Raw genomic sequence first — 72089 nt, forward strand, 5'->3', positions numbered from 1 at the left:
CAGCCATGCTGTGAGGAAGCCCTTGTCAAATGGAGAGGTCATATGTGGATGCCCAGTCATAGTATCAGCCAGGCCTCGTCTTTAGCCATGCTGGACCAGGTGCTCAAAATCTAGTGGAAAGATGGATGTATAAGTAAACAATTACAATTCAAATGATAGATGCTACAATGAGATGTTTCCAGAAAGTTGTGGGAAATGATGGGAGAATGTAATTAATTTTCAAAGAGGACTGTGAGGTGTTAGAAGGTAAAAACACCTCCAAATAAGGAAGAGGAACAGGCTATGACCTAAGGCTTGCTTGGACCAGTATAAGCATGCCAGGGCAAATATTTAGGCTAAATTGTGCGAGCTAAGAACACAAAGTATATTGATTTCTTTATTACGGCTAGCAGATATTTAAGAATGTTAGCACAGGTCTTTGAATAAATTTTGCTTCTAAGAGAAGTTACATTTGTTCTTAATTAGATGGGGAGGAAAGTCTCTTTGAAGAGAAACCTCTACTTCATTTTTTACAGAGAGCTCAGGGATGAGGTGACATTTGAGCTGCCTTGAAGGATAAGCAGGGATTTTCCAGGCAATAGATAAAGGAAAAAGAACTAGACTCTTGGCCTGCTCTTCTTTCTAACACTCAGATCGTTTTGAGGGCAGAAAAGGTCCATCCTTCTGATAACTGGAATCAACAGCTGACCAGAGCATAAACTGAGCTGTGTAGTGAATACTGGTACTACAGGAATAAAACCACCAGGCTTAAGCAAGACTGTAGATGGAGACCAGCATGGCATTGCCCTTTTCTGGGCCTGTTTTCTCATCTGTAAAAGACAGAGGTTAAGTAAGAGATGTAGAGTAGGTTATTCTCACTCTTCAAATCTGTGATGCTGGGTCTTCCCTAAATGTGATCCTCTGAAGGTTAAATAGTCTCCACTCCACTATTCCTCATACGATGTTTTCCAAGATTATGTACCACCCATGTGCCTTCCGTTGTGTGGATTCTTTGTCAACGTCCACTTCAAAACATAGCATAGAGCACTGTGATATCCAGAATGAATGTAATACTCCAGACATGCTCCCACCAGAGGGGAGACTCTGAGGCAATATCCTTTACCTAAATATTGTACTTCAATTGGTGCAGCACAAGGCTTCATGAGTTGTTTTCCAGTCACACTATAGGTTCAAGGCCTTGTTTGCATGAACTCTTAATTAATCTATCCATGTATTGTTAATTAATCTATCCTATGTATTGTTTATACAGGAGCTAAGAAGGAATTACTTAGGCAGGTTGCAAGGGCATGTGAGTCCTCAGTAAGTCTTTTCTTTTTAATGAAATGCAGTCCCAAATCATTTTTACCAAAGAACAACCTGCAAGCTGGAGCTTGCATGGACGAATGCTGGCAGCAACTACGGTCTAGACATTTTCTTTCTTTTCTTTTTTTTTTTTTTTTGTGACGGAGTCTTGCTCTGTCACCCAGGCTGGAGTGCAGTGGCGCGATCTCAGCTCACTGCAAGCTCCCCCTCCCCGGTTCACGCCATTCTCCTGCCTCAGTCTCCCGAGTAGCTGGGACTACAGGTGCCCACCACCATGCCAGGCTAATTTTTTTTTTTTTTGTATTTTTATTTGAGACGGGGTTTCACCATGTTAGCCAGGACGGTCTCCATCTCCTGGCATCGTGATGCGCCTGCCTCGGCCTCCCAAAGTGCTGGGATTACAGGGGTGAGCCACCACGCTGGGCCAGGAGCAGACATTTTCAAGATGGCGGCTCTATCTTCCCTTCTCTGCCAGTCCAGTATGCTGTAAGGAGCAGACAAGATGGCACTGATCAACTTGCATGGGAAGATTAGGGTGGGGCAACCAGCCTTCCCCACGTGCTGTGTAAACGTCATACCTAATGAAACTAATCTACCAGCCCTATGAAAATCAGACACTGCCTGCTCAAACTGGACTATAAAACTCGGCACATTCGCCATCAGCAGGCCCTTTCCACTTGGAGACCTCTCTTGGGCAACCTGCTTTCTCAGCATGTGGAAGCTTTCTTTCTCTCTCTCTCTTCTTCTTTGTCTATTAAGCTTCCTGCTTCTAAACCCACTCCTTGTGTGTGTCCGTGTCCTAAATTTTCCTGGCAGGCAAAGACAAAGCCCAAGGTATATACCCCAGACAACATAGCTGCTTCATTGTAAGTTTATACAATTGATTGAACCTAAATGGAAGACCTGATACTTGTTCATGTAAAATTTATCTTAATATTCTCAGAAGTATCTAGCATAGTCAATAAATATTTGTTGAATTGAATAGATTTTCATTTTGCTTTGGGCTGTCAATACAACTTTAGAAAAGCTTTCTGAATTTGTATTAATTTAATATTTTATAATACTTAAATCTTTCTACTCTAAAAAGTGATTTGAGATAAGAACCTTGATTCAGCATTCCCTCTCAGCTGTGTGATTTCCACAAATCAAATATCCTATTTCTGTACCATAAGGAATGTGACCTAGAAAAGGCATTGACCTGAGGTTTGCCACCAGCTTTCTCCATTAATAAGTTATGTCCTGCTAATAACAGTGTTAAATATAAAGGTCACAAAGCACACTAAAAGCAAAAAACAGACTCTTCGATGTGCAGATTTTCAAACATTACAAATAATAACATGGTCATTTCATTGAAAGGTTCACCAGTGCAAATTCTACATGGAATAGGAGATGTAAAATTCCCTGAACCACTCGGAAAGTGTGACCACGCTGACAGGCTTGAATCTCAAATTTTAATTGAGGCCATCTTGGTTTTTGTGAAGAATTTTAAAAGCTGTTCTAAATTGGATTGTTCAGGGTGGTTTCTGTCAGGCCTCTGAGCCCAAGCTAAGCCATCATATCCCCAGTGACCTGCAGGTATACCTCCAGATGGCCTGAAGCAACTGAAGATCCACAAAAGTGAAAATAGCCTTAACTGATGACATTTGTTTCTTCCCCACCCTAACTGATCAATGTACTTTGTAATCTCCCCCACCCTTAAGAAGGTTCTTTATAATCTCCCCCGCCCTTGAGAATGTACTTTGTGAGATCCACCCCCTCCCTCCAAAACATTGCTCTTAACTCCACCACCTATCCCAAAACCTATAGGAACTAATGATAATCCCACCACCCTTTGCTGACTCTCTTTTCGGACTCAGCCTGCCTGCACCCAGGTGAAATAAACAGCCATGTTGCTCACACAAAGCCTGTTTGGGGGATCTCTTCACACGGACACGTGAAACAGTTTCCATGCACTCACAAGGATAACACCAGTAGCTGAACAGAAAACTCTAAGAACCAGGAGGCTCATACACTGCACCGATACTGATTCTCCTTTTTGCCCCAGAAGCCACGCCCAGCCTTCAAGCATCTGTCTGTACATCATTACACAGCGCCTTCCCTTCCCCCTTAGCAGATGGAAGGTTATAAACAGGTGGAGCCAAGAGGGACAAAAGATTCTAATAATTGTATTTTCCAGCAATTTTTTTCTTTTAATTCTGCGCTCTTCAAAACTACAGGAGTGACTGCATGTAAATAGACCTCTCTAATGGATGGCTGATTGCCATTGACTCTTTGCAAATTTAATCCATTAAGTGCCTCCTATAGAAAGAGAACACAATGCCCCACAATGCAGAGGGTCAACCTTAGAAAATAAAACACAACCTGAATGGGGCAGTGCAAGAAGAGAAATCCACACAGCCTCTGATGGTAAAAAGCTCTTTGTTGTTTACTTATTATTTCAGAAGGAAAGCTAAATCAGGACTCTGATGCTTGTGCTAATCTTTTTCTTTCCTTTTTTCCCCTCCCTCAGGAAGGAAGCCATTCAGGCGACAAGCAGGCTCTTATCTCGGGCTTCTTATCATTAACCAGAGGAGCCTGTGCTGGAAATGAAATTCAGAGGCACAGCCAGGAAAGGCTGTTTCCCTAATTGAGCGGCTGCCTTTTGAAGTCTTGTCTTCCCAGCGGAGCCTGGAGCTGGCTAGGTCTCCCTGGCCAAGATCACTCATTGTGTAATTTTTCACACACCAGGAGCAGATGCTCTTCAACTGGAGCCTTTTAGAAAGGCCTTTAATAAGGCTTCTCAACTCGCCACACGTTGGGCAGCCAGAGGGAGGGGCAGTTTTCAGAAACGCCTCTGATCAGGGGGTTCAAGACGCTAGACATGTTTGGGCTTTCCTGTCAGATGCACTTCAGTTAAGATTCTGCAGTTTGGGGAATTCTCAGCACCCTGAGGGGACTTCCCATTTCATCCCCTCCCTTGCTTTCCCCTGCCTTGCCTTCACAGGAACGTGGTCAAATTTAAATGGCATTGTGTATAGAAAGGACTTGACACAGATTAAGGGTGTAGTAAATAATATTACAATAAATGTATGCCGTTGTCTTACTGGGGTCCTGTCATTCTCCATCATCCATTGCTGGTCTCTATCCCGTAGCTAACATTCTCCCTGCTCCCCTGGTGAATCTGATACTCAATCTTGACTCTACGAGTGCTGAGTGTTAAGAACAAGGACTCTGAGCCCTGGGTATGGAAGTTGCCTTTCTTTCCCTGAGCAGATAGACCCTGGGTAGGGAAGAAGGTAGGATTTGGGTATTTCAGGAAATGACCAGTGCCTGGCTCTCCCAGACTGACATCTCAGGGAGAAACAAGGCACATCAATATGGCCTTACATGATAGAGGCCCCCACCACCTCTCAAACTCTCCCACCCTTTTCCTACTGGCTTACTACTCTGCAATCACATTGTCCTATTTGCTCTTCTCTAGACCCTCTGTGAATGTTCCTGCCTCAAGGCCTTCACCTGTGCTGTTTCCCCTGCCTGGAAAGTCCCTTCTCTGCCTGCGAAGTCCTTTCTCCATATTCTCACCTGGCTGGCTCCTTGTTCTCATACAGTCTCTGCTTTCATATCAGCACAGCCTGCCCTGGTCACTATCTAAAGTAGCCCTCTTCTTCCATGTATAATTTCGGTCACCCTGCTTTACATTCTACAGAGCACCCATCGCTATCTAAAATTATGCTACTTATTCATTTGCTTGTGTGTAGAATAATTAGGGCAGAGTCTGTCTTGTTCTGTGCTAATTCCCAGTACAATGCCTGAAATGTAATACACATTCAATAAGTATTGTTTAGATATTTAAAGAAAATGACAGAACAACCACCAAAAAACATATGAGCAATATGAGCAATTAGATAAAAATACAGGGACTAGGGAGGCTTGGGGAAAATGATGGATTTGTGCTGATAAAAAGAAACCAAAAGGGTAATCCAGAAGTAAAAGATGTCCAAGGAAAGACATGTAGACTAGAATGACTAAGGCAAGTTTAGGTGACAGTATGAAGACTGACCTGGCTAGAGCACAACTGCTCTTTTGAAAAAGAAAAAAGATTCATGGATGGTGATGGTGGTGGTGGTTGTGGTGAACTCAGGACTGCCATGTACAGCTGTATACGTTGTGTGTTGATGCTTCTTGCTACACAAAAAGCTTAACATAGAAAGTGGTGTCATTGACATTGGAAAGTCTTCAGCCATTGTTTCTTTTTCTTCCTTTTTAATGAGACAGGATCTCACTCTGTCACCCAGGCTGGAATGCAGTGGTAATCATAGCTCGCTGCAGCCTCTAACTCCTGGGATCACGCAATCCTCCTGTCTCGGCCTCCTGAGTAGCTGGGACTACAGTCATGTACCTCTATGCCTGGCTAATTTTGGTATGTTTTGAAGAGATGGGACCTTGCTATGTTGCCCAGGCTGATCTTGAACTCATTGCCTCAAGTGATTCTCCACCTCAACCTCCTAAAGTGTTGCGATTACAAGCATGAGCCACTGTGCCCAGCCTCATTATTTCTTAGAATATAATTTTCTGCTCTTTTCTTTCTCTTCTCTTTCTGGCACACCCATTATACATATGTCGGTGCTCTGTTCATTTCTCTTTATTCAATCTCTGTTCTTCATATTATACAGTTGCTATCCATCTAGTGTGATGATTATTTCTTCTACTAGCTCAAATCTACTGCTAACCGTCTCCCGTCAATGTTTTGTTTTACTTATTGTACTTTTCAACTCCAGAATTTTCGTTTAGTTCTTTTTAAATAATTTATATCTCTTATTGATAGTCTCGATTTGATGAGACATTGTCATCGTATCTTCCTTCACTTCTTTAAGCATAGCTTCCTTTAGTTCTTTGAATGTCTTTATAGTGGTTGCTTTGAAGTCTTCATCTGTTAAGTCCAACATCTGGGCCCTATCACAGGAAGTTCCTATTGCCTGCTTTTTTTTTTTCGTTTGTATGAGTCACTCTTTCCTCTTTCTTTGCCTATCTTGTAATTTTTTGTTGAAAATTATTTTAGGTAATAAACTGTAACAACTCTGGGTGTTGATTCCCCTCACTCATCTCTGGAGCTTGCTTTTGTTGTTTGCTTGTTTATTTGTTTAGTGACTTGGCTAGATTGTTTTAGGGTAGTCTATTTCCCCCAGAGTGTGAAGCCTTTGGTGATGTTCCTCAGATGGTGCAGGCTTGGATGTGTACACAATCACCTTGGGATGACAGTGGTTCTAGCAGGACCTTCTTTGTCTCTTTTCCTGATCTTTCTGTTAACCTGTCTGCCTTAATTGGTGTCACATTCAACTGTTAGGTTACATTAATTACTGGCTGATTGTGTTACTGTTTTATGACAGTCCTTTGGAGCATAAATTGCTCAGCAGTCTGATTCAATTAAATTCAGGCTCTTTGGCAGGAATAGTTTTAAGTTTTTTAAAATGATCCCAAGAAGGCTCTCCTTAGCTGTCTCTTTCCTTGGTGAGCTAGGTGGTCTATTGTTTAGCTTGTTGCTCTATATTGAAAAGAGCTATTGTTTTCAAGACACCCTTAGACTTAAACTTGCTACATTTTGTTTCATTTAAAGTCCAGTTCTTTGGGAAGGGTGATAGACCCCTTTTTTTTTTTTATGGACTTCCTCTTCCCCTGGTCAAAATCTCTAAGCAAATATTCTGGGTGCTGAGTGGGGCAACAGCCTCTGATCTTCCTGGCTTGCATGTTCCAGGATAGAACACCCATGTTCCCTATGAGTGAGCTGAATTGAGAGTAATCAGGTCTCAGTATTCCTGGCCTTCCATGCTTGAGATAGAGCCTCTGTCCTGTGACTGACAGAAAACAGTCCCCAGTGTCTCAGCTGCACTCATCAGGAATTTAGTTTCTTTAATCCAGGGTAAGAAGAGATAAGAAATGCAGGTGACCTTCCTCTTCTGGTGATATATGGCAGCTCTGATGGGGAACTAAGGGGAGAGGGAGCTCCATCTTCTTGGCCACACCTTCCAGAGGAAAGCTTTCATCAACTGAGCTACAAGGGGAAAGATGGGGAGAGGGAGTATAATGCTGGTTGTGAGAGGGAGTTAGCTATGCTTCAAATTGAGGGAAAAGAGAGAAAGGAACCAGTTAGGCAGATAGCTAGGACAAGTCCGTGGTAGAACTCATTTTTTTCTAAGATAGGAACAGCCTGAAAGATCAGGTTGCAAGCATAGATAAGGAGGCAAGGTCTACCATAAAGATACCTTATGTGTAACCAGCAAGGGTCACGTATATATGGTAGGCTTCAGTGAGCCCATTCCTTTCCTTTTTTGGATATACTTAGATAAGGGAGTTTGCACAGGCGTGCAGGGAGGTTTGCTTGAAACATGACTAAGAGGAGTAACACAGAACCAGGCATGTCTGCAATGGAGAATTCTACCCCCTTACACATGTGCAGTAATGGAGTAACCTAATAAGAGTCCACATGTGCACTAAAAGGACACGGAGGAGCTTTCAGGAATTTGTACCTGATGTAAATGAAACACTAGTCCTAACCAGTTTTTTGCACCTTATGTAAATGAAATATCTTGCCCTATAATCCTATTTATAAAAGCCCTTGTATTTGACTGTAGAACAGCAATCCTCGTTTTGGCCCCCTCTTCGCTGTGGAGAGTTTTCTCCTTTTGCTTTATTAAACTTTAGCTCCAGTCTCACCCTTGCGTCCTCACTCCTTAATTTTCTTGGTCATGAGACAAAGAACTCTGGTTCCTACTTCAAACAACAAAACTGAAACATTGTGGGGCATTAGCAAAGCTACTACAAAACGTCATAGCATCTCTATGTTCTTGAATTTAAATTGTAGTACGTTTTCCTAAATATTTCTTCATTTGCTATATGCTTATAGGACAACTTCCAGAGACTTTAAATGTTGTTGTTTTTAAGTAGGTCCTTCCAATTTTGCTTGTTTCTTTGGGGAGTGAGTCTATGGCACTCCTCATGCTGCCATACTGAAGTCATGGGCCACATTCACATTGTAGGCAAAGTAGATTTGTATGTTGATAATTATAAATGCTTTATGGTAGATGGCTGTAAGATGGCTTATTCTAACAAACAAAGTATGTTCCAATAATTTTCCATCAAATGAAAATCAGGTATCTTGAGGAAAGGCCTGTCTTTTTCTATTGCACAAAACCTCCCTTGGGTCAAGTCTTGGACCTTGTGGTGAAGGTTAGGGGGATAGGAATGTAACACTGGTTGGAGGTGGAGGTAGGCATGGCCGTAGGTCAGTGGTAGGGCTGCTATGTTTGGTTGTGCAGTTGTGAAACTATAGGGTCATCATAGATTTATATTTATTATTACAATTATGCTGAATGTCTCCTGTTTACTCCTCCTGATCCACTTCTACACTTTTCTACCCTTCTTTGTTTCTCAAGAAGTTGCCCTTGTATGAACTGTCTCCATGGGCTGTCTTGCTCTCTGACTTCTGGTTGGATTCAGAGAAGATCAGAGGGCAAAAGAAATTTGAGGTGGGAGTATTTCTCCCCCTAATTTTCTCCTTGCTGGGTCACCAGGGTTTGGCCACATCCCTCTACTTAACGTCATAGTTCTTGTCAAATAGCCCTTTTCTTAGAGTTACCTTTCTCTGGATTGTGGTGACTGTGCCCTGACCTTGAACCTTAATCCCTAGTGGGTGATAATGGTTTCCAACTGTTACAAGTCCTGAGGTACTATACTCCCCATTATTTCTTTCTCTAAATCCTGCCCATAGCTTTGTAAGTAGTTCTTTTATTAAACAGTCCTTAAATTACCCAATTTGAACACACCATCTGTTTCCTGATGAGACCCTGGCTGATAGCAACAATTCTGCTGCAGATGGCAGTCAAATATCTTGAGGACAAGGTGCCTTTTTCTGCTTCGCACTTGAACTAGCCATCCTGGGAGTGGTAGAGGGAGGTTGTAGAATAGTGGTGGTGATGGTTGGGGATGGTGGAGCTAATAAAATGATTTTGAATGCCAGAATAAGACTAAGATGTACAATAGGTAAGACAGATTGATGCACATGTGGACAATACTCTTTGAGAAAGATTATTCTGGCAGCTTTGTGAAAAACAGACTGGGTTAAGGATGGCTTATGAAATAAAGGCCAACTGGGAAACTGTTGCTGTATCCTTAGAACAAAGAGTAAGGGCCTAGATTAGCAAAGGAGCCCTAGGAGAGAAAGGAAGTATTGGAAAGACTCAGTGCAAGGAAGAAGCAGAACTTCCTGGCAACTTATTTTGGGAATAGCAGGAAAGGCAAAGAACAAGAATAACACATTATGATAGTACATGTTGCCAAACTAGAGAGTGGAGGAAGATGATAGAAATACTACTAATGAGGGTAATTAATTGCAGCTTAGATTTATCAAATGTTTCCTGAATTATGACATCAGGGTTCTAAGAGCTTCACAAATGTTAACTTATTTAATCTTCCCTTTGATTTTGTGAAGTAGATCTCAACATTTTACCAATAAGGAAACAGGCACAAAAAGCTCCAGTTACTTATCTAGAGTCACCTGTGATGTAAGTTAGTGAGTAATTGAGCTGAGATTCACTCCCCAGATCCTGAACCCTTCTGCCCTCAAGATATAAAAGAAATAGCTCAAGGGCCAGGGAACAGTTGCCCCCAAATCAACTGTCCAAATTTATCTTTACCTCAAGTGCCCACCACATGACCATAATTAACTTCCTGCTATTTCCACACTTACTACATCCTTTTCCATCTCTTGTTGAAATGACCTCAGCTTGCTTGCCCACCTCGTAGTGATAATAATAGCTAGCATTTATTGAGCATTAATTATGGGCTGTCACAGTTTTCTGTGCTTGATGTGTATGCACTGATTAATCTTCATGACAACATTATGAGATGGGTATTACTAGTAGTAATAGTAGTATTCTCATCCATTAGAAAGCAAGCTACAGGAAAAAGGAATTTTTATCTGTTTTATTCACCATAATGCTGTGTGGTATATTGTAATGGTCAGCAAAGATTTTTCAAATGAATGAACTTTACGGATAAAGAAACTGAGGCACAGTTGGCCTAAAATGATGCAACTAGTAAAGAGTAGGGCCCTGCTTGGTCCCAGACTCTGGCTTCATAGCCTGTGTAGTATCACTAACTCACACCAACTCAGTCCTTAACACCAGCACAAAGGTCACCTCTCCTGGGAAATTGGAAGGAAAATGGATACTCTGAGAAAACCTTCCCACTCCTCTCCATTTCCCTTGGGATGTCTTAGATGAAGACATCTTTAACATCTTGCTGTGTATTTAAATTCCATACAGCATCCCTGTGGTCCTCCTCACTTCTCTTTCGCCCTCACTCTCATTCTTTTTGGAGCTTCTATCCTCTCAGGCACTAATTTTGGATTCCCAGGATCATGCTCCCACCCTCAGCCTTGCCCTTTATCTCCCTTGGCCAAATTTTAGTAATAACACTGTCCATGCAGCCACTTCCCTCCATTCCCCGGGGCCCATTGTGCTTGCTCCGCAGAAGATACCACTTGGGTTTCCATTTCTATCCAATCCCCAAAGCTCTTTTTATAGTCAGCAAATTGTGTTGCTTCTTCTCAGGCTTTGAAATTAGGGAGTGTAGGCTGACCTGGTTGTAGTACTTTGAAACTAGGGCTGGCACCACCGCCTTCCTGATTTATCATGTGGTAGCAGCAGGGAGGGGACTATCAGTGAATATCTATTAGACATCTAGTAGTCCAGCAAGGAGCTAAGGTGAGCATACCTGTGGGGATGAAGGACTGCCCTTAGAGGTTTGCTGATATTGCAAAGCCTTGCTTTGAACCCATACCTTAACATTTAGCAAAGGGAAAATGCCAAAAGGACAAGTAGCTTCAGCAGACTTTCCAGATAAAAGCAGATTGTATCAATGACTGTATTCTGTTCGGCACTGCATTCACTAGACTTAACATGCCATGAGGAGCTGTGGATCCAACAACTGATAATAATAGCTAAAATCAAAAATCTAGGTGTTTCCAATTGGAGAATTAGGAATTCATTTCTAGAGCCATGAGCTTGTGTGGAAATACTATTTGATATTTCATAAACCACATATACTACTTTCTGTTTGGGAAGAAACCAGTTCCTAGGAAGCCAGGTATGGAAGGCAAATTGCCTTTCAAGGTCTCGTGTCAATTCCTGGCTTTAATGGGCTTGTGACTCATAACCACAGAGAATTCAGTCTAGGCCCAGGCAGCAGCTTGGAGCTGGGAATGGAGGTTATTACTGCAGATGACTGAACAGCATCCAGCTGAGGTAGCAGAATCTGGTGCTGCTAATGAGAAAAGATGACTATGCCTTTTCTTTTCCACATACCAGAGGTTTTCTTTGGTGGAGTTTCATTTTCTGCATGAAATGGCAGACTCGCCTCCCCAGACATAAAGTTGCCACAGATGTAGAATTATGTAATGTTCAAACTAGAAAGTTCCCTAGAAATCATCTCCTCCATCTTCTCAACTTGTACATAGGGAAACTGAGGCAGAGAGACCAGGTAACACCTGATTTTACATAATTTGCCAGTTAAGGCCTGGACTGTGTTTCTGAGTCCAGCGTTTTTGCCATAGAAGCCATAAGGGTGTCTCCATGGGCCTTCTGGTAGTCTGCAGTAGAGTCATTGGAGAGGACAGAATATTCTTTTGTGAATGACACTGTATTCACACTCCTTTTGAGGTTTGCCGCATTCTGATAACCATAGCTATTGGGAAAGACAATGTCTTCATGGCATTTTGGATAAAAACAGGAGATCAAAGACCAGTGAGCTGAGGAGCCTGTGGAGCTGTACAGAGCTTAGGCTTGACTGGTCATGCTGGCCAGAGGGGCTCCACGCATATTTCATGTTTTCAGTCTGCCAAGTACTCTGTGTGGAAGATTGTGCTGTCAAAGTATCTAAGCTGGGGACTGTTTTCCAAAGTCCTCTTCCTTGAGGGAGTCAGGTTAGAGATGGTCAGAATGGAATTTGCATGAGATTTGAAAGGCAAAAGAGAGCCAGTGGCTATTACTTTCTGAAAATCTTTTCAGGGTCCTATGTGGTGACAGACAAAACTTGTCCAAATTCCGCTCTGCGTCCAGTTCTTCCAGACTCCTGGCCCTGCTGAACAATAGCAGCTCCAAGCCTGCCACTAGATATTGGGCTGTACCACTAGATACTGTAAGCCAGCATCTAGTGGCAGACTGGGAGCTGCTGATACAGTGATTTCAGACCTCACCATGAATCCCCGCTTCACCGTCCTACTTTAGTCACTGGAATGTGACTAACTCCTCCTTGTGACTGGTTCGTGACTCCCTCATTCTCCAACTCGCCCTTACACACCGGTACTTGCTCAGTTCCTCTCACAGGTGTGAAAGGCCTAATTCCTTTAAGAAGTCCTTTATCCTACAGCGCTTTGGTGTAGTGACTCTGCTCCCCTAAGTGACCCCTGATGATTCATGCTGGATCTCCAGGAATAGCGAGCCCGGGGCAGCCCAATTCACTTGCCTCTCCCTGAATTTGGCAATTCATACGAAACCGATGTGTCAAAGGAGGAACGAGGAAGTGTTCTCTCTATGTGCAGGCAATATGTGTTGTCAGCACCTCCCTGCAAGATTCCTCAGGTGAACAAAGAATGTTTCCGACTCTGACAGCAAAAGGGCTGGGGAAAACCTGAGAGCGGTGTATTCTAGCGGGCCTGCCCACCAGGACAATGCTTCTGTCATCCCAAACCTTTCCTAAGCCTTTGCAATGGCCCTCCATCCGAAGTCCTCTCCCACTCCTCACCTCCCACAAAAGAACTGAACTGTAGCATAAGATTTTTGGCACCTTTTTGTCTAATTGATCTGCAGAGCTGAAGACTGGCTTCCTTAATCTATTTTGACGGTTCCTATTTCCAGTCCCTTCTGGGACCAGATCAGTTGTGAAAATCAATCTTGAAAGGATTATGATTAACTGAACTTTTTTAACCCCTATAAAATATATGATTTGTAGCTTCTCACATTATTTTCCACCCCACACCCCCACACACATCATTTAAAAACATGAACTGACAGTGGTAAAAAGTTAGAATATCATTTGAATGAACTTCCCAATGCCCAAGGGAAAAAAGCCCCCAGATTCGGCTGAACTCTAAATGGTTGAGGAAGGATACAACTACATCTGACGGTTGGAACATCACTTTTTGCTTTTTAAATAAAAATTTCCCTCTTTCCTTCTTTTTGGGCAATGCAAATTTTCCTTTTAAATTGTGCACTGATTTTTATGTTTTTGAATAGTGAAGTCAGCAATTCCCAAGAACCCTGATATGACATGCAGGCTGTTAAACAGATGTTACAGCAAGAAAAAATTCTCTGGTCAAATAAATTGTGGGAAGTACTGGCTTTGTTTGAAAAAGTGTTACAGAGTGCCCCCTTGTCTCAGGAGCTTTGCAGGGCACTGAACAAAATATAGCTAGTCCCAGTCCACATGAGGCTCACAGTCTACTAGAACACGGCTAAACAAGCTTCCTTACTGCAAGATTCCTGAGAGTATCTAATATACTGATGTGAATTGTAAATACCAAGGGGAAATGCTGTGCCACATTTTCCAAACTGATTTATTTGTCAAGCTGCTTCTCTCTTTTTTCAAGCTTACAAGTAGAACAAGTTATTCTTAGGGTATCTGTTTATGAAAAGTTGACCTAAATCAAATAAAATCCTGAACCTAACTAATTTATAAGAAAGCATTTCTAAAGAGCAGCGTTAGAACTCTTGTCTGAGTTGATTCTTACATCATTTAAAAAAATACAATCAAAGACGTCATTCATTTTACATAAAATGAGCTAAGAGCAGTGACGTATTTGTTAGCAATCTATGCAATTAGCAATCTATGCAAAGATGGATTTTTATATTCTTGTAACTAAGTAGGACAAATGCTTAATGTACCTGCTGTAGTGCTGATAATTCGCAAAGCTGTAAAACAATGAGATAATTCTTGAATTAGGGCTGTGTTTATGCTTCTATATTCTATCATGAAAGGTTGATTAATTACAACTTGATAGTATGCAGTAGAGGAACATCTGAGTTTCTGGATTGTTTTTTGGGAATGATAATCCAAGTGTTTGCCTATGTCTATTAAAGGATTATCATCTCTGGTAGCTTTGAAAAGAAGGGGAGCTTGTCCCATTTCTACCCCAGGGTCAGTCCAAACCTGCCCACTTCTCTGGTGTCGCCTGGGTTTGCCTCTTACTCATACCCCCACTCACCTGAGTCCTGGGACCCCCGTAGATTCCGGTATCCTTCCTGAATAGCATGCAGCTATTATTACCATCCTCAGCAGAGTGGCAATACAGGAAAGGCTGCCATGTTCAATTTCATTCAGATCCTTAGGCCAGGCGTGATGGCTCACGCCTGTAATCCCAGCACTTTGGGAGGCCGAGGCGGGCAGATCAACTGAGGTCAGGAGTTGAAGAGCAGCCTGACCAACATGGCAAAACCCCGTCTCTACTAAAAATACAAAAAAATTAGCCGGGCGAGGTGGTGGGCGCCTGTGGTCCCAGGTACTCAGGAGGCTGAGGCAGGAGAATTGCTTGAACCCAGGAGGTACAGGTTGCAGTGAGCTGAGATTGCACCATTGCACTCCAGCCTGGGCGACAGAGCAAGACTCTGTCTCAAAAAAAAAAAAAAAAAAAAAAAAGAAATTCATTCAGATCCTGGATTTTCCACTATGCTCTCTGGGGTAAAAGCCACTTTCTAATTTTTTTTTTTTTTTAAAGGATTAGGGTAACCAGGGATGGAAATGAAATTTAGTCATTATTCTCTTAAAATTTCTTAGTCATTTCTTTATGGAGAACATCAAATCTCCTCAAAGTCCCGGACTACCTGTGTCATCATTGTCCTCTTCATCCTCTTCTTTTTCTTCCTCTCTCTCTCTGTCTCTTCCTCTCTCTCTCTCTCTGTCCCTCTCCCACTCTTTCTTTTTAAAGTCAGGTATATTGAAGAGTAATTTATATATGGTTAAAATTCACTTTTTAGTGTACAGCAGCTTTATGAATTTTGACAAATGCTCCATTTGAATAACCATCACTGCAATCAAGACATAGAATATTTCTGTCACCGTTCCTGCCGCCCCCCTCAAATTCCCTTGTGCTCCTTTCTAGCAGCCCTTATCTTATCCTCAGCCCTTGGCCACCCCGATCTGTTTTCCATCCCTACTATTTGCCCTTTTGAGAATTTAATAAAAACATTATTTTTAACTCATAAAGAAGGAGTTAACAAGGAATCATATATTACATAGCTTTATTTCCTAAGCATAATGAATTTGAGACTCCTGTCGTGTTGCCCGCATTGGTGGTTTGTTCATTCTTTTTCTTTTTCTTTTTTCTTTGAGACAGAGTCTTGCTCTGTGGCCCAGGCTGGAGTGCAGTGGCTTGATCTCGGCTCACTGCAAGCTCTGCCTCCCGGGTTCACGCCATTCTCCTGCCTCAGCCTCCCCAGCAGCTGGGACTGTAGGCGCCCGCCACCACGCCCGGCTAATTTTTTGTATTTTTTTAGTAGAGATGGGGTTTCACCGTGTTAGCCAGGATGGTCTCAATCTCCTGACCTTGTGATCCACCTGCCTCAGCCTCCCAAAGTGCTGGGATTACAGGCATGAGCCACCGCGCCCAGCCGCTGGTTTGTTCATTCTTATTGCTGAATAGTATTTTATTGTAGGACTATACCACAGTGTTTTTAAAAAATCCATATGCTAGTTCAAAGACACTTGAGCTGTTTTTTATTTTTGGTATTTATGAGTACAACCAGTATAAACATATGCATACTAATTTTTGTGTGAACGTAAGTCTTCATTTCTCTTGGGTAAATAACTAGGAATGAAATTGCGGAAATATGAGGTAAGTGTATGTTTAACTTTATAAGAAACTGACAAATGATTTTTAAAGTGGCGATACCACATTGCATTCCCACCAATCATGTATGAAATTTTCAGTTGATCCACATCCTCATCAGTATTTGACGTTGTCGGGTTTTTAAAAAGCAATTCTAAAGACTGTGTAGTAGGGGCTGGCCATGGTGACTCACACCTATAATCCCAGCATTTTTAGGCTGAGGCAGGAGGATTGCTTGAGGCCAGGAGTTTGAGACCAGCCTGGGAAACAAACATAACAAGAACCTCTCTCTCTCTCTCTATATATATATATAAATCATACACACATATATATGTATATACACACATAGACACACACATATAAAACAAGAATACATAGTGATATCTCATTGAGGTTTTCATTTGCCTTTAAATTGCCTTACCCTACTGACTAATAGTGTTGCATATCTTTTCATGTGCTTATATGCCACCCATATATCTTTGGTGAAGTATTTAAAATAACTACTTAAGTATTAAAATAAATTGGATGCTTTGTTTTCTTATTATTGCAGTTTGAAGATTTTTTATAAATTCTAGGTATAAACATTTCATCAGACATGTATTTTATAGCTATTTTTCCCAGTCCATGCCTCATTCTTTCTTTATGAAATTACTATGGTCAATTACAATCAATTGACCATGTGTATGTGGCTCTATTTCTGGACTCTCTCTTCTGTTCCAATATTCTCTCCTTTTACTAATACAACATAGTTTAGATTAATGTTGTTTTATAGGAAGTCTTAAAAATCAAGTAATGTAAGACCTTACAACTTTGTCCTTTTTCAAAATTGTTTTGGCTATTCTACTTTCTTGGCTTTTCCATATACATTTTAGTATCAACTTGTCTGTTTCTGTAAAATATCCTGTTGTGATTTTGATTTAAGTTGAATCATTAGATTAATTTGTGGAGAATTAGTAGCAACATTGAGTCTTTGAATCTATGAGCACAGCAAATCTCTCCATTTGCTTAAGTCTTCTTTGGTTACTTTCACCAATGATTTTTAGTTTTCAGTATGCAAATATTCCATATATTTTATTAGATTTATGGCTAAGTATTTCATGTTTTTAATACTACTATGCATGGTACATTTAAAAAATTCTACTTCTAATTGTTTACTATTATTATATAGAAATAAATCTGATTTTTCTGTATTGACTTTGTGTCCTAAAACTTTGTTACACTAATTCATTATTTTTTTCCAACTTCCATCCATGCTTGAATCCCTGAATTAGCATTCTGTCAGAGCTATTCATTGATGGCCAGTTTTTTGTTTTGGTGACTGACAGTATCTGAATTTCTTTTCATAGTTATTTTAAATTTCCTGTCTGATATTGTGTGCCTGGTTTTGTTAATTATTTTATCCCATGGTTTGTTTTCTCTTGTAACTTTTTTTTTGAATTTTGGATATGACATATAGAATGGGAAAGGCTGAGTTAAATGGAATTTATGCCTAAAAATGAGCATGCCTCGTCAACTGGTAGGCCATTCACGTGGGGAGTTGAATCAATCTAAGAGTTTGAGCTGGGTTGGGTTTTATTGTTGCTGTGATTACCTTAGTGTACCACCAACTTTAAATTCCTTTAGTATTATCTTGTGTTTAGGGTAGAGACTGGGTGGCTGGAGATGAAATGGGAGAGTTCCCTGATCCCCTCGCAGGATGTGTGACAGGGATGTGGCTCGCTCATCTGTTTAGTCACCATGCACTCAAGCCCCTTATGGGATGGGGAGCATACAGACAGGCAGGTGCACAAGCTGGGGTGAGTGCTTTTGGAGCTCCGACCCCATGGTAGCATCTAGGGGTGGGTGCTTGTGGTTCCTAAAGCCCCACTGGGTGTGTTACAATGCTCTTTTAGCTCTACCATCTGCAGACAGCCTAAGTGTTAACCAGCTCAGTGCTCTCTTGGTACCCAGGTTCTTGTCCAGCATCCAGGAAGAATCAGGTCACACAGGCAAATTGAAGGATGGTAAATGTGAGGGATTTTATTGCTGGATGGGGGTGGCTCACTGCAGGATGGATGGGGAGTTGGAAAGGAGATAGAATGGGAAGATGATCTTCCCCTGGAGTTCAGTTGTCTTGCAGCTGATCTCCTCTCCAACAATCCCCATCTGAACTCCTCTCAACATTCAGGTGCTCCTTTTCTTCTCTTCTTCTCTGCTGTGCTGCCCTTTTGCTTGTCTGCTCATGGAATCTGGGGTTTGGGGTTTATATGGGTACAAGATAGGGGGACGTGGTGGGCCAAAAGGCACATTTGGGCATGAAAGCAGAAATGCCTATTCCCATTTAGGGCTGCAAGTTTCCAGGCTTGAGGGTGAGGCCTTTGCCAGGGAACCACCCTCTTCTACCCATTATTTCCCTGTCTCCTGTCTTTATTAGAGAGATTTTCTCAATGCTCTTTTTCTACCTTCAGCTTATATCTTCTTCATATATCTACACCTCAGCGTGGATCTCTCTTCATACCCTGTCTTTGCCACATCAGCAAATGGCTATGCTTACTACTCAGTGCTTGTTAGCCTGATGGTGGAGGGGAGCAGGGAGTGGTCCTATATTGCCTTCATCCAACCTCAGTCTTAGGTAAAACCTGTTTCACTGGATCTTGGGAGTCAAAAAGGTTTTTCGTGCTCCTGCCTCTTTACCACCAGCAGCCAAACTGCCTTGCATTTTTTAAGAGAATTATGAGGGGGGAAAATTTCCTGCCACTTCCCCAGTGATAGAAGTCCTCTGATGGCCTAGGATCCGAATGCTATATTGAGGGTGTCTCTTACCTTCTGCTACCCCAGTGGGTTTCATCTGCATCTTGGGATTGACTGGGCTACTCCCACTCACCTAGCAACTTAAGGCTTTCTTTCCATAGGGGCGATGGCTCCAGACAGGGTTTGTGGATTTTCCCACTGTGGCCACCACTCCTCTCCTCTAGACATCCACCACAAAATGAGATTTGCTAGGTCTCCCACCCTGCCCCCAACTTTTCTCTGAGTGCCTGGTGTGAGGTGGAGGTTTGTGGAGAGGAGCCTGTGTGGGGCTACAATCTTACCGTGAGTCAGTGGAATTCCTGGGAATTGTCAGAATTGGCATTTAGTAGGTTATTAAACACTTTAGCTTACCTGTGTGGATGGCAACCAGTTCCTTTTCCTTGCTGTGTCTTGAGCCAATGCTTGCATCCCATCTTCTTGAAGGGCCTGTTTTTCCTTACATTTTAGGTAAATTGGTTTCCCTATGCTCTCAACGAGATTCAAGAAAATTATTATTTTGTTGCTTTTGCACTTGTTTCTTGTTGATATGGAGTGATGCTCTTCCCAGCTTTCTATAAACTAGATAGAAGTGCCTTATTCTTTCTCTCTTTGTAACCTACACACATCTTTCACTTCTTACTTCAAGCTATTGACAGAAATGCAAGTCCTTCTGATTCCATTAGGCAGAAAATTTCAGCTCTCTTTCTGTTTCATTCTCACACATTCTAGGCCATCCATGGTTAGGTGTCCTCACTTTTCTTAACCAAAAAGCAAAACAGAATAAAACAAGAGAATAAACAAGAGCAAGACAGAATAAAACAAGAGCACATGAAGGAGTAAAGAACCACGTGCAACTTACAACAGTTTGTGTTCAACTGAAAGTGTAAGAAAATACACTAACTCTTTACTAAATCACTATGACACTGAGTATCTTGTTGTAAGAAATCTGGAGGAAATGAGTCCCAGGGTTAATTTGAAGACTTAATGAATGATGTCCTCAATGGCACTGTCTTGGAGTCACATTTCTTAGCTGCAGACATTCAAATCCACTCTAGTTAATTTAAGAAGGAAAGGACCTATTAAAGCATAGTAAATAGTTCATAGAGTTTCTTGGAAAGCCAGGAAACAGTCTTTTTAACCAGGAACAGTGCAATTAGGGCAACGGCCTCTAGAGGACAATGCGCAATGAAACCACAGGGCCATTATTGATGAAGTGCGCCTATGATTACCACCTACCTTGCAGCAGCTATAATTCCAGAGCCCCACCTGAGCTGATTCCTGAGAACCAGATTCTTTCATCCCCGTGGATGCCAGGATATCAGCCATAGTGATCACATACACAATCCAAGTCTAACACCATTAAATCTACCTGATAAAACCAAGGTCACATGCCTCTAGCCCGGCTGCAATAGAATTTCTGATATGTAACTTTTAGAGTTTTGAAAGTGGGGCCACATGCTTACCTCAGGACCAGTTACTGGCAAAGGTTGTGATTCGTTCTTAAGGGCTGATATTTTCTGTCCATCAAAACTGAAATTTCCTGTCTGGTTGCGGTGGATCATGCCTGTAATGCCAGCATTTTGGGATGCAGAGGAGAGCAGATCACTTGAGGCCAGGAGTTTGAGACCAGCTGGCCAACATGGCAAAATCCCATGTCTGCTAAAAATACAAATATGTTAGCTAGGTATAGTGGCACATACCTGTAGTCCCAGCTACTTGGGAGGCTGAGGCACGAGAATTGCTTGAACCCGGGAAGTGGATGTTGCAGTGAGCCGAGATCATGCCACTGTACTCCAGTCTGGGTGACAGAGTGAGACTTTAGAAAAAAAAAAAAAAAACCTGAAATTTTCTTAGTAAGAAAGGGATGAAGAGGAAGGTTATTGGATATGCAAACACTGTTTGTTAAATTCAAATAACTGGGTGCTAACAATGCCAGACACTGTTCTAGTTGTTTGGAATACATCAGTAAACAAAATGAAAATTATTCTTGCCCTGAAGGACCTTATATTCCAGTTGTGTGTGTGTCGGTGGGGGGGGGCGACAGATATTATTGATGAAGTATATGATATTGATAACATGTCATGCTAGAATGTGATAAATGATTTGGAAAAGAGAATATTAGAGCAGGGGACTGGAAGTATAGGGGTTGGAGATGGAGGAAGAATCAAGCTATTAAGCAGGTATTCAGGAAGGACTTCTTGAAACGTGAGATCTCAGCGAAGGCTTGAAGGAGGAAAGGAAGAGAGCCGCATGACTATGTGAGGAGCAGCAATCTGGGCTCTCTTGAAGGCCCTATGGGAGGAGTGCTGTGGCATATGAAAGGGACAAGAAGGAGGTCATTGTAGCTAGAGAGGAGCAAATGAGGGGAGAGTGATAGGAGATGAGCTCAGGGAAGGAGTGAGGAGCAGGATTAAGTGGGGCCTGAGGCTCTTTGAAGGACCCTAGTTTTTAAACTGAATGCAATGGAGAGTCACTGCAGGCTTTCGAGCAGAAGAGGAACATAATCTGAATGTTAAGAGGATCACTCTGACTGTTGTGTTGCCAATAGATGGTTGGAGGCAAGGGAAGAAACAGGGGCACCTATTAGGAAATGAACACAGAGACAAAGATGATAGGATCAGGGAGAGAAAGTGGAGGGTGGCGAGCTGTGGTTGAGTTTTGCATGTGTTGTTAAGGCAGAGCCAGCAGATCCGCTGAGGGGAGGGATGTGAGCTGGGAAGGAAAGAGCACAGGTTTCTGTTGTGAGCAACTGAAAGGGTGGGGCTGTCAACAACTGTCATTGGCTGGGATGGGAAAGCTGTGATTTGGGGGAGATGGTGACTGCGTTCAATTTTGGAGAGGCGAGCTAAGAGGTATCTTATAGGCTGTTGGGTATGCTTACTATTTGGGTGAAAAGTATGGGTTACAGATATAAATGATCTAGAAACAGTAGCAGTTGGTGCCAACTTTTCTTTTAAATGAGAGGAGCAGTTTTTGTTTTTGTTTTTTTTTCTGCCTGGTACAAGGCCTCCAAACTAAGAAAATCATTTGATACTTTCCAAAAGCAACTGTACTTTCAGACATTGAAATTGATTTGTATTTTGAGAGATCTAATCAAGATAAAGGAACTAAATTATAACAAAGAATTGTTAACAGCACTAAAGATCCTTCATATATTTGTTCTTTATTCTTTTGTCTTCCATCTGAGTTTCGAGGGGAGGCAGGATGTTGTAGTGTTAAGGGTGTGAGCTCTGGCATGAGACAGAGCAGGGTTAGAGTCCAGGTTCCACCGTGTAATAACTGTGTGGCCTGGGCAAATTATTTAACTTCTATGAACTTCAAGGTCGGGAGTATTTATAGCACCTACTGTCATTAATGCTTTTTAAATAATATTTTTACTTAGCACCTATCAGTATGCCTGGCAATTCATTCATTCAGTAGATAATGATGCCTACCTATCATGTGCCAGGCACTGTGCTAGGTAATGAACATACAACTATAAATAACACAGACTATCCTTGGCCTTCTGGACATTACTGTTCAGGAAGCAAGCAATTTTTCAAAGAAGAAACTGGAATGTCCAGTAAGCTTGTGAGAACCTGCTCACTCTCACTGATGTTTGTGGTAGGGTGGATGCAAATTAAACTCACAGTGAGATATCACTTCACATCCATTAGCATGGGAAAAAAAGTAATAATTCCAAAGTTTGTTGAGGGCAATGGTGGAAACAAGAGATCTTTTTCAGTGAAGGTAGGAATTCAAATAGTGCAACCACTTCAGAGATCAACTTGACAATATTAGTGAAGTGGAAAACACATGTCATCTACCACCCAAAATTTCCACTGCAGGACTGTGCACCAGAGAAACTCTTACACATGCACTCAGGGTGACATTCACAGGGTATTCACTGCAGCACTTGTAGTGCTAGCAAAAAAGTGGAAGCAACCTAAATGTCCATCAGTGGGGGATTCGAATAACAGAATAATATTCAGAGGTTAAAAATGAATGGACTACATAGGTCAATTTGGAATGATTTCCAAAAATACAACAAAAAGTAAGTGGAAGGTATATTATTATTTGTCTGATTAAAACATCCCACAAAATAGTGTATTATTATACAGTAAAACATAAAAATATACAAGGAAAGGAGGAAAAAGATGAATGCAACTGGAACGAGGAGGGAAGGTTTAGCTGCACCCGTGATGATTTATTTCTTAAAAGAAAGAAACAAACATGACAAAATGTGCCTATTAAATCCAAGGACTTACACAAGTAGCTGATATTTTATGTATTTTTCTGTATGATTAAAATATTTCATAATCAAACATTAAAAACTTCTTTTTTCTGTGGCAATATATACATAATATGAAAGTTACCATTTTAACCATTTTAAGTGTGCAGTTCGGTAGTATTAAAGCACATTCACATTGTTGTATGCTATCACTATAATCCATCTCCAGAACTTCTTTCATCTTCCTAAACTAAATCTCTGCATCCATTAAACACTATTTCCCTGATATGGTTTGGCTCTGTGTCCCCACCCAACTCTCATCTTGTAGCTCCCATAATTCTAAAGTGTTGTGGGAGGGACCCAGTGGGAGATAATTAAATCACAAGGGTGGCTCTTCCTTGTGCTATTCTCATGATAGTGAGTGAGTCTCACAAGATCTGATGGTTTTTAAAAGCAGAAGCTTCCCTGCACAAGCTCTCTTTGCCTGCTGCCTCCATGTAAGATGTGATGTTCTCCTCCTTGCCTTCCACCATGATTGTGAGGCCTCCTTAGCCACGTGGAACTGTAAGTCCAATAAACCTCTTTCTTTTGTAAATTGTGCACTCTCAGTTATGTCTTTATCAGCAGTGTGAAAACGGACTAATACGTTCCCCATTCCTCCCCCTTTCTAGACCCTGACAACAACCATTCTACTTTGTGTCTGTATGAATTCAACTACTCTGCATATCTCGAATAAGTGGAATCATACTATATTTGTCCTTTTGTGACCGTTTTATTCACTTAGCATAATATCCTCAAGGTTCATCCACGTTGTATCATGTGTTAGAATTTCTTTCCTTCTTAAGGATGAATAATGTAGCATTGAATGTATATGCATAAACAGATTTTGTTTATCCATTTATCTTTTGACAGACACTTGCACTGCTTCTTCCTTTTGGGTGACATAATTTCACATTTTGGGTGGCAAAATTAAACAATTCAAATAAAAATAAAGTAAAATGACAGGAAAGTTCTAGAGGCAAAAATAAAATGTGTGTCACATACGTGAGTGTGGTGTGTTGTGTGTTTTACAGTTGAGGAGGAGTCTCCTTGTCCCTCACATGGCACGGTGGCATGGACCATTCACGCCAGCTGGCTGTATCCCCTGTCAGAGGCAGGGCTGGCTGTGGGTGGCAGCTGCACTCTGCTACCTGGGCTTCTACATCCAGTCCTTGGGCCACTGCTCCCACAACATGTGATGTTCTGGCTTAAGCCAAACAGCTTCCTTCTTCCTTCTTGTTGAAACTGGCAGAAACCAAGAAAGAAAGCAGTCTCAGGCAGTTGGCAAGTAGTAAGTATTGGGACTGAGAAGTATTTGGAAGCTTTGTGCTGGCACGCCAATTGCATTGAGGCAGCCCCAGCCCCACCAATTCTTGCTCACAGTCCCCATGCTTTTTGGCATCATGCCTCATCACTACTGCTCCCCTGAGTGCTTCCAGATGCCCTCCACCAGGGGCTTCTCAGACTGAGAGCATCAGACTGCTGCCTCCCTACCAATGCTACTCAGAACCACAGTGCATTACATAAAACAGAAAAGCGGAGCTGCCCTGTGGGGTTAAGGGGCGGGAGCAGGGTAGATATGAGGCTGTGGATCCAAACCCCAGTGCAGCTCCAGGGAAGCCCCATTTGAAAATAGCCGCATAAGGCTAGTGATTAGAAACGCCAGCTCTAAAGCACAGGGAAGAAGAGGAGGATTGTAATCTGGAGAGGGTCAAGCTCTTCTAGGCAAGGCCAACCAGCTATTGTGATTAAAGTAAGTGTGTGTGTGTGTGTGTGTGTGTGTGTGTGTGTGAAGGGCGTGATATCAAACTGCTGGAGCTCCCCCTGCATTGCCAGAGCAGCTTTTTTTTTTTTTTAGATTTGTCCTCCAGAACCTTAGGGCTCCTCAGGGCACAATTTGAAAATCACAGAATTGTCTAGTCTCTTTTAATCCTGATACTCTGCAGACTGTTATCATCCCCCACACAACGAAAGGTGAATCTGAGGCCAAAGCCCCACAGGTAGGAAGTGGCTGAGTCAGGAATGCTCCTTCCAAAGACAACTTTATTATCCTTCAGTAGAGATGCATACGCTGCGGCAGCTTGAAGTAGGGAGGCTTCTGGAAACTGTGGGGATGAACCAAAAATGAATCCTTTCCCATGCTGGGGAAGCCCACTCTGGCACAGAAACAAAACAAATTATAGCTGTTGGGGAAACAGGCCAAACACGGCTGACTGAGCCAGAAGTGGGGTTATTGCTCATCTCCTGGGATCCCATTGTGTGTAGGTCTCTTGTTCTCCCCACACCGAGCTCTGGGTCTCCTCACTCGCGTGCCAGCTGGGAGGCCCACAGGCTACCAGGCATCTGGTAGAAACACACCAGAGCAGCCGCAGCTTCAGGTCTTCCCTCCCTGCCTTGCCGTCCAGCCCCCGGTGAAGGAGAGGGGGCTGGCCATGCGAGAGACCAGAAAACGAAGGGAAGAAACGGAAGCTGGTTGCCACAGAAAGCGATGGTTGGTGGGACTGGTGTCATATGTCAAGTTGGAGGAGCAAAGGCCAGTGGGGAGATGGCTGTGGCCTTTGTTGAAAGGTCTGCCTGGGAGCCAGGTTTCAATTTCTGGCTCTCTTTAGACAGGACCCGTTTCTCTAATAGCTCATTGAAAGGTGAGAGAAAAAGGAAAGAGCACACAAATGACCCCTTTAAAAATATGACAAAACCTAAAATGTCTTTGGAAATTTCAAGAAGTCCTTGAACAGAATCATAATTTCATTTTTATTTTTTCTTTCCCTGAGGAAATTCAGCATGGACCTGTCTCCCTCTTGTGGAATTAATTTTGCCACTTGGTTGTAGAGAGTTTACTAAAATAAAAGGAAAACTTATGGGGACTTCTTGTTACCTTATCTCTCCATTGTCTTTCTTTGTGCAAGAAAAGACAGCAGTATTGTAATTATCAAAGAAAAATCTTTACTTTTCTGAAATGAACAAGTATTTAGAAATAAACTTTTAATCTAACACTTTCGGCCGGGCGCGGTGGCTCACGCCTGTAATCCCAGCACTTTGGGAGGCCGAGGCGGGCGGATCACGAGGTCAGGAGATCGAGACCATCCTGGCTAACATGGTGAAACCCCGTCTCTACTAAAAATGCAAAAAATTAGCCGGGCGAGGCGGCCGGCGCCTGTAGTCCCAGCTACTCGGGAGGCTGAGGCAGGAGAATGGCGTGAACCCGGGAGGCGGAGCTTGCAGTGAGCCGAGATCGCGCCACTGCACTCCAGCCTGGGCGACTAAGCGAGACTCTGTCTCAAAAAAAAAAAAAAAAATCTAACACTTTATAGTACCAAAATTCTGCCTGTAAAACCTAGTGCTTAAAGATTTAGTTTTACTTAATTCTTCAACGTTAGACAGAATATCCTCGCCATTTTATGGTTTAGTGTCGACAAAAAGAGTCAAATTCTGTAAAATATTTGAAGACATTTATTCTGAGTCAAATATGAGTGACCATGGCCCATGACAGCCCTCAGGAGGTCCTGAGAACATGTGCCCAAGGTTGTCGGGGTGCAGCTTGGGTTTCATACATTTTCTGGGAGGCAAGAGACCAGTCAAACACATTTAAGAAATACATTGGTTTGGTCCAGAAAGGCGGAACAACTCAAAGGTGGTGGGGGTTGGCGGGGGGCGGGGGGGTCCAGTTAATAGGTAGATTCTAAAATTTTCTGGTTGACAATTGGTTGAGCTTATCTAGACCTGGGATCAATAGAAAGGAAAGTTTTATCATGCAGATGAAGCCTCCAGGCAGCCGGCTTCAGAGAGAATGAATTGTAAATGCTTTTAATTTTTTTGAGACCGAGTCTTACTCTGTCGCCCAGGCTGGAGTGCAGTGGCCCGATCTGGGCTCACCACAACCTCTGCCTCTCCGGTTCAAGTGATTCTCCTGCCTCAGCCTCCCGAGTAGCTGGGACTACGGGAGAAAGCCACCATGCCCAGCTAATTTTTTTTTTTTTTTTTTGTATTTTTAGTAGAGGCAGGGTTTCACTATGTTGGCCAGGCTGGTCTTGAGCGCCTGACGTTGTGCTCCGCCTACCTCAGCCTCCCAAAGTGCTGGGATGACAGGTGTGAGCCACCGTGCCTGGCCTGTAAATGCTTCTTACCAGACTTAAGGTCTGAGTTGATGTTGATGCCGGTGAGCTATAATGAATGCTGTCCAGCCCCCACTTCCTGTCCTGGCCTGAACCAGTCTCTCAGGTTAAATTTTAAGACCACCCTGGCCGAGAAGGAAGTCCATTCAGATGGTTGGGGGCTGGGGGGGGGCTTATAATTTTATTTTTGGTTTACATAAGGAAGGTAAAAGAAGGGCCATGACAAAACGAAATTTATTTTTCTTCAGCCAAACTCCAAAGTTCTTTGCAGAATTGTTAGCAACAATGATACAAGACCACAACAGCTTGTTACAGAAGGTAGCTAGTCGGGCATCAGCAGGGCAGGACGGGGCATCTCTACTCATCAGGAATGTCAGGTGATCATCGGATGATGTTCAGGCAATTGTAACACTACCTCTCTAATATAATAATTGGTTGCAGCCAGCGCTGCAGGGAGAGGCAGTTTCCCTGCACATAAAAACCCCTGAAACTGGTAATGGGCAGCTTTCGGCAATTGGGCACCGGTCTCGAGCATGCACGTTAAGAAGCAAAATGGTGGAGTACCACCTTCCCGGCTTTCCACTGGAAAAGGGAGGAAAGCCTCGGGTGAGCATGCATACAACTCCAGTAAACACGCCACGTGCTCACCTCCTAGGCGCCAGTAGGCTACCTCGCATGTGGGCAGCTCACCTTAAGGGAAGAATGAAGGGAAAAGGGGCTCACAACGCCAGAAGTGAAATGCGTATGAAATCCTAGGTTCAAGGTCAAATGGGTCAGTTGACCTCCAAGTTGCCGCTTTGGTCTCTTCCAAGTGTACTTTCCTTTCTTCTCTAAAGCTTTTTAGTAAACTTCCGCTCCTGCTCTGAAACTTGCTTCAGTCTCTTTTTCTGCCTTGTGCCCCTCAGTTGAATTCTTTGTTCTGAGGAGTCAAGAATTGAGGTTGCTACAGACCCATAGGGATTTGCCACCGGTAACGCGGATAACTTCCAGCAGTAACAAGCTGATATTTATTATCATTTGCTTTTCGCAAAGCATTAGGCCAAACACTACACCTAAATTATTGATAAGGCTCTGGTGAGTGGAGGAACACCAGGGCTCTTGTCTCAGATCGAATTAGATAAGACGATAGGGACACACGTGGAGCGGTTTTAAGGAGCGGAGAATTTAATAGGCAAGAAGGATTAAGAAGGAAGGGAGAAGGAAGAAGCGCCCCTGTACAGAGACAGAAGGAGGGGGACTCCAAAGCCAAGAGAGGGAACCGCACCTGCCACAGAAACCAGTCAGGTTTATGAAGAGGCTGGAGGAGGCGATGTTTGATTTGCGTAGGGCTCAGGGGTTTGGTTTGACAAGGCATGTCATTCACGTAGCCCGTGAAAAAAATGGCCCTTCTACCCTAGCCTTCTAATATGCAAATGCAGGGCACCACGATGTTCTACATACGTGGGGATATGTGGGGGCAGCCATGTTGGCAGGCACATGTGGGGCAAGGGCAAGAAGGCTACAGGAGTCACCATGTTGGGTGGACCCAATTTCTAACGGCTGGCATTTGCTTATGTCCAGCCTGGCCATGTTGGGTGGACCCTTTCTAATGGCCAGCATTTGTATATCAAAGGTTGCTGGCCTGGCTGTAAGAGCTGGGGCTTTACAAGAGAATTTTCCGAAGATGCTTTAAAAAATGAAAACTTTCCAAGGACCCCTTTTCCTCTCTATTTGCCTAAAATAATTTCTTAATAACTCCTACAACATTATCTTACTTTTTGCAATAAAATTACTAGTCTAATTTTACTAGGAAACTGAGGCTTAAAGAGGTTAAGCAACTTGCTTGAGGTCACATAAGCAATTGCTGAGGTTTAAGTTGGATTAATATCAATGATCCTAAATGGAGACTTAGGAACAAAGAATAACAGAAGCACATATTAAATTGCTCTCTCAAATTCTGGCCTTCAGGAGATGAGCTGAGAGAGATGTAAATAATCCATAGGGTTTTTTTTTTTTTCTTTTCCCCTTCTGTGATATTTTGAAAAATAATCAGCCTGTATGTGGCGTGGCTTGTATTTCATAATTATTTGCAAGGTTAAATTAAACATTTAAACAGAATACTTTGGATAACACAGAGAAATTACTCATGCTACAAGATGGGCGTTGGGATTCCCCTGTTAGGAGGTGTGGAAAATGCCTCTTGTCAGGATTGTTCCATTACTGCTTCTAGCCACACCCATTCCATTGGGTGCCGGTTGCTAGTAAGACAGATATTACAAACCAGCATGATCAGGACGTGACAAAGCCACATTGTTGATCCTAAAACCCCTGGGGCTAGACAACAAGAAAGGATAGGGTAACAGAGGCACATATGAAACAAGTCCGTCTTTTAAATACTTACTATGGTGTCTTTGTCAATTTCCTATAAAATGTCTTTCTGTTATCTTTGAACCAAATTTAGGTCTGCATACAAGACAGAATAAATAGATGCTGTTAGTGACCTCCATCGGACTGTGGAACCTTGACTGCTTTGGTGATTCTTTTTCCCATAAATTTGGCTGTGAGTCAAAGGGAGCCATTCCTGTGACATCACCAACTCGTCTTCTCTATAGCACTCTTCTTCTTCTGGGGACTGTTTGGTACAATGGAGAAGAAAACACAGGGTCCAGTTGTTGATTTTTCTGAGCCAAAATAGCTGTTATTAATTGCCAGGAAGGCAACATAAACAGAGCAATTCCAGAGGGGTTGGTGAAAGAGGCATCTTTAAGCATGTAGATGAAAATGACAGCCTGGGCCAGGCACGGTGGCTCGCACCTATAAGCCCAGCACTTTGGGAGGCTGAGGTGGGTGGATCACTTGAGGTCAGGAGTTTGAGACCAGTCTGGCCAACTTGATGAAATCTCATCTCTACTAAAAGTACAAAAAAATTAGCCGGGCGAGGTGGCGACATGTGCCTATAATCCCAGCTACTCGGGAGGCTGAGGCAGAAGAATTGCTTGAACCTGGGAGACGGAGGTTGCACTGAACTGAGATGGCACCACTGCACTCCAACCTGGGCAATAGAGTGAGACTCCATCTCAAAAAAGAAAAAAAATGAAATTAAAAAAAAAAAAGAAAATGGCATCTCTGAGATAGAAGTTCACATCAATTCAGTATAAATATTGTGTTAAAGGGGTTTAGTTTTAGTCAATAGGCTTGAACACAATATATCAGGAGGATGCTTTTGGCACAAGAAACAAAAAATCCAAACTCACCTGGTTTAATAAGAAGGGCAATTTATTTTTCCTAAGAAAAAATACGTGCTCAGGTAGCTCAGTTGTTTAATTCAGAGGTGAAAGGATGTCATGAAGGATTCCATTTTTTTTTTCTGTGTGTTCACTCTGCCATCTCATCTTGGCAGTGTCATCTCCTCGCTTCCCATACTCATAGACACAAGACAGCTGGCACAGCACCAGGTGTTGTGTGCAGACATGAAAACGTCTAGAAGAAGAAGGGAGTCTCTCTTCTTTGAGCTTTTTTTTTCCTTTCAAGAGTAAAGAAACCACTTTTTAACCCCCACCCCCAACCCCGAGCAAATATTTGCTCATAGCCTATTGGTCAGAACTGGATCACATGCACATGCTTAAAATGTGCCAGCAAGGAAAATTGCACCACCACAATTGGCTTAGACCAATCAAGATTGATCCCTGAATCACATGGGAGGAGAGTAGTCTCAGGAATAAAATAAGACCTCTGACATTATTTTTAAAAAGGAGCAGAGTAGGGGATGGCCATTGTGTTGGCAATCAAAAGTACCTGTTTTATGGTTTGGGATATGTGAGTACATGTACATATGTTTTCTTTTTTGAAAGGTCCTTTCTTTTGGGGATTCTATTTATAATCTAGACCCCTTCTCAACAATTTGGAATGTAACTTGGCAGAAATAACCACCTGCAACACCTATAGGAACTTTGAATGAAACACCTCTTAGTTAAAAAGAAAAGAAAAGAAAAGAAAAGAAACAAACCTCGTAAGAGTACAACTTTCTTGGCATTAGGAAATTATAAAGAATAAACAGTGTTTATTACTGACACTTTACATTCATTCTAACAATGGGCCTTCCCTAAGCAACTTTGCCAGCAGTCTCCAGACCAAAAAAGAGAAGAAAGCCCGTTACATCTTTATTCCAAAATACGTGTTTTAAATAATGTTCTCTAACTATAAAAGCAATTTCATGTAATCCAAAAAATGAATATTTATCACACTACGTATGTGTGCATGTATGCATGTGTGTGTGTGTGGAGAGAGAGAGGGAGGGAGAAGGGGGCAGAGGAAGTAGGGGAGAGGACAAAGTGGGGGAAGAAGATGGTATATTGTTTAGGAAAAGTGCTTAATAAGTCTCTAATATACAGACAATGAGGCTCCAGGGAACATTTAGAAGGAAACAGCAGAGACAGTGAAATTGCCTTCCACGTGAAATGAATAAGAGTGTAGCTTTGGGAAGAGAAGAGAAGGGCGGAAAGAGAGACAATGAGAGGAGAGGCGAGCAGAGCAGCCAGCCAGAAAGCTATTGCCTGAATTCAATACGAGAGATTCCTACAGTAGGGCAGGTAGAGAACTTTTACAAACAATTTCATTTGAACTTGTGTTCCTGATATGTGATCTTCTTGGATACCCCAACTCTGTGTTGTCTTGCCTCATGCCCTAAGGTTTCACGAGTTTTGGGAAAATAAAAATGGCTGAATTCCACGCCTGTGTCAAGGTGGAAGAAGGGGGTCGAGAAGTGCCATGGATGATGACGTTTTCATGAGGTCAAGTTTAATAGAAGAAACCTGGTACCACAAGTGACAGTGACAAAGTACATCCCAGGATGCACAGGAATTTTGGAGACGACCTCAAGCTCCCCATGAAATTTGGAAAGGTGTGAAAACAATTGTATTTAAATCTTAAAGGCAGGAGGCATCAGCTGACACCTGGGTTGCATTGATACAATTAAAAATAAATACCTTGTCACTGCGCAGCTTTATGTACTTCCCCCCACATATCATAAGCATTTTCATGTTTTTAAAAATATATTCTGTCTAAATCTGAATTCTTAAAAACTGTACTATGATTTATATCCTATTCCCATTCAAAGACATAAAATGAAATTTTATAGGCCTGCTACTTTGGATGATAATGGAAGATATTTGTGCAGTTGTTATAAATTCATTTGGGTAGGTTTGGACAAATATTTAATTTTTATTGTGTACCTATAAATAACTAAATGCTGAAATAGCCAATGAGTTGTCCTCTTAAATTTTAAGTAGTAAAATTGCATAAAATGTGCCAAAACCTCAAAATAAATGTAATGTGCTGAGTTTAAATGATGTAGACAATTAAAACAGATTCGTGTGGTTGTTTTCCTTCTTTAAAATTGATTTTCCTCTTACTCCTGCATTATTCTTCAACTCTTGGATGTAAGGGTGAAGACACAGACTGAGTCTTCCTTATGCCATGAGGCTAGTTTATTTCTTTGTTTATTTTAGTTTTTTATTTAAAACAGTTTTTATGGGTACACAGTAGGTGTATACATTTATGGATATGAGAGATTTTGATACAAGCATACAATGTGTAATAATCATATCAGGGTCAATGGGGTATCTAGCTTACTTCTTTGTTTTTTCAAAACTGAGTATGGATGGATTTTCCTGGCACATAAAAACTCTTCATTTGTTTTTAAGACAAAATACTGATCGTGAATATCAGCTGTTAATACAAGCAGATGCATGGACCTGTGATACCAGGTGTGAAAGCATCAAGCAGAGCACTTGGGTAGTGGAAGTAGAGATTTTTTCTTTTCATTTATTTTCATGTTCTAACTGTTCTATAATTTCAGTTATAAGACAAAATTTAAATTTTAAGGGCCCTCTTACGAAAGACTTTGCTATTATCCTATAAATACATCAGTGTTCCTAACCTTTGACCTTTTCAACCCACTAAAAAATGCTAAGGTTGTTTAATATTTTGGATGTGTGAGATGACACTGATGAGCTTTTGCTGGAAGCCCTCTCCCTCACCCCGTCTTCTGTGTCAGTCCTGTTAATGATGTGACTTGATGTGCTGTTATCGTAACCCTGGGGAGAAAGCACAGCTGGGCACTTCTTTCTCAGGAACAAGAGCGGCCTTCCCTAACGGCTGTAAGAAGATGTGGAGTCATCTAAGAGAAGTGCGGAGATAAAGAAACATCCTCCCTTACTCTAAACAACAATGGGTGCCTGTACGGGTGTGGGCAGCGTGTATGTGCAATGTCTTTCACTAGGGAAAATTGTAATTAGAGCCACTGTTGCTCTGGGCGATAGTGAGCCATTATTGCCCTTTTCCCAAGCTTGCAGGTGGACAGAATTACGTTGCCTTAATAATGAGCCTCTTAAGTGCCAGCTGTCATATAGCATAGCAGTCCTATATGCTAACAAAGCCTTCATTAAATGGTTTGCTCCCAATCATTTGCCTGCTCTTTTTGCCTTTCTAGACACTGACAACTTGGCCCCTCCACCCCTGCCTCCAGACCTTCCGTGGACACGCTTAATCACTGCAAGAGCAGCCTGTGCCGTGCTTGGTGAGATGGTAATTTTTTTAATCCTACGTGTCTTCATATTATTTTTATGCCTTATTTCAAAAGTTTTTAAACGAGGTTGGTAGCTTACATTCTGAGCTATCATTCATTCCATGGCAAAATAATAATTGCTAATTTTCTTCTTCAGAGAACCAGAGCTTTATCAGGAATAACATTATGCAAATGACTATGCAAATGCCAACCAGAAGAGTACAGTATCTGGAAAAAAAGTTCAGATAAAACCTTCAGAACACATCCAAAGTTGGCTGGAAAAAAGAACTGAACATTTTAAACTATAAGGTCACCATGGTAGCAAAGGGAATTTATTACTAATAAGAATTTTGCAAGAAAGCTCTGCACTTAAAATAAAAGAGGTAGGGCATGCATTCATATTTATTCTAGCTTAATTTATTTATGACATTATGGTTGTCTTTGCCAACTGTTAAGTCCCCTTGGGGTGGGACTCTTCATCCTTTGTGTGGTTCTAATGGTTCAAAACGCTTCGTGTTCAACCTTTTGAGGCTTAAAAAAATAATCCTCTATTTTTTCTACTTTCTATATATTTTCTTATCATTAGTATTTTTAACTTTCTCATGCTAAATCTTATTGGAAGAAAGTTCATGGAAATACTACAGAGAAAAACGCTCAATTTTTTCAAAACATAACTTTTAAGGTATTGGTAAAGAAATTGTGTCTTTTGGGGAGACTGAGGCGGGCAGATCACGAGGTCAGGAGTTCGAGACCAGCCTGACCAACATGGTGAAACCCTGTCTCTACTAAAAATACAAAAATTAGCTGGGCGTGGTGGCAGGTGCCTGTAATCCCAGCTACTTGGAAGGCTAAGGCAGGAAAATTGTTTGAACCCCGGAGGCGGAGGTTGCAATGAGCCGAGATCGCACCATTGCACCCCAGCCTGGGCGACAGGGCGAGACTCACACACACACACACACAAAAAAAAAAAAAAGAAAAAAGAAATTGTGTCTTTAAAAACTATACATTATTCCTCAGGACACACCCTTTGAAACACCTGGAAAGAAGCCTGGTTTCAGCATAAAAGGAATTCCAACACTGTTTATTTCACCTGTGTGATGTATGCATCTACTTAATGACCAAATAAAGGAAAAGTTATATTTAGTAAGCTTTGTGATAATAAACTGGAGGTTTTAATTTTATTCTACCTTTTTAAAAGACCAACTATTTAAATTTAAGAGAAGAGTGTTTGAAAGGCCTTCGATTTAAAATTTACATAAGTAAAATGTATACCCAAATTTGACCAATATGATAGCCAGAGGAAAACAAAACCCAAAGGCTGGCCAGGTGTGGTGGCTTATGCCTATCATTCCAGCACTTTGGGAGGCTGAGCTGGGCAGATCACCTGAGGTCAGGAGTTTGAGACCAGCCTGGCCAACATGGTGAAACCCCATCTTCACTAAAAATACAAAAATAGCCTGGCGTGGTAGCGCACGTCTGTAGTCCCAGCTACTCGGGAGGCTGAGGCAGGAGAATCGCTTTAACCCGGGAGGTGGAGGTTGCAGTGAGCCGAGACTGTGCCACTGCACTACAGCCTGGGTGAGCGAGACTTCATCTCAAAAAAAAAAAAAAAAAAGAAACAGAGAAAAAGAAAAAAATCCCAAAACAAACAAACAAACAAACAAACAAACAAACAAACAAACACAAAACCCAAAGGCCCCACTTGCCCTGGCCTGAAATTCCCAACATAAAGTCCCTTTCTCTGATGCAAATCTTCTGTCAGAAGGTGTGGACACACTGGACTAGAGTCAATCAAGCTGGGCTGCCCCCATCTGAATCATGGGGTGCTTACTGAAAAACACAGATGCTTGGGCCCACCCAGCTCTGCTGAGTCAGGACCACTACGTCTGTGTGGCCTGAGATTTGCATTTTCAGCAGAATCAGCACTCTAAAGTGCTATATTATACCGTGAAAAATTAGGAAGGGCTAATTTGTGAGTTCCCTTATAGAGACCCCTTCAGGAAGGAGACAAAGAAGAGTTTTATAATGGGAGGGTAGGGGTAGTGGCAGCGGGAGATGGGCCTCGGGGAGAGTTCAGAGATGGAAAGGGGATCAAACATGGGAAGGATAGAAGGTGGAAGCTCTTGAAGAAAACTTCAGTGACTTAACTCCTTTGTCCAAGGCTAGACAGCCACAGAAGCTTCCGGGGTGATAGAGCTCTGTACCTTGCATCCCCAGGCTTTGGTGTCTCATGACCCTGAACAGAACCCCAGCTGCTACCCACGTTAATTAACAACTCTGAACCTCAGCTTCCCATCTGAACTGGGTATAAAGTAGAGCTTTGATGAGGATTAAAAGTAACTGAACCAGGAAGATAATTTAACATGATGGTTAAGGGTGTGGTTTTGGAGTTGGGCTTCCAGGCTTCATGTCCCAGCTCCAACATTTACTACTTGCGTGACCTTGGCAGGTTATTTAAACTGTCTGCACCTCAGTTTCCTCATCTATTTACTGGTGCTAAAAAATTAATATATAGCCTTTAGGGTAGTTGGGGGGAGTAGGCATTAAATGAGAAAATACATGTTACAAATCTGTGACAGTACCTAGCATATAATGAGCAACTCAATAAATGTTACCACCTCTCATCATTATTTCATATATCAAGCAGCTGGCACCTGGTGGGAATTTAATAAATGATAGCTATTATTAGTAGAAATAATCACTCCTGGCTTCAAGACAGGCCAAAACCCTCTTTATTGCCAAAACCCTATGACACAATCCTGGTTGAGTCCCCATGCCTTGTTCGTAGTCTGTCATGGCAATGCCATTGAGGTTATTTGGGATAACATGTGGCCAGGAGAGTTATTGTGCAGTGGTATATGCACATATAATTGAGCAGAGAGGTTTCTGAATGTTTTATGAAGGTGTGTGGGTGGAGGGGTCAATTGCCCTGGGGAAGCTGCAGGAGCCTCTCTCCCTCCTTCTGCTTGGAGAACCTGGTAGCTGTGGCAACAGCAACAGCAGAGAGATGGATCTTTCGGAAAGTAATGGACACACTAGAAAAATATTTGGAAATCCATGACCTGTACTCATTTGATTCAAAGCCTATCACATTCCCTCAGGAATCTGTTGTTGTTATTTGCCTGTTCACCACAGCAAAGATTACTTCTTTTTCAAGACTTGAAACAATGATCATATATGTATATTTTTCCCGATGGGCACCGTGTTTTAATCCCTCTGTTCTTAAAATTTACCAATTTGTATTTGCTGCCCAGTTTTTTATCCTTTGTTGCCACATAAATCCTGCAATCTTGGTAGAAAAATAAAGAATGCAGGAGAGCTGTTTGACCTTTGCTCCTTGCTGGGCATTGGTGTCATTTATAGTTATTAGGGTGGGGACAGAACGGAACTCATTGATGGCTGAGCGGATGGGGAGAGAACGGGGAATGGGGAAGTGGGCAAAGGAAAGAGAGAGGGAGGAGAGCACAGATTACCACAAGAATCTCATGTTGTGCTTTCACTTTGGGCAAATATGACACTATTAGTCCTTTGTGGGAGCTTGAAAAGGCACATAGGGGAAAGAAGTCTCTGGAATAAACAGTATGACCTTGGCTGCCATGGCTCTACTAATTTGGTTTTGCAGAACTGAAATAAATGGATGCTAGTGAATTTGCATCAATTCCATTTAAGGCTTTAAAAAGACATATGGATAACATTATTGGCTAGAAACCCTTAAGAAAACTAAGGTAAATTCTTCTCATGGCTCAAGCTAAGTCTTATAGCGGTTAAAAATTGAAAGCCTTAGGCTGAAAAGCTGAAGGTCTCTATGTTACCATTGCTAAACCGTTGGTTTACTGGGTAGTAGGGCTGGGGATCAATCTAAAAACCTGTCAAGCATGGTTTTTTTAAAAAGTAAAACAGATAGGTCAGGTGCGGTGGCTCATGCCTACAATCCCAGCACTTTGGGAGGCTGAGGCAGTTGGATCAATCGAGGTTGGGAGTTCAAGACCAGCCTGGCCAACATGGTGAAACCCTGTCTCTCCTAAAAATACAAAAATTAACCAGGCATGGTGGTGTGCGCCTGTAATCCCAGCTACTAGGGAGGCTGAGCAGGAGAATTGCTTGAACCCAGGCAGTGGAGGTTGCAGTAGCCGAGATCACACCACTGCACACCAGCCTGGGTGACAGAGTGAGACTCCATCTAAAAATAAAATAAAAATAAATAAATAAGTAAAACAGACAACTTGCTTGTTCTCATGGAATACATGACAACCGTAAGCAAATGAAATTCACAGCATAAACCACAAAAATTTTAATTAACAAAAAATGTAGTAAGAGAGGAAATAAGATGATTTGTTGTCAATGTAAATATTTTAAAAACAGTGATTCTTCAGATCAGGCTAAAATTAATGTCACTATTAAAGTTTCAGACAACTTTGTAATTTGGGCTAAGAAACATTTATTGAGCACCTACTCTGTGCTGGATACTGTGCTATACCATGGGTATATAGTGATAAACAAGGAGACAGAGGCTGGCTTCAATGTAAGGACCTTACACTCTACTGGGAAAGATTAAAAAACCAACAAACAACAAAGATGCAAATACAGGACCCATAATGCAAGAGTATAGGCACTTAATAGGTGTCACTTTGGGGGCCCTCTACTGATAGCTACAGATAGTGTAAGCTATTTTTGAAGAATTAATGATCAGAGAGATCTCCTAACCACATGTTATCCCAGATAACCTCAATGGCACTTTTATGTCTTGAAGACAGCGTTTGAGTTGGACCTTAAAGGAAGCTTAAAACTTCAACAAAGATGTGGAGGGCAAGTTCTTCTCAAATGAGGCACAGCAGTGGTGGATACCTCCACTCAGCTGGGCAGCAGAGTGTGTGTATGAGAGAAGTGAGATGTCAGCTGGTGTTACATTGAGCGGTTTGGACTTCATGGAGAAATACTGAGCCATCAATATTTTTGAACAGGAAGGTGACATGATCAAAGAGATCATTTAGGAATCAATCTGGTGCAGTTGGGCAGAAGGATTGTCAGGAAGCGGGTATGGAGGCTGGAGATCAAACAAAAGGGTGAAGTCAGAGGCTCAGTGGGAATGATCCAGTCCAAATAGGATATAATCCATTGAAACAGAAATGAAAGAAACTGTCAGTAGTCAAGTTTTATGATTTAAAAACTAAGATGTTAATAAAAAAGTATTTGATTACCAGCTCGACAGTATCTAGGTAGCTTTGCTACATTCTGAGGCTACAAACTGCTTGCTCCAATCAACTCAGTAAAAATAACTGCATCTCTAATATTTTTATTGTTCAACTAGATCCTCTGTGACAGCATCTAAGGGCAGCATAAAGCAAAACCTAAAAATACATGCATACCATTTAGTCTGTCTTATGAACATTTTTGTATTTGTGTGTGTGTGTGTGTGTGTGTGTGTGTTCGGTAATTTCTGGGTGAGGAGCTTAGGTAGAATAAATCAGTTTGAAAATGTCAATGTTAGCCTCACCAAGGTTGGCTTTTTAAGAAGATTATGAACCATTATTTGGGAGGTTATTCTATTTTTTTTTCCTGAAGTACAACTTCTTATTCCCGAGGAAAAATATTAAACTTTCTGATAATGAACTATGTGACAGATGAGACTTACAGCAAGCTGTTCTGCAGTTCCTGCCACAGGAGAGCGCTGTTACCTGTGAACAGTCTGACAGGCTACAGGAAGAACTTGGCTTAAGTCTCCCAAAGAAAGAAAGAAAGAGAAATTGGAAAATGAAGTTTGAGATACTGGCTTTAACTTGTGATAATAATAGGTATTAATAGGTATTCCAAATAGAAAAGAAAACTTGGAATTTTGAGAGGTGTGGAACGGAGAGTTTAAGCATATGATACAGGCTACTTCAATATATATCATTCCTTATTCATTGATGCTGTTGTTCCCCTCTTTTCTCTACAAAGAGTTACAAACGAGAAAAATCAAAGAACTGACAACCAGGGCTGAGCCACTTGGTCATATTCCATTGTGCGAGCATATGCTCCATATAATATTTATGAAGGATATTTGTAATTGGTAGGAAAATGATCCAGGGTGCTGCTCTAAATTAGAAAGTGCATGTAATTAGGGATCTATTTCCCTGAGCAATTATCATTTTACAGGTAAAGGTCTGGTCTGTAATCTGAGGTCATTAACTCTTAAATACAATGCTGCTAAAGAAGTCTTCAGAGTTTTCTCTCTCAAAGAGACAGTCTTGAATCGTTCAATTTAAATATGGCTTTCCTCCCATTGTGCTCTTTTTTTTCTTTTTTGTGTGTCAGATGTACTCTCTTTTAGAAAAGAATTATCTATTATTCATACTATTTGCTTAACTCTCTTCTCCAGTTAGTCGATAAGTTTCATGAGGCTCTATATCTAGCCATATAGCTCTGACCTCCTCTCTGAGCTTCATTTTTCTTTTCTTTTCTTTTCTTTTTTTTTGAGACAGAATTTTGTTCTTGTTGCCCAGGCTGGAATGCAATGGCACAATCTTGGCTCACCGCAACCTCCCCCTCCTGGGTTCAATGATTCTCCTGCCTCAGCCTCCCAGTAGCTGGGATTACAGGGGCCTGCCACCACGCCTGGCTAATTTTGTATTTTTAGTAGAGACGGGGTTTCTCCATATTGGTCAGGCTGGTCTGGAACTCCCGACCTCAGGTGATCCACCCGCCTTGGCCTCCCAAAGTGCTGGAATTACAGACGTGAGCCACCATGTCCAGCCTGAGCTTCATATTTCTACATCCAGCTGCCAACTTAACTTTTCTACTTGGATATTTAATAATCACCTCAAATTTATCATGGCCCAAACAACTCCTCACCCCAAGCAAACGTGCCTCTCCCGCAGACTTCTCGGCTGAAAACCCAGGAGCCATCACTGACTCTGCTCTGTCCTTCACACACTATGGCCAGTCCATCAAGAAAGAAGTCCCTGTCATTCCAACCTTCAAATATGCGTGGAGTCTACCTGCTTCCCATCATTTCCACTGCTACAATCCTAGTCCAACCACCATGTTATCTCTGCCATTGCCTTTGCACCTGCCTCCTTGGCAGAGGTATACTTTGAAAGGGGAATCAGTTCAAACCATTTCCCTGCTTAAAAAACTCCAGTGGCTTCCTATCACAGTCAGAGTAAATTCTAAGCCCCTTACCCGGTCTGCCAAGACCCTGTGGTATCTGACAGCCATCTGTCACTTTCTCCTTTATTCACTTCAGTGGGTCAGTTGTAATAGCCTTCTTTTAGATTCTTAGAGAAGCACAGAGCCTTTGCAAGCCTCTTCGTAGAACTTTCTCCAGATCTAGTCTGTCTTATTTGCCATAGTATCTCGAGTACCAGAAAGAGCAGCTAGAATGTGGGGGACACCAGGCCAGGCACGGTGGCTCACCCTGTAATCCCAGCACTTTGGAAGGGTGAGATGGGCAGATCACCTGAGGTCAGGAGTTCAAGATCAGCCTGACCAATGTGGAGAAACCCTATCTCTACTAAAATTACAAAATTAGCCCCGCATGGTGGCTCATGCCTGTAATCCCAGCTACTTGGGAGGCTGAGGCAGGAAAATTGCTTGAACCCGGGAGGCAGAGGCTGTGGTGAGCCGAGATCATGCCATGCACTTCAGCCTGGGCAACAAGAACAAAACTCTGTCTCATAAAAAAAAAAAGTATGTGGGGGACATCAGTACTTGTTGGTTAGAGGAATGAATAAAGTTAGCATTGTGGAAGTCAAATATAGTCAAAGTATTATCAAGACCAGGGCAAATCCAGATCACCTAGAAAACTGAGAAAAATGGAAGGAGATGTAGAAAACAAGGTCAGATCTATATATATATGAGAAGGTTTATACAGAAGATATGTTTTAATATGATAGGAATCCATTGTATTCTAGAGATTATGTTATCATAAGAAACAATATGCTAACAATTTTCATAATTCTTTAATGATAATACTAAAACATTCCTTAAGATGAGAAGAGGTAATATTTAAAAGTACATTCTAAGTCCATTTGTACCTTGATTTTTGCATAGATGACTCATAATAACAAGTATTTTGCATACGAATTTGAATGTGGGAAAAGTACAGGGGCATTGCAAATAAGAAATGTAACTATTCAGCTAACATTTGAATGAGTGCTGCTATAAATGGTGACAGCATACGAGACCACTTTCCAAATCAAGCCCCAAGTCAAATGCCTTTTTAAATGAAATTGAACATATACAACATACTAGTTTCAATGTTGGACAACGAAATTATATAATTAGTCTTCCACCTTAGGCTATCTCTTTGTCAATAGCATAATTTTCTACTCTTTCATAAAGGGCTGACAATTGACTTATTCCATGGTTAAAGAAGGCCTGTTACCAAATGAGCAAGCCTATTTATTGTAGAATTTAATTCAGCTTTCTTGTTTGTCCATTAAAAAACACATACAGAAAACTTTTGTAAGGAAACCTTTTAGCTTTTCTTCCCTAAGGATTGCTATTAAAAAGCACACCAAAGCAAGGAAGATTTGAGCTATTTTAAAATATGTAACCCATAGTAATGAATTAATTACCATATAATACTTAAAGCTTTGATTATTCGTACATGAGAGCTTCCATTATTAATGATTGCTTATGAAATTAATCTTTCTAATTTCCATTATGATTCAAATTAACCTGATTAGTTGGTCTCATGATTCACATTTCTATCAACCTCTACTTTTAATTTCTGAAGCATGAAATGACACAAAATGTCTTTGGGGGGAAAAGCACTTAAAATTAAGATTTTACTTTGATGTAGTAAGTAAATGAATTGAATTAGATGAATAGCAGTTGAACTTTGCTTTCATTCACACACTGTCCTCTGGTGTTTAAATGTCTACATTGCATGTTAAAATGAAAACCCAAGATCAAATGCAAAAAGTGAATAGCTTCTTGCACTTGGGAAGGTCCGTTTAACTTTATGTTTGGTCTAATAATTATCCGCCCTATCAAGATTGTGAGTGGATAAAAAATTCAAATGACTTGATAAAACTCAGTGCTTTCTAATAACACAAACTGCAGGTTTATAGAACACATATTTATGCTGACAGGATAGAGACTACGTTTTTAAAAGTGCACTTGGAGATTTCTTTTAAAGTGAAATCATTCGGTACTGAAGAGTTCGCTTCATTTCCCCCCTACATGTTCTTACTGAAGACTCTTCACTAGAGGTTTTGATGAAGGAGAGTTTAGTGATGGTCCAGTGTAGCCATCAGGAGCAATTAGGCCCTGAATCAGGGCTTTGGCTCATTTTGGAATTCTGTAATCCTAGCAAACATTCCCCAATTGCTTCAACTTGATTGTTTCTTCCAACACCTTCTCTCTCTTGATTTAAACTGAAACCAGAGTTAAAATTTTCTTAATGTTTTTTGTTTCAATTTAGTTTACAATTTATATGTGTGTGTGTGTGTATATATATACACACACACATATATATACACATACATATACATATATACACACACATATACACATATACATATACACACACATACACATATACCTTACATGTCTCATTTTAAATCTTTTGGATTGGCTGGAGTCTAGACTTGTCGATTTCATTGTTTTTAAATTTTTTTAGCGGTTTTTTGCCCCATTGTCTTCTAAGTGATGACTGTAATCATGCTGCCTTTTCAAATGTCATGAATGTAATTTTATTTGTTTAGTACAGTTGACTGAGGAAGCCCGGTGAGGTCCATGACCAGGGTCTGGAAAATGATAAATGTTAGCCTCAGGGAATTTATCATTTTATGACAATATGTTCACTAAGGGAAAGTCATTCCAAGTAATTAGCATGATGCCATCAGGGAAAAGCTACTTTTTGAGAGCAATGATTTTTTTTTTGCAGGTAAATGTATTTATCTGAAGCTGGAAGAACACCTTCAGACATAATGGGAGCATTCCCTCATGGAGAGTGAGGGTGGCCTAAATGACCTTGTAAGTGATTTTTGACATGAGGAGTCTGTGACCCAGAATATGCTTTTATAAATTTCCCACCGCAGGGCACTGATGAATGACACCCAGCAAAACCTGAACACGTGATCTCCAAAACATGGGAAATTTACTCTTGGAGTGATTTATGCCCAGGAAAATTAGGACTAGCAATCATTTGATGCTGGTCCTTGGAGGATCTTAAAGGATTTAAACATTGAAAAAGGAATGCATCATACAGGTCACTGCCTTGATATATTACAGCCCTGCAAATTACATTGGGATGTTCTGTTTTTGAAGGCTCATGAGGGCAGAGGGCATCCCTGGCTTTGCCCACTATCGAATTCACTGCACCTAGCAAAATGTCTGGCATAAAATAAGCATTTAATAAATATTTGTTGGGGGACTGGATAGTGAAATTTGGCATGGTAAACCAAAACTATCCAAATTATAATATTTTACACTTTCCACTATTGATTATCTATCTTTTGTCTGTCTGTCCCTCCCTCCATCCATCCATTCATCCATCCATCCATCCCTCCTTATATCTAGAAAAAAGACTACTCTGAAATTTGTGAGAACTAATATGAATGGCTTCATTTTTTATAAAGAAAGAACTTACACTGGCCGGGAGCAGTGGCTCACGCCTGTAATTCCAGCACTTTGGGAGGCTGTGGCGGGCAGATAGCTTGAGCTCAGAAGTTTGAGACCAGCCTTGCCAACAGGGTGAAACCTTGACTCTACTAAAAATACAAAAATTAGCTGGGTGTAGTATCTTAAGCCTGTAATTTCAGCTACTTAGAAGGCTGAGGCAGGAGAATCGTTTGAACCCAGGAGGCAGCAGTTGCAGTGAGCTGAGATCGCTCCACTGCACTCCAGAGTGGGTGACAGAGCGAGACTCCGTCTCAAACAAACAAACAAACAAACAAACAACTTACTAAAGTCTTTAGCTGAAGACTCAACAAAGAAGTTTAAGAAGGATGCCTGCTGCCTGACTGGCATGGATGAAGTCACTGTGGTTTGAGGTCTGGCCCTCAGCTTGCAGGTTCAGATCCTGGATTTTGTGGCTCAACTGCTGATGTTACTACTACCTCAAAAGTTTGCTCTTTTGCTATTACTACCAATAATAGGTTTTTGCTTGGTTGTTTTTTGTTGTTTTTTTTTTTTTTTTTTTTTGAGACAGGGTCTCGCTCTGTCACCCAGACTAGAGGGCAGCGGTGTGATTGTAGCTCACTGTAACCTTGAATTCCTGGGCTCAAGTGATCCTCCTACCTCAGCCTCCTGAATAGCTAGGACTACAGGTGCATGCTACCATGCCTGACTAATTTGTAAAAAACTATTTGTAGAGATGGGGTCTCACTATGGTTACCCAGACTAGTCATGAACTCCTGGCCTCAAGTGATTCTCCTGCCTCGGCCTCCCAAAATGCTGGGACTACAGATGTGAGCCACAATGCCCACCTAATAGGTACCATTTATTAGCGGTTTAATAATCTGCTAGGCTCAGTGTCTTAAATCTATTACCTTATTTTATCCTCACAACAACTAACTTCCTGTGATCAATTTTATCATTGCTCTCTCTTTTTTTTTTTTTTTTTGAGATGGAGTTTCACTCTTGTTGCCCAGGCTGGAGTGCAATGGCGTGATCTTGGCTCACTGCAACCTCCGCCTCCCAGGTTCAAGCAATTCTCCCGCCTCAGCCTCCCAAGTAGCTGGGATTACAGGCGTGTTCTACCACACCTGACTAATTTTGTATTTTTAGTAGAGATGGGGTTTCACCATGTTGGTCAGGCTGGTCTCAAACTCCCGACCTCAAGTGATCCACCCACCTTGGCCTCCCAGAGTGCTGGGATTACAGGCGTGAGCCACCGCTCCCAACCATCATTGCTCTCATTTTTATAGAAGAAGAAACTGAAGTTCAGAATGGTTAAATAATTTGCTCTAAATTACACAGCTATACTGAAATAAAAACAAGAATGCCAATCTTATAATAAAAAGAATAGAATTTAGGTATTACAATAAAGACATTTTAAGAAATACTTTCAATAAAGTAAGAGAAAAAGAAATACCAATTCAAGGTTACAAAAATGAAGCTTAAATATCCAGTCTTCTCAGTGTGTCTCTATGACTACAAACCCAAAAATCTACTTCATGAATGTGAAGCCCCAGTTCAGCAACTCTCTCTGCCTCTCGATAAGTCGTGGGATATAACTGTTTGGGAAAAGGCAGCCCTGAGTCTTCCTTCACTACTGGAAGGCCAGTGACTGCTTCCCTGTCACTGTTGGAACTTCTCAGTCCTTTATTCTGGCCAGACTGGGTGTGGACCCCAATCTTTGATTAGCTTTAGCAACGCTGTGGAGAGTAACATGAGTTGCATAATGTGGCTTGCCAGATACTGTTTACATGCTTAAACTTGGAGCCATCAGCAGGAATGTGGTGCAGATTCAGTCTGGGCTTGTCTCTTTGTTCAACTTTCTTTAACCCTTACCACTCAGGAGTACGCTAAGCACTCTAACCCCAGGCTTATTGTATTAGGAACTCCCTGGGTTTGGGTTCAAGTATCTTTATTTAAAAGCTTCCCTAAGAGATTATTATTCTGGTTTTTTTTTTTTTGAGACAGAATCTCACTCTGTCACCCGGGTTGGAGTGCAGTGGCACAATCTCAGTTCACTGCAACCTCCACCTCCCAGGTTCAAGCTTCAGCCTCCCGAGTAGCTGGGATTGCAGGTGCGTGCCACCATGCCTGGCTAATTTTTATATTTTTTAGTAGAGATGGGGTTTTGCCATGTTGGCCAGGCTGGTCTCAAATTCCTGACCTCAGGTGATCTACCTGCCTCAGCCTCCCAAAGTGCTAGGATTACAGGCGTGAGCCTCCATGCCTGGCCAAGAGACTATTATTCTAAGTGAAGTAACTCAGGAATGGAAAACCAAACATCGTATCTTCTCGCTGATATGTGGGAGCAAAGCTATGAGGATGCAAAAGCATAAGAATGATACAATGGACTTTGGGGACTTGGGGGCAAAGGTGGAAGGGGGGCTATAAAAGACTACAAATAGGGTACAGTGTATACTGCCTGGATGATGGGTATACCAAAATCTCACAAATCACCACTAAAGAACTTACTTATGTCACCAAATACCATCTGTACCCCAATAACCTATGGAAAAAAAATTAAAGCTCCCCCAAGGATTCAGAGCAACTAGATTGTGGAAACACAAGTTAAAGACCTTGAAATCCAGGCCTGAAAGAGTGAGGTCAAGGGACAGAGCGGGGAGAGAGCAACGGTGTCCCCTGCAATACCACCACCCCTGCCTAAGACATACCCAGTCTCCTAACAGACACCTTCCTCTTTCTGTGATGACTGACACCAGAAGGCTCCCTCCCTCCAGGCAGACCAGCCTAACCAAGACCTAAAGTCATCTTTACGTACAACACCGTTCATACAAACACTTCTTCGGGAGAAAATCATGCAATGACCATCATCATAATAGTCACTGAACACTTGCTATGTGCCTGGCATAGTCTAAGTGCTTACAGATATTATCTCAATTAATAGACTATATATGTATCTATATTGATATATATGACTGTATATAAGATTATTACACAGAGATACAAGGATTATGTAGATATAATAACTTGTGTGAGGTCAGGGTAGGGTTTTGGGTAAGGAGAGATGTTGTTTTGAGACAATAAATAATGAAAAATAATACTATTTCCTTGTTTGTTTCCTTTTTATGTGCTTCCCACTACACTTTGAGAATAGTGAGCTCAGGGACCATGTCTGTCTTACTCACTGCTCTATCCCATGTGCATATTGCAGTGCACAGCACACTGGAGGCCCAAAGATATGTATCAAATGCATGAATAAAAGGGAACTAAAATGCTGAAAAAAGTGTACTTTTACACTGATAAAAAGTGTATTTTCTGTGGGAAGACCTATGTGGGAAACCAGATTACATTCAGATTCAGAGCAAAGAAGGTTATTTGGAAGATACTGTTGGCTGGTAGCACCACACAATGATGCCATCTGTCTCCTTGACCATTTCTGCTAAGAGGGATTGTGATCAGCACACCCTCTTTCCTGAACATAAATGTGTTTGTGTTTTGTTTTTAAATAACAGCTTTATTTACATACTACACAATCTACCCCTTTAAATTGTACAATTCAGTGGTTTTTGTATATTCACAAAGTAACACACCCATCACCACTCTCTCATTCCAGAACGTTTTCATCACCCCAAAAAGTACCCCTTAGCAGTTGCTTCTTATTTGCCCTTCCCCTCAGTCCTTGGCAACTACTAATCTACTTGTTGTCTCTATGGATTTGCCTATTTTGAACATTCCATATAAACAAAATTATATAAGTATATGTTCTTTTTTGTCTGGCTTCTTTTTGAACTTAGCATAATGTGTTCCAGATTCATTCATGTTGCAGCATGGATCAGTACTCATTTCTATTTATTTCTAGGTAGTATTCCATCATATTGACATACTGCATTTTGTTTATCCACTCTTGAGTTGGTGGACATTCGAGTTGTTTCCGCTTCTCAACTACCATGAATAGTGCTGCTATGAACATTCATTCACATATGAGTTTTTGTGTGGCCATGTATTTTCATTTCATTTCTAGACATGGAATTGCTGGGTCATATTTAACTATGTTTTACTTTTTGAGGAACTGTCAGACTGTTTTGTAGAGTGACTACATCTTCTTACAATCCCATCAGCAATGTACGAATGTCCAATTTCTCCATATACTTTTTTTTTTTTTGGGACAGAGTCTCGCTCTTGCCACCCAGGCTGGAGTGCAATGGCATGATCTCCACTCACTGCAACCCCTACCTCCCAGGTTCAAGCAATACTCCTGTCTCAGCCTCCCAAGTAGCTGGGATTACAGGCATGTGCCACCATGCCCAGCTAATTTTTGTATTTTTAGTAGAGATGGGGTTTCACCATATTGGCCAGGCTGGTCTCAAACTCCTGACCTCAAGTGATCCGCCCACCTCGGACTCCCAAAGTGCTTGGATTACAGGCATGACCCACCTCACCCAGCCACCATATACTCTTCACTACTTGTTATTATCTTTTTAATTTCAGCCATCCTAGTGGGCATGTATCGTGGTTTTAATTTACATTTCTCTAATAATTAATGGCATTGCACATCTTTTCATGTGATTATTGGCCACTTACATCTTCTTTGAAAAAATAACTATTAAATCCTTCATCCTTGGCCAGGTGTGGTGACTCACGCCTGTAATCCCAGTACTTTGGGAGGCCAAGGCAGGTGGACCATGAGGTCAGGGGTTCGAGGCCAGCCCGGCCAACATAGTGAAACCCTGTATCTACTAAAAATACAAAAAATTAGCTGGGTATGGTGGTGGGCACGTGTAATCCCAGCTACTTGGGAGGCTGAGGCAGGAGAATCACTTGAACCCGAGAAACGGAGCTTGCAGTGAGCCGACATCGTGCCATTGCACTCCAGCCTGAGTGACAGTGCAAGACTCTGTCTCAAAAAAAAAAAAAAAAAAAAAAAATCCTTCATCCATTTTGTGGTTGGATTATTTGTCTTTTTATTGTTGAGTTGTAAGTGTTCTTTACATATTCTGAATGTGTTATTGAATATATGATTGCAAATACTTTCCCCCATCTTATGCATTGTCTTTTCACTTTCTTGGTGGTATCCTTTGAAGCACGAAAGTTTTAAATTTTGATGGTGTCAAATTAATTAAGTTTTTCTGCTGTTGCTTGTACTTTTAGTATTGTTCTAAGAAACCATTGCCTAATCTAAGGTCACAAAAATTTACGCTTATGTTTTCTTTGGAAAGTTGTATCATTTTAGCTTGTACATTTAGGTCTATGATTGATTTTGAGTAGATTTTTCTATATGGTGTAAACAAAAGTGGTTAAACTCCCAGAATTCTTTCTTGCTGAAACTTCCAGGCTTGAAGTGGACCTTTTTTTTTTTTTTTTCTTTTCAGTTTACCCGATCTTTCTTCAGATCTGCAAATCTCCTTTACAAAGCCTCCGTCACTCAATTTCTTGGTTCTGCTCTTCTGGTATGCTGACCACAGAAATAGGCTGATTACTTCTGTAGATTGATAACCATGTTCATCATGTGCTGATTCTTCAAGAGAAAATGTAGTTCCAGGTTCTTTGGGGTCGGGTTAAGGGTAGGATGATCTAACAATAATGGTTTCCTATATGCTGACCATATAGAACAGACGGTTTCAAACTTTTAGGCATGGTGAGAGTTTGTAAGTTTGTAATGGTAGAATATATAGCTTTGCCTGAACTAAATTGAAAGTTATAACCAAGAAAATAAATACCTTGGTAGCCCTTCACTTTTTGGGATCTTAGAATAAAATTTTGCCTTAATGTTAACTCAAAGTTGTGGCTGAAGTTTAACAGGACAGCATTTAACATTTGCAGAAATATGTCTGCTTTCTAACTAGGTTACAAATTTACTCTTGAGGATAACTCAAGGTGAAGATTTGCAGGTCTGGGCTTCCACAGGCCCTTTGGTGGCAAAGATAAGCCGTGAGCTCTTGTTAATTGGTTCCTGGGTTGTAATCTTCAGATGTGGAAGCCAACAGTTCATTGTAGACAATTCTCATTTGGCAACTGAGTTTTCCCAAGTCAACAAAGCTAAGGTCACTAGTTCTCAGAAGATGGCACATCTATTTAATGAAGTCTTATTTGTTGGAAGTGGCTAGAGATCAGGGCCCAAACGAGCTGTTTTTCTTTTTCTTTCTTTTTTCTTTTCTTTTTTTTTTTTTGAGATGGAGTCCTGCTCTGTCACTCAGGCTGGAGAGCAGTGGTGCAATCTTGGCTCTCTGCAACCTCCACCTCCAGGTTCAAGCAATTCTCTGCCTCAGTCTCTCGAACAGCTGGGATTACAGGCGCCTGCCACCACGCCTGGCTAATATTTTGTATTTTTGGTAGAGACGGGGTTTCACCATCTTGACCAGGCTGGTTTTGAACTCCTGACCTCGTGATCCACCTGCCTCGGCCTCCCAAAGTGCTGGGATTACAGGTGTGAGCCAACGCACCTGGCCAAATGAACTCATTTTCTAATCACTATACTTGACTAACACACAATGGCATGGTGGTTTTCCTTAGGTCTAACCATCAATGAGAAGAAATAATTTTTTTTCAACTAGCATTAAAATAAGTTTTCTAAATTGAAGACAAAACTTCTGCCATCATTATTTTATGTTGCAGTATCCCTATTTGTGTTCTCAATAAGAAATTCTTGTTGTCCTCTCTTATATAAGCAGATATGAATACATTCAAAGCAGGAGTATGCAATATGATACATGGTTCAGAACATAAGAACTGAAAAACACAGTTTTGGTGGATTGTTGCTATATCTGGTTATAGACAGCTGATTCACAATTAATTGGGCCATGGAGCAAAGTGAGATTATATCTAGAAAATTCTCAACCCTTATTTTAATTCATCACTTAATTTTTAAGATTTCAGCTCGTGTGTGGATTTGCCATAAAACCAATGACGCAAAAGCTTCATTTGCCAGAGCCCTTTCCAGGCCCTGTATCAAATTTTGCTTTTGTAATTTCATATTATTTTCCTTAAAAGGAGTCTTCAAAAATGTATAGGTTTTCGGTTTCACCCTTGCCTGAGTTAGTTAGCTACATCTCACTTCTTTATATAGGCTATTTTTAAAATGCATACACAAGTGGTTAAAAGCAGATGATTTGTAAAATGAGTTATTTCTTCAAGTTCTATAATGAGATAGCAAGAAAGAAAACCCTGGATTTCTGTATCATCTATCTTAAAAAAAAAACCAAAAACCTCTAGTTATCTGTTTTTTTCTTACCCTTTTTTGCTTCAAGCCACAGTGTTTCACTGAGCAGTTGAGGTCGCATGTGTTTAGTGGCTGGAAAATATGGTTCATGTTCTTGACTTGGTAGGGCTCATGGAGAAGTGTATTAGTCTGTTCTTGCATTGCTGTAAAGAAATACCTGAGACTGGGTAATTTATAAAGAAAAGAGGTTTAATTGGCTCATGGTTCTTCAGGCTTTATAGAAAGCATGGTGCTGGCATCTGCTTAACTGCTAGGGAGGCCCCAGGAAGCTTACAATATGGCAGAAGGTGAAGGAGGAGCAGGCTTGTCACATGGCCAGAGCAGGAGCAAGAGAGTGAGAGTTGGGGGAGGAGGTGCCCCACACTTTTAAATGACCAGATCTCATGAGAACTCATTCACTATCATGAAGACAGCACCAAGCCATGAAGGATCCACTCCCATGATCCAAACACCTCCCACCAGGCCCCACCTCCAGCACTGGGGATTACAACTCAACATGAGATTTGGGCTTCAGATATCTAAACTGTATCAAGAAGCCAGTTCTATTTTACTTGGTGGTTCTCCAGACCATGCTATATATGAAGCTCTGTTAGGAAGAAAGATGGATTTGGCTTACCCAAATGCCACATTCTGCTTGGGCTGTAGCTTCCTCATGTGTAAAATAGGCATAAATTGCTTTCCTACTTGAGAGATGTCAGGTGAAATGCAGCAGAATAGGCGCTCTTAGGGAGAACAAGATGATTTAGAAATTAAGGACTTCTTCTGTGTAAGCTCTGACTGCTGGACTATGTCTGTCTAGGCCCCAACCTTAGTACGGGGCCCTGGATATAGTTGGTGCTCCATAAATATTTGTGGCATGAACGATTGATTGCTGTAGTAGGCTTTGATTTCTTTCATTGCCCTCATGTATTAGTTAAGGTACTGCTAGCTGTTTCAATAGTAACCCCAGCAATCTCGATGACATAATACAAATGAAATCTGTTTCTTGCTTATAGACAGTCCACCTGTGGGAGGAAGACAGATGGAAGGGGAAATCAATGAGGGTCCTAGGCTGACAGAGGCTCTGCCATCTTCAGCGGATGGCTTCCAATATGACCATGGGTGGGCATCAGCGTCAGGTGTCTGAAGTAGAAAGTGAGAGCATGGAGGATTCCACAGATGATACATTGCACAGAAGATTGCATAGAGGCCTGGAGAGAGGGTGCACTCTTCCTCTCACTTTCCAATGGGAAGAATTCAGTCACTTTGCTTCAACCTACTGCAAGGGAGGCTGGGAAATGAGGGCTCTGGCTGGTTAGCTGCTGCCCAGGGACATCTTTACAACATGGAAGGGCAGCATATGGGTGGCAGCTGGCCTTCCTGCTGCTCTAGAATACAGAACCTAATGAGAGAAAGAGAGAGAGAGAAAGAAGAGAGGGAGAGAGAGAGGGAAGAGGAGGGGGTGGATGATCCAAGGCAGAAATTATGTGGCATGTGACAAGAGAGGAACAAGGACAAAAAGAGTGTCCAGGACATCAGTTAGAGAGATGAATGGAAGCACAATAAGGATGCAAGTAAAAATAGAAGCAATTAATGTGAGAAATGTCCTTTGATCCTTTTGTACAAACACAAAGCAGCATGCTTCAAACCTCCCTCTGTGTATGTCTTGCCTACATTTTTCTCCTCGGACTCAACCTTCCATTCATTTTCTATGCTTCACTCTGCCAAAGAGACTATGAAAGCCTTTCAAAAGTAGTTTTCAGTCCTGACTTTGAGTAAGAATGCTACACAATACTAAATCTTCAACATTCTACTTATTCCAGTTTTCCCCTTAGTGATGTCACCCTGAGGAACTTTATGGCTAGGAAAAAAAAAAAAATTACAAGTATCACATTTTTTTTTTTTTTTTTTTTTTGAGACAGGGTTTCGTTCTGTTGCCCAGGCTGGAGTGAAATGGCGCCATCTTGGCTCACTGCAACCTCTACCTCCCAAGTCAAGCAATTCTCCTGCCTCAGCCTCCCCAGTAGCTGGGATTACAGGCATTGTTCACGACGCCCGGCTAATTTTTGTACTTTTAGTAGAGACAGGGTTTCACCATGTTGGTCAGGCTGGTCTCGAACTCCTGACCTCCAGTGATCTGCCCATCTTGGCCTACTAAAGTGCTGGGATTACAGGCATGAGCCACTGCACCTAGCCCAAGTATCACATACTTTTTTTTTTAAAACAAAAACAAAAACACAAACAAAAACAGCTTGTTATCCATTAGCTATATATATATATTAAAATGCTGATTAAATAATTGATTATTTTTTTTTTTTTTTTTTTGGTTAAGTGTTATTCTGTCAGTGACCCAAGAGTCTCAGAAATAAAGTGAATTTCTAAAGAGAGAGTCCTCACACCCAGAATGAAGGTGGAAGGCTACTTCTGGAAATAAAATTGTGCAGATGTAGTTGCAAGTGAGTCAGCCTCAGTGAGAAACAAATTGTTTGAACAATAGACTTAATTAACTTGTGTTTATGTCTTCCATCACGGCAGGTGTAAAGTCCCAGGGCACCTGGGGATACACCTGAGCTAGAGCCTAGAGTTGCTTCTAGAAGAGAGTGAAAAATGACTGAAGCGTTAAATAAGACCATGACGGTATGGTAGCTCTCCCCGGCTGCCTGTGGGTAAGGCTCCAAAGGGAAGAGAAATATAGGACTGAGTTCCCGGAGCTTTGTCTACTGTGTTTCTTTTAACTTGAAAAGAGCATTTAGCACTAACAGAATACAGTTTGGGTTGGCTTATAACAAGGACTCTCTCTCTTAGGGGATGCATGCTGCTTCTAAGTAAGAAAGAGGAGTGTCAGGAAGGTGAGTCTAACTGGTAGGAACAGGGATCCAAATCAAATCAATCCCTTTCTCACATCTAACCTGATGGGGAGAAATCCCTTGCTCGTACAATGATGCATATTTGGGAGAATGCTTGAGGTACTTTATCTCAGGTTTCGTTCTCTGTAAAAAGAATTAAATGTTTCTCTTTTTGGAAATTTTTCCTAATTTGGGCCTGCCTTCATTAAATGCTCTTTTTCTTAGACTTTTTTTTTAGTGTTTATTGTAATGTGTATTAAATATGGCAATAAAGTGCCTAGAGATAAACAGTACAGAGCATAAACATAACTTCTTGTCTAGTTGTGTGTTCAAGGTTGGCTTCATCCACTAATGATTGGGTTATGAAACTCACTTGGGTTTTTTACATATTTAAAAAACTCAATCTACTTATTATTCATCTTACTGATGAGGCCAACAACATTCAGTGTCAATGATGCAATACTCATTTGATAGAGAAATAGCTTCCTTCCTGAATTCTTATTTTCAGCCTGAAAGTTTGCTGCCAATTTATAACATAGTTTTAGAGAGGAAAATGTAATTGATAGGTAGAACTCTTTGAAGATTCAGGTGAATCCAAGGTGAAGAGAATAATTGAACATATTGTAGCTGTATTACTTTTATTTAAGACTGATTAAAATGCTGATATAGAATGTATGTGTATTTTTGTACATGATTTATTCATTTCTCAAATATCTCATCAACAATTATGGAGCACTTTCTCTATGACCAGCAGTGTGCTGGGGGCTGGCAGTACAAGGAGAATAAGATGGCCACAAGGAAGTGGGAGTAGAAGGAGATCTGATCTGGTAAGATGATCTGTTCAATCATTTTTGGAATATGTTCATTAAATGTGACCTTGGGAAGAGATTTCATGAAGTGCTCTTACATTGTTGCCGGTAACTGTCGGCCTTTATACATTGAGCCTTTTAGCTATTACAGTATATATGACCCGTATACAAACTCATTCAATTGAATTCCCCAAACTGCTGTTGAACCACCTTTGTGCTAGAAGCAGTGATACGATGGGAAAGAACACATGGTTTTCTTCAGGAGTTGCTTGAGGTAGAGAGTCATGCAAACAATAAGTTATATGAAATAACTTAAGCACCAAGCATGAAGGGAGCACAGATGAAGTCAGGTGATATGTGCTGCCTAGAGAGAGCTCTTGAGATGAGGGGCCATCTGAAGTCAGCTTCAAACGTTGAGTGTGAGCAATGAAGAGAGAAATGGGCAAGCCAAGCAGAGGGAACAGCAAAAAGGGAAGAACTTGAGGCAAGAAAAGGCATGGACTGTTTAGAAAACAGTGGGAGACTCTGTGTGGCCAGATCAATGAATTCATGGCGGTTAGTGGTTGCGCATGAGGGCAGAGAAGTCAATTGGGAACAGTGGGGGCGTGCCACTTTGAAGAATATTCCAGAGGATTTTAAGCAGGGAAATGAAGTTCTTATGTGTGGAAGGAAAAGTATGGTGGTAAGGGGGCTGTACATTGTGGAGGGGAGAGAGACTGAGGATAGCAAGGTTTTCTAGCCCTCTATAAAAGAGGTGCTGGGAGCCTAGACTGCAGAATTGGAATGAAAAACCAAGTTGCTACAGATAAGGAACTGGGGTGGGCTTAATGCAAGTAAACCTTTATATCAGTTTAGTTAAAAGGGTAAGGTTCTGGGGGTTTACAAAGGCATCAATAACAAGGAATCAAGGTACTAGAGGAGGCTCATGTTCGTTAGGAACTAGTTAGTTTGAGGTGTGGGGAGTTGATTTAATGAAAGTGTCTTGGCTAAAGTATTGGAGTGTAAGGACAAGCCACAGATGTAACACAGTGATTATTGAGAACTTTGCTCAAAATAAATTATCCCACTGATGTTGTTTTCACTATCAAATACAGAGGTGAGTATCTGTCAAAAATGGCCTGGCAACCCTGCTTTGGTGGGGCAGCTTATTTAATATTATGAATATTGACTATTCATTACTTTCCAATTTCAATCCCCTTATGCATTGCATAACCCAGTTGGGCTAAGGGGTCCAAGGTCTACATTCTCTGCCAATTCTACTACCACAAACAGTATCTCGAGAAAGCGAACTTTCAACTTCCCTTCAATAAAATGATTGCTATTGTATATCAGTATAGCTTGCATGTCTGTTCTTTCTCATTGCTCAAAATGAGCACATAGTCTACTACATCCTTTGTCTTAAGGATGGGCTTAGTTAGAAGTTATAAGGACTGCTAAATTTTGGAGCATTTGCTAAGAGAAAATGCTCAGAACTATCTTGTTTTTCTCTTCATTATAATGACTATTGGATTCTCTCAATTCTACTCACTTTTGAGATTTGTCATTAGGAGAAACTAAAGCCATACACTTGTCTTGGCATATTGTTAGGGCTCTTTTGACAATACTTGACAGTAATCCAACTCTGAATAGTTTAAATCTTTTTTTAAAAAGGGAATTTGTTTCTCAAAAAATTTGGAAGTCAAGAAGGACGTTGCAGGTTGGTTTCTTCCAGAAGCAGATACACAGATGGCATTAGGAGTGCAAAAGTTTTCTTGGGTAGTGACACTAGTGAAAGGAAAAGGGAGGAAGCACCGTGGGCAGAAGAGGCCATCAGTCTGCAAAACAGATCCCACAGTCTCTGCTAGCACCACATGGGGCTCTGGAGGAGCCCTGCATTGCGGGGGAATGGCTAGGACTGTGATTCCTGAACTGCACCGCCCGACTTTCCAGGGTGCCAGGGAAAACACTCAGGGGCACGGCAGGGTGTTTTTAATTTGCCGGGGAAACACAGTAATGTATGTCAGGCACTGCGCGAACCACTACTGTTTACTTGTTTGGACCTAACTATTTAAAAAAGGGAACTAGAGGCATTTCTTTTGACTTCTGGGGTGCCATGAAAAAATTACTGAGCACTAAGAGTGCCATGAACTGAGAAAGTTTGAGGATCTCTGGATTAGGCCTTGTTTCTTGGGACCCGGGAAAAGAATCTGACCTTGGTTATCAGAGCCTTGCTCACTCATGGGCTGGGGCAGCCTCAGAAGAGTGTGACCTCAGTCTAAAGGCTGGTGGCCCATGAAGCGAATAGCTGGAGGCTGTCTTTAGTAACTACAGCCAAGCACACTCCTCATAGATGGAAAGCACATCCTTTCTTGAAGAGGGATCTGACTCCATGTTTGTTACAGGGTGGTCTGACTTCAGGTGTGCTGTATCGAGGGACTCACTCCTCTTGGTTTCATTCTGTCTGAGTGCAGGATGGGCTTTCTGCAACCTTTGAAGAAGATGCATTTTGGCAGTCTTTCCCCAGCTGAAAGATAAGGCTCTTCTCTTTGACTTCAAATTTTGATTGGCCTGGCTTGGGTGGCATGCCCAGTTCTGGGCTAATTGCTGTGTAGGAAACGATTGTTGGGGCTGGTTGCAGTCACATGCTCCTTTCCAGGTATTTCCATGCCAGGATTGTTCCCATCGTTCGGGTCTCTGCTCCACTATCACAGCTTCAGTATCCCACAGGTGGTTTACAGCTGCCAGATTGCTTTATTTTCTTCCTGTTACTCATCGTTAAAAATTATAGTATTTACTTTTCACTCTGTGGTTATTGTCCACCTCTTCCAGAAGAATCTAAGCTCTGCGTAGGCAGAGAGGCTGCCGTTCTTGCTCACTGCTGAAGCCCCGGTGCCAAGACAATGCGCTCAATAGATACCTGTGGAAAACTGAGTGAGAATCCATTCCTATGGCCAGGGGAGCATGGCACCATAGTACTCAGAAGGAGCCAATCAGAATCATTTCCTACATGGTCAGGGTATGTGGGGAGCAATTCCCCCAAGGAAGTGGAGATTTGAGGCAGAAAAAAACAATGAACAGCTAGTTGTTCTAGGTTGGAGGCAATCTCGTTTTTCATCCAGCTGAGGCTGGACCTCACCATGGGATGTGGCCCAGACATTCAGATTAGAATCAGTTCCTTTGATAGAAGTAGACACAGTCATCAGTGGAATTATTAGAGAAGTGCAATTGGTAATTCCAAACGATTTTATGGAGGCTGAGGAGCTGTTATGCAGTTCTAATATCCGTGATCCCCCAGAGCCCTCCCACTCTTTGACAACTTATTTCCAACTCACAAATGTGTTCTATGGGTCTTAAGATGACTATTAAGTCACTAGGCCCAGGCTTACCAATAAGCTTTTATGTGTCAAGCCTTGCATTTTACTTGTGAACTGCTTCTTATCTGGATGATAAAAAGCAATTTCAGTAGCACTTAACAAAATTGGTTTGTGACCAGACAAGGACCCTGGGCTCCACTTGCAGAGTTGGGCAGTATGACTCTTCTCGCCTCAGCAATTCCAGAAAGTTCTCATCTTTTAAGTTCAGTTGGGACCTTCAGTCACCCATTGCTTCTGAGCCTGGAGGTGGGCAGGTGCCCTGCACCTTAAACAAGGCTTGTGGAACCTCCTCATGTAAGTCACTGAAAGAATTATTAGACAACCAAAAGGTGCAGCTCTGCTTGAAAAATGTGCCAGATGTCTGATCTGGCCTGCTTATTCACATATTTTCATCCACCCTACTTATAGAGCCCCATTTATTCATGCTCGCATTTGCATACTATTCTCAAGTTTCATTTGCATATTTAAAAAGCATTATTATTTTAAATAGGCATGTTTACTCGACTGTCAACCTCATCAGAGCAGATCTCATCCTTTCTTACTTTTGTGAACTGGGACATAACAGAAAGAGCCCGGCACAGACATCCCATCAATTCTGCCACCAACTCATTGCACGATGTTGGAAGTCTCCTGCCCTCCTTTATCTCCGTTTTCTTACCTGTAAAATGAAGGAGAGGGAAAGGCCCTTCGAGCTGCTGTGAGTCTAAAAACCCTGTACCTCATCCACAGTAGGTCCCATCCTGTTCATAGGGAACCTCTTCTCGACACTGTCTGGAGGAGGGATCCCCTTCCCCAGGCTGTTTTCTTCATCCAGCCTCTGAGTCTCCATTTCCAACACTAGTCTCAGATCAAAACTGCTCAGAAAGCTGATAGGGCAACAACAGTCTCATTGCTGGGGGAGGGGGACACTTGCCTCACTCTTCTTCTTGTCCTCAAGGGAAGCAACCATGATAAATGCAAATCAGGCACAAGGGCCCTCTGCTCAGCTGCTGACACCAGACCGTGCTTTCTGTTGACCCTAGTCAGTGATACTCACGCTGCCTGGGGGACTGGCTTGGGGGGGAGATCTATTTTTATCTGAGTTGATAGACAGTAAATCCCATTCCTGGTTTACAGTAGCTCAGGGCCAAGGGAACCCTGCCGCTTAGCAGGAAACACGGACCTAGGGTATGCTGACCAGCCTCCTGAGAGGAAATAACCCACATGAAGGAAGGGCAGGGAAGTTTGTGACTGTAGTTTTCACTTGAATGGGAGGCTAATTAACATAAAAATTAATTTTATTGTGGCTATCAAACAGCCTAGAGTTCATATGCTTTAAAAAAATTATAGTAATTAGTGCATCCAGCCAGCACAACAATACAAATATTCAGTGGCATTTGTGATTTCCAGCAGAGCATTTGCTACCTGGGCAATTCTCCTTCTGAGTATCTGTTTCTCAAGAACATGGTTTTTAATAGCTTTGACTTGACATTTATATCTTGAGCAAAACTGAAATGGGCAGCTAAAGACTAATTATGCTAAATATTCTAACAAGCATAATTACCGTTGTTCCGGCAGGGGGCACCGAAGGCAAAGTCTCAGCGTGTCTTTTTCTTTTTTCTTTTCTTCTTCTTCTTCTTCTTTTTTTTTTTTTTTTTATCCCCAAGCCGCTTCTTTTAGGCTTATTTAATGGAAGCTGATTGCCCTATCCTAATGATTCTTTTTTTGCATAATCTACACTGCAATAACCTACAAGCATTTTTATTTTAGCATAATTTCAAATTTTGGTTTTTGCTCTGTTAGATTCTTTCTGTTCAGAGAACAAAGAGATTACCAAAAAAAAAAAAAAAAAAAAAAAAAAAAACTTGGCCCAAGCTCAAGTCCTGGAGGTTTTTGAGCAGAAGCTTCTGACTTATTCTAAGGACTACATGTGACACTGTGCCTTGCTTGGTGGACAGGAGGACGTGCTCACATATCTCTGGTAAATTTGGTTTCTATCCAATCAACAGCAAAATTGAGAAATGAGTTTTTCACTAGCAAATGGTAATTATAATGAAAAACTCCCAACCTTGCACAGTACACAGGAGAAAAACAGACCGCACTGTTATTTCCTGATTTCCTGCAAATCACAGTTGGCAGCATTTGACGGCACAAGTCAAGGATCTTATAGGCAAGATTATCTAGAAAATCCCTTGCTTCAGAAGCCAAAATCCTTTAAGTCTTCAGTATTTAAATGCAGCTGTATTGCTGATTAGATGTCAGAACTAGAGCACACTGAAGTGCCCTATTTAGTGATTAACTCAATGGACCAATTTTGCTTTCAGATATTATACTTCCATGGAGGAAAAATTTGCATACAGATTTAGAAACAGGACTATCTTCTTTCTGGGTTATACAGGGACTGGGGGATGCAAAATGTGTGAGTGCCACCATAACCCGCATTCCACAATTGTCTCGTCTCTAACCTAATCTCTTAGTGAATCATCTTTATCACCAAGAATATGACACAGCCACAGGGATGTTGCTAGGAACAAATCATTTCTTGTTTTTCAGTGCTTTATCGATTAATGTATCTTTACTTTCTCTGCTATGTAGGAGCCAGCACTCAGAGAGACAGCTTACAACTCTGTACCACATATTAAAATCTTTGGCTATATGTTAGGTTCCCTAGTGTAAATTTTATTTATTTATTTGAGACAGGGTCTCACCCCATTGCCCAGGCTGGAGTTCAGTGGTCTGATCTCGGCTCACTGCAGCCTCGACCTCCAGTTGCTCAGGTCATTCTCTCACTTCAGCTTCCTGAGTTGTGGGGACTACAGGCATGCACCACTATGCCCAGCTAATTTTTTGTATTTTTTTTTTGTGGAGATGGGATTTCGCCATGTGGCCCAGGCAGGTCTCCAGAGCTCAAATGATCCACCTGCCTTGGCCTCCCAAAGTGCTAGGACTACGGGAGTGAGCCACTGTACCCTGCCTTAGTGCAAATTCATATGTGACTTTTTTTTCTGCTTGTGCTTATAATTAATCTATCTAGTGCCTCATGTGTTTTGGATATAATCTGAGGACTCCCCAACATATAGAGACATTCCTGCAATTCTAAGCTTAAATTCTTCCTCCTTCCCTGATCCCCAGGTATGGGTAGTCAGGGCCTCTGCTGCCATCCCACAGCACTGTGGGTAGCAGAGGGCCAGGGAATAGGTGTGAAGTGGTTTAACTATAAAGCACAGCCTGCCTCAGCCTACAAGGGGCAGCTGATAGTGCTACACAGAACATGTCTCTGTGACTTTGGAGACTTATCTGCAATTTGGAAATCGCACTTCTCACTAAGAAGACTGGGCAGATTATAGAAAGCATCCCCGCACCAAAAACAAACAAAAAACAAAAAAACAAAAAAATAAAAACAAAAACAAAAAAACGAAGTACTAAACTCTAAACCCCTGGACATATAAAAATCCACAGTAAGTGATAAGCACCAGGCATTTATGAGGGGCATTAGAGGAAAGCAAATACAGTTGATGAAGACTATAGATAAAATCTGAACTGTGAGCACCTGCAGACACAGAGAATATGCTACAGTGACTAAAGAGGGGTCTGATACAAGGAAACAATTTCCAAGTGCCCATTGGTGAGAGGCCAGAGCAGTAGGCTTGCCCCTAACATGTGCAGGGTCCAGGGCAAGAAAAAAACGGGCGGCCCACATACCATACGCCTACATGTTACAAAATCAGTATCAGGTTTACAAGTTGGTAGATAAAATATTCTCCAACTCCCTATGTTGACACACGTAATGTTATTTTATTTTATTTTGAGATGGAGTCTTGCTCTGTTGCCCAGGCTGGAGTGCAGTGGTGCGATCTCAGCTTACTGCAACCTCTGCCTCCCGGGTTCAAGTGATTCTTCTGCCTCAGCCTCCTGAGTAGCTGGGACTACAGGCACCCGCCACCACGTCCAGCTAATTTTGTATTTTTAGTGGAGACAGGGTTTCGCCATGTTGGCCAGGCTGGTCTTGAACTCCTGACCTCAGGTGATCCGCCTACCTCTGTCTCCCAAAGTGCTGGGATTACAGGCGTGAGCCACTGCGCCTGGCCAGACACATGTAATTTTAGAATCGCGACCTCTCATATTCCTCAGGCCTAAAACCTACTCCTTTTCTTAGCCCTCCAGGCTCCATCCTGTACAGACAATGCTAACCAGTAAACAAAATGTAGATCTGTTGCTCAGTGGGCTCCCCAATATTTTCTTACTTGAATTACTCTTTCTCACCCCTGTCTAGCAGGCTGGAGGCCACAAAATGTCCAAGTAGGAGGCAGTAGAAGGAAGGCTGCTTCCAAAGGCTGAGAAGTGCAGTGCTGAGCACGACTGGGTCTTTTTCCCAAGTTCATTGGTGAGATCCATTGCTCCTTTGCAGCAGTAAGTGCAGAGGGGCAGGACCTGACTGTTCTGGGGGTGGAAAATTTTTTCCCTCTCCGGAAATTCCAGCAGTGATCTTTAAGTCATATCTTCCATCCTGGCTAGCATGGTGAAACCCCCGTCTCTACTAAAAATACAAAATAAATAAATAAATAAATAAATAAAATAAAAATTAGCCAGGCGTGTGGTGGGCGCCTGTAATCCCAGTTACTCGGGAGGCTGAGGCAGGAGAATGGCGTGAACCCGGAGGCGGAGTTTGCAGTGAGCCAAGATTGCACCACTGCCCTCCAGCGTGGGCGACAGAGCGAGATTCCGTCTCAAACAACAAAAAAAAGTCATATATTACTAAAAGACTTGGAAGAAACTTTGAAAGCAATAGTTACCTGGTTTTGGGCACAGTGGCTCACACCTGTAATCCCAACACTTTGGGAGGCTGAGGCCAGTGGATCACCTGAAGTCAAGAGTTCGAGACCAGCCTGGGCAACATGGTGAAACCCCGTCTCTCCTAAAAATACAGAAGTTAGCCAGGTGTGGTGGTGTGCACCTGTAAACCCAGCTACTCATTAAGCTAACAGCAGGAGAATTGCTTGAACCCAGGAGGCGACGGTTGCAGTGAGCTGAGATGTTGCCACTGCCCTCCAGCCTGGGCAACAGAGCGAGACTCTATCCCAGAAATAAAATAAAATGAAAGCAATAGTTACCTAATGTCTTTAAGAACCATATGTAGCCCAGTCTGCATAGTTTTGTCCTGCAACTATAAGCAAAATATTTTAAAAGTAACAATCTCTTTCTAATGGTTTGTGCTCTGTAATAATACAATTTTAGGTCCTTTTTCCAGCCATGACACTCTCCTGCCTGCTTCCATCAAGGGCTTTATACTATTTTTACAGCAACTTGCGGTCTACCACTGGCTTCAACTCCTCCATGGCATGTCATCAACTGATAGACTAATGAGAAATTACTGTAATTAGACTCCTTACATAGGTCTCTTTTTTTTTTGAGACAGGGTCTTACTCTGTTGCCCCATCTGGGGTGCAGTGGTGCGATCATGGCTCACTGCAGCCTCGATCACCTGGGCTCAGGTTATCCTCCCACCTTAGTCTCCTGAGTAGCTAAGACTACAGGCACCTGCCACCACACTCGGCTAATTTTTTGTATTTTTTGCAGAGACACGTTTCACCATGTGGCCCAGGCTGGTCTCAAACTCCTGGGCTCAAGCAGTCCACCCACCTCAGCCTCCCAAAGAGCTAGGTAGGATTACAGGTGTGAGCCACCACACCTGGCCTACGTAGATTTTAATCTTTAAACTACATACAGCAAAGGGTACTAAAATAAGACATAAAATAGAAAAGTTGCTTTTATTCATTTTGAGTTGATTACCTATTGCTTTGCATGAAACTCCAGTGGCCAGCAGTTTCTTCCTCCGTCTCTTGAGATCAAATGATCTCCCTGATTAGGAAACTCAGCGTGATAGATAAAACATCTTTCCATGACATTTATTTTTTTAGAAAGTACCATGTAAATTAAAGGCCCCTCTTCCTAGGTGCTCACCCTTTGTGCTTTGCTAGCTTGATTGACATTTACCCCTTTATAGCTATTCAGTATTTTCTCGTTATTTTGCCCAGGACCTACAGTGTCCTGAGAAGAAACCAATCATTTAGAAGGTAAGCATTCAAGATAAAGTATTGTTGCCAAATTGTAAAAAGTTGGGATGCATTTCTACTTTTTCTTTTTTAAACATCACAAAAGGGCCTGAAAGAAGTAAATTTCCCTTCCAAAGTTGACACATAAATCTTGTTTTGCTTTTGCTCAGAATGATGAAATAATCTAGAGAAGGCAAAAATAAATAAGTTCTCACAGTGGCAACACTGGAGGTCATTGTAGAGATCTGAAGTCATTGTTGCTTTAACCTTGGCTTGGGGCATTAGTGTGATTCTTAGTTAAACCATAAGATTCCCAGACCTTTTATTCCTCATATATTTAGCAATTTTACACCTCATGCCAATGTGTACCCTGGAGGAAAGTTGCTCTCTAGTAAATGTTCCTTTACAGTATTGGATTTGGCTTTGGCTCCTGTGGAGCAGTTTTTACCAGCTTTACAAACAGATCAAAGCTCTTTAAGCTCATGCTGCAGGCTTTTATTCGTATTTGTGATGCCTGCCTGCTTTGCCCAACCAAAACACACCACTCAGCCCCTCAGTCGCATCCACCCACATGCCATGCTCTTGCCTTCACAGGGTCACCAGCAGTTGAAGAGTTTGGGGTTCAGCTGTTGGCATTGTGCAGTGAAAACTGACTGGAACTGAAGACTCAGCCTTGTTGGTTAGGCTTTAAGAGAAATATGAAAGTCAGGAATTCTGCTTTATTTACTTTACATTATGAGGAATTTCTACTTAGAAGACCAAGGTGAAAATAGGTCAGTTGGTGGATGTGAGATTTTCTCATAAGCTGGTTTCAGAAGAAACTAGGTTTTCATGAATGCTGAAGCTTGTCTTTTGCAGTAGGCGCCTGTTGTTCTTTTCCACTCTTCATTTCTTCTTTGTTCTTTTTGTTTATGTCTCTACCCCTCTTGTTTCCTGGATGGAACTTCCTCTCCCCAGGAGGAAAAATGAAGAGGCACTTGTTACCTGAATTCTTGCTTGCTGTGTGACCTTGGGCAAGATACTCAACCTATCCAAGTGTCAGATTTCTTATGTGTAGAATAAATGTAATGATGTAGTTTATGAGGAGATGATGAGCATTAAGTGTAATGCTTGTAAAGCACTTGGCGTAGGGCCTAGCACTTAGTTAACATCTAATAAATAGTAGCTCTTAGTATAATGAAAATGGTAGTATAAGCCAGTGAGATATTGATTTACTGACTTGCTATTTAGCTGGTAGTTACCTGGTACAGGTGTCATGGAAATTCTTAGGAAATAGGCCATTCTGCCTGAGGGGGTTGGTCTCATTGGCCGAGGGAGGTAGTCATAGCTCAGGCCTGTGAGTGTTATCTCCTAAAGGTATTTGTAGGTTTCTATTGGAGAATTGCCTTCAGCAGATTCCTTAGCTGAAGCCCAGTCCTTTGGGGCCTGCTGAGAAAGAAGACTTCAGCTGACTACCCCTCATGGTGCTATCTTCCCTCACTTTTCAATTCTACCTCTGAAGTAAGGGCTCTTACTCTTTACAGCAAGGGAACATTTTCCATTGTTGCTTCATTGTTCTCCTTTGTTGAAGATTCAGCCAAGTACTTTCTCTATCTTGTACAGTTTGCTAGATGACCGTCCTTTCATTTTCTTTCCCCGATGTCAGTTCCCAAAGTGTGGTCCCGAACAGCAGCATCTTTATCACTTGGGAATTTGTTAAATATGCACACACTTGGGTCACATCCCATGTCTAGTGAATCAGAAACTCTTAGGTGGGGCCCAGCTGGGTTTTAAAAGCCCTCCCAGTGATTCCAATGCTCACAAATGTGTAAGAACTATTGCTCTATGTTTTTAGATTCAGACTTTTTCCTAACATACTTCTCTAAGATTTGTCCTGTGAAGCCCATTGCAGTGACATATATAAAGTCAAGGACCATTATCTGTCAAAAGCATGCATTGTCCAGTCAGTCTTGTCTAGTGACTCACTAGGCTGAGGAGGAGGATCCCATCTGGCAGGGGTTCCCATTGGGCTACTGTCCACCCAGGCCTGGACTCTACTTACTTCTGTCCTAACTGGCTTCTTGTCTTTCCTTAGCATCCTAGCCACCCACGTTCTTTGGGTCACTCAAATCCCCTCTCTTAGGAACTCAGTCATTTCAGAATGAATGCAGTGATGCTTCAAATGTGCCACATTGACCTTTTGGCCTTCCCTGATCAAATCTGTCCAGATCCTCCTTACACAGGAATTACTCCAATTTTCAAGGTGTGTCCCAATCACTCCAATTATGGATGTCACTTGCAGCTTCAGGAGGGTCTCATTAGTGTTTTCCAGGGTCCTGAGTCCTTTGCCCCATGGGGGGTTACTCCAGTCAGCTCCAGAAATGTGGCTTCCTTTTCAGCTCTCTTCAGGCCCCAAGAAACCCTCTTTTCTAGTCTCATCTCTAAGAATGGTGGGACCTGTGAAAATATTCCTCTGACCTTCTTATCTGTCTAGCCCAGCCTCCAAGATCTCTCCTTCCTTCCTTCCTTCCTTTCTTCTTTCCTTCCTTCCTTCCTTCCTTCCTTCCTTCCTTCCTTCCTTCCTTCCTTCCTTCCTTCCTTCCCTCCCTCCCTCCCTCCGTCCCTCCGTCCCTTCCCTCCCTCCTTCCCTGCCTCCTTCTCTCTCTCTCTCTTTCTCTTTTTCTCTTTCTTTCTGATATGGAGTCTCATTCTGTTGCCCAGGCTGGAGTGCAGTGGTGCCATCTCAACTCACTGCTGGGACTACAGGCGCCCACCACCATGCCCGGCTAATGTTTTGTATTTTTAGTAGAGACGGGGTTTCACCGTGTTAGCCAGGATGGTCTCCATCTCCTGACCTCTTGATCCACCCGCCTCGGCCTCCCAAAGTGCTGGGATTACAGGTGTGAGCCACTGCACTGGCCCTCATTTTTCTTTGAGTATGTGTCCAAGATCTCAACGTCTCCCAAAGAAAACAACGCTCTTACTCCCAGTTTTCTTCTATTCCTGCCCTGATAGGAAGACTCACACGTGATTTGTCTTCCTCCCAACATTTAATTTTAGAAAATTTCAAACCCACAGAAAAGTGGATAGACTAGCACAATGAAAGATTTTACACCCTTCTTCTGTGTTCACCAGTTGCCAACATTTTGCCACATGTGCTTTATCTTTTCCACTACACACACACACACACACACACACACACACACTTTTTTACTCTGAACCATTTGAAAGTAAGTTGCAGACACCATGACACTACTGCTAAACATTTCAGCTTGTATTTCCTAAGAATAAGGACATTCTCTTATATAACCACAATACCACTATTATATGTAATATATAGTTATATATCATAGATGTTATTTACCATATAGTTCCTAGCCAAATCACTCCGAATACCCCAATAGTTGTATGTTATCATGTCTTTTTAGTCACTTTTAATCTGGAATAGCCTCCCTACTCCCGGTCTTTTGAAAATTTTTAAAAATTTTTGTCTTTTATACAGTGGCATTTTTGAAGAGTTCAGGCCAGTTGGTTATAGACTCTCCCAATTGGAATTTGCCTGATTATTTCCTCATGATTAGATCCAGGTTAAACACTTTTGGCCAGAATACTCCAAAAATGACATTGTGTTCTTTTCATAGCCACCTGTTGTTGCGATCTGGTGAAATTCAGGTTACAGAAGCAAAGGAGGGTGTGTTTGAATCCCAGAATCATAGAGCAGGAAAGAGCCTCATAGTCTGACCAAACCATACCATGTTACCAATGAGCACACTGAGGCATGAGGAAATCAAAGAGCGGTCCCACAGCAGAGCCAGTGGCAGTCAGCTGTTGCTGGTGCACCATCTACTAAACTCTCCTAAAATGTCAGCATTCACTTTCTTCAGCTTTTCAGGACCCTAGAGAGTATGAGATAAACACGGGATCCATGGGGCAGTTGACATATTTATACAGATGCCAGAGTGTGTTGTTACAAAGCTTTTCCTTTCCCCTGCTTTGAAGTCTGGCAGATTCCCCTAGTGACCTCTCCGAGAGATACTCAAGAAGCAGCTAATGCCTCTTTTCAAAAGAAAAGACAAGTTTTCTGTAGAAAGTGGCCTTCCAGCCAGCTCCAGAAACACTTCTAGGTTAAGGGAAGCCGCAGCCCAGCACTTCTGAGCTATTTGTGTGATCTAAAAGGCACGTGTCTTTCCATTGACCTGTTTTCAGTGCTATAATCCCATTATCTTGACATTATCCTCTGGAGTTTTGCTTTGTTTGGGAATTTTAAATACCTTTATTTGTAACAGATCAAAAGCTAGCTGGCACACACCCTGCATTTGGATGCAGGCTCTTTGATGGATCTTTCAGCCTTCCCTAATGCACAGATTCGCATATTTCCCAGATAACCACTCACGGTCTGCCCACTGCCGCCAATTTAAAATAGCAAACCTATTCACAGACTTTTCAGATTCTGTTTGTAAGAGATGAATTGGGGCCAGGTGCAGTGACTCATGCCTGTAATCCCAGCACTTTGGGAGGGTGAGGTGGGTGGATCACCTGAGGTCAGGAGTTCGAGACTAGCCTGACTAAATGGTGAAACCCCGTTTCTACTAAAAAAATACAAAAATTAGCCGGGCACTGTGGCGGGCACCTGTAGTCCCAGCTACTCGGGAGCCTGAGGCAGGAGAATTGCCTGAACCCAGGAAGCAGAGGGTGCGGTGAGCCGAGATAGTGCCACTGCACTCAAGCCTGCGTGACAGAGTGAGACTCTGTCTCAAAAAAAAAAAAATAAAGAAACTCAAAAAAAACAGAGAGAGAGAGAGATTAATTGGTAACTTTGTCAATGAATAGAAAGATGGTTTTCTATTCATAAAAGGGAAGGATAGTTTGGGCCCAGGAGTTCAAGACCAGCCTGGGCAATATAGTGAGACCCTGTTTCTTTTCTTTTCTTTTCTTTTTTTTTTTGATATGGAGTTTCGCTCTTGTTGCCCAGGCTAAAGTGCAATGGCGCGATCTTGGCTCACCACAACCTCTGCCTCCTGGGTTCAAGCAGTTCTCCCACCTCAGCCTCCCGAGTAGCTGGGATTACAGGCATGTGCCACCACACCCAGCTAATTTTATATTTTTAGTAGAGACGGGGTTTTCATAAAAAAATACATTTGAAATGTATTTTTGTGAGACCAGGTTGCTTTATGCTATGGAGTGGGGTATCTCTAACAGTCACTTCCACTCAGATTCCTGCAAAACCATCCTAGAGCACCAGCAAGCTGCGTCGTCTAGGTGGGGGGGCTGCATCCATAACCTCATCTTTACAACTGTTTTTACAGATCAGACAGTGGAACAGCCGAGACCAAGAACTGTGATGGGTGATTTGAAGGGCTTGCAGCAAGGGTTGGTAAACTATGGTCCTTGGACCAAATCTGCCACCTCCTGACTTACTTTTTATTTTTATTTATTGAAATGGGGTCTTGCTCTGTTGTCCAGACTGGAGCACAGTGGCACAATCACAGCTCACTGCAGCCTCTGCCTCCCAGGCTCAAGCAATCCTTTCACCTCAGCCTCCTGCCTCAGCCTCCCGATTAGCTGGGACCACAGGCATGTGCCATTGCACCTGGCTAATTTTTTATTTTTATTTTTTGGTAGAAACATGGTCTCACATCATGCATGGAGCTCACGCGTGTAATCCCAGCACTTTGGGAGGCAGAGGCAGGTAGATCACCTGAGGTTGGAAGTTCGAGACCAGACTGACCAACATGGAGAAACCCCGTCTCTACTAAAAATACAAAATTAACTGGGTGTGGTGGCGCATGCCTGTAATCCCAGCTACTCGGGAGGCTGAGGTGGGAGAACTGCTTGAACCCAGGAGGCAGAGGTTGTTGTGAGCCAAGATCGCAGGCCATTGCACTTCAGCCTGGGCAACAAGAGCGAAACTCTGTATCAAAAAAAAAAGAAAGAAAGAAAAGAAACAGAGTCTCACTATATTGCCCAGGCTGGTCTTGAACTCCTGGGCCCAAACTATCCGTCCCTACTTCGCCCTCCCAAAGTGCTGGGACTACAAGCGTGAGCCATCACACCTGGTCACACCTCTTGTTTTTTGTTTGTTTGTTTGTTTTTTGTTTTTTTTTTTTTTGAGACGGAGTCTTGCTCTGTCACCCAGGCTGGAGTGCAATGGCACGATCTCGGCTCACTGCACCCTCTGCCTCCTGGGTTCAAGCAATTCTCCTGCCTCAGCTTCCCAAGTAGCTGGGATTACAGGCACCCGCGATCATGCCCGACTAATTTTTTGTATTTTTAGCAGAGACGGAGTTTCACCATGTTAGCCAGGATGGTCTTGACACACATCTTGTTTTTGTACAGTCTACTATTAGAATGGTTTCTACGTTTTCAAATAGCTGAAAAAAATGAAAAAACAATTTTCATAATGTGAAAATTATATGAAATTCAGATTTTATTGTACATAAATATTACCGGTACACACCCCTGCTTATTCATTTACATATTGTCTATGATTAATTTTGCATGACAAAGGCACAGTTGAGTAGTTGCTACAGATATAACATGGCCCACAGAGCTGAAAATAGAGACCTTTCCTTCAGTCATTCATCAAATACCCATGTGGCACTTTTTGTGCACCAGGCACTCTGCAGAGCATAGCAGGTCAAAAGATACAGAAGAAAGCCTCTTCTCTTGGGGAGATCTATCTATCAGGTGAAACACGGTAAATGTAAAAAGTGCATCAAAACCCGGCGCGGTGGTTCATATCTGCAATCCCAGCACTTTGGGAGGCTGAGGCAGGTGGATCACCTGAGGTTGGGAGTTTGAGACCAGCCTGATCAACATGGAAACATCCCTTCTCTACTAAAAGTACAAAATTAGATGGGCTTGGTGGCACATGCCTATAATCCCAGCTACTCAGGAGGCTGAGGCAGGAGAATTGCTTGAACCTGGGAGGCAGAGGTTGTGGTGAGCCAAGATCATGCCTCACGCCATCGTACTCCAGCCTGGGCAACAAGAGTAAAACTGTCTCCAAAAAAAAAAAAAAAAAAAAAAAGCGCATCAGAAGTGCTGTAGTAGAGCTGCATGAAAAGTGCCACCAGAACACAGTAGGCAACCTTTCCTGTGGGGTGGGGAAACCAGACAATCTTGACAGACAAGCCACTGGCATTTCAGCTGCAGGAGGAGTGTGTGCTCCATACCCCTACCACCTCACACAACCACTATTGTAACCTTCGTGGTGTCACCAGTCTCCTTTCTTATGCACGTTTTATATGGTTGTGCTCATCTGTCACCTGTTATGAGTGGGAGGTAGTGAAGGGTTGGCGTTAGTGTCAGTGTTGGGACTAAACTGTCCGGAAAGTCACTTTACCTCTCTAAGCCTCAGTTTCCTCATCTGCAAAATAATAATACAATGAAAACCTGCCTCAGAGGGTTGCTGAGAGGCTTCAGTGAAACGAAGCGCTTAGTGCACTTGACACGGAACCTGATGAGTAGTCA

At 42.0% G+C, this 72089-nt stretch overlaps 1 long non-coding RNA gene across 3 annotated transcripts; it reads left to right on the plus strand.

Annotated features, from left to right (window-relative positions):
* Positions 1 to 23704: 23704 nt before the first annotated feature.
* On the plus strand, positions 23705 to 44462 carry LOC103876394. Of its 3 annotated transcripts, none has more exons than XR_002516207.2 (5): positions 23705 to 24930; positions 31957 to 32168; positions 33759 to 33853; positions 33991 to 34216; positions 43708 to 44462. It is a non-coding gene; the product is annotated as an uncharacterized LOC103876394 (long non-coding RNA). The 3 variants fall into 3 exon arrangements; XR_002516208.2 differs by having other exon boundaries at positions 33759 to 33845; XR_002516206.2 differs by having other exon boundaries at positions 33759 to 34216.
* The last annotated feature ends 27627 nt before the right edge of the window (positions 44463 to 72089 follow it).

Source organism: Papio anubis, chromosome 10 (assembly GCF_008728515.1).
Source record: "Papio anubis isolate 15944 chromosome 10, Panubis1.0, whole genome shotgun sequence".
In the NCBI taxonomy this organism is placed as follows: Eukaryota; Metazoa; Chordata; class Mammalia; order Primates; family Cercopithecidae; genus Papio; species Papio anubis.